At 52.0% G+C, this 70,864-nt stretch overlaps 2 protein-coding genes and 1 pseudogene across 2 annotated transcripts; 2 read left to right on the top strand and 1 right to left on the bottom strand.

Moving 5' to 3' along the window:
* Positions 1 to 17,639: 17,639 nt before the first annotated feature.
* Positions 17,640 to 47,389, bottom strand: LOC116781524 (annotated as a pseudogene).
* LOC116781514 (zinc finger protein 154-like) lies at positions 30,104 to 31,510 on the top strand. Its single transcript, XM_032677183.1, has 2 exons — positions 30,104 to 30,298; positions 30,551 to 31,510. Exon 2 carries the CDS (start codon positions 30,575 to 30,577, stop codon positions 31,400 to 31,402), a length of 828 nt encoding a protein of 275 aa, XP_032533074.1. The 5' UTR covers positions 30,104 to 30,298; positions 30,551 to 30,574; the 3' UTR covers positions 31,403 to 31,510.
* A 21,629-nt stretch (positions 47,390 to 69,018) lies between the features above and the next one.
* LOC116781535 (olfactory receptor 14J1-like) lies at positions 69,019 to 69,945 on the top strand. Its single transcript, XM_032677198.1, has one exon. The coding sequence runs from the start codon at positions 69,028 to 69,030 to the stop codon at positions 69,943 to 69,945; it is 918 nt and encodes a 305-aa protein (XP_032533089.1). The 5' UTR covers positions 69,019 to 69,027.
* The last annotated feature ends 919 nt before the right edge of the window (positions 69,946 to 70,864 follow it).

Genomic DNA, 70,864 nt, shown 5'->3' with positions numbered 1-70,864 from the left:
AAACTGGAGTGGGAGCTACAAATCCTCAGGGCTTGTGTTCTTTGGAGGGCCAGACACTGGTGAGAGTGGTGTGTGTGTGTGCACATGGAAGGACTTGAAGGGCACAATGAACTGTCTCAAAACACTGTCAAAGCAGGAAAATCCCATAAGGCACCACAACACATAAGCACTGGTGGCAAACAGGAAGGCCTTTAATTCCAAGGCCTAAAGGGAGGTGAAGCTTTGGAAGTAGCCCCCAGGACAGAATTGCACTGTGCAGAGTGTGGGAAAGAGCAGACAGCCCCAAGAGGAAGCCAGGGCTGGTAAGGCAGGGCTGGGGAACCCATCCAGACAAAGATTCCCACCTGCAGACTGGAAGCACAGCGGGCAAAACTCCCACCGTGGCAAGCTGTGGGAAAGGAAGCAAGTCCTTGTAGACGTGCCAGCCCAAGCTGTGGGAACAGCATCTACCCCCCTGAATACCCAGGGCTTGGGCTGGATAAAAGTGATAGCCCAGAAGCACAACTTGGGGACCCTCCACCGAGCAGAGCAGGGTGAAGAAGGACCAGCGGGAGCCTCAGGGATCTACATGGGGTGATACATTTACTGCGTCTCTGTCTCTCTCTCACTGGCTTCCCACCACCCCCTTCTTCTCTCTCTCTCTTTCTATTTCTTTCTCTGTCTCTCCCTCCTATTTACTGTTAAATCGAAGCTGGACTGTTGACTTTGGCACATGGTCTCCTTTGCAGCTGAATTTGGGCAGAGGTGTCTTTTCATAATGGGAACCTGACAGTATCCATGAGGTTTTACAGTGTGGGAATGACCAACTGATTCCATGAGGTTCTACAGAGTCTCAGGGACCATTTGGTTTCATAAGGCTCTGCAGTGTGATAATGGATCCTTGATTCCATGGCTTTGCAAAATGTCTCAGGACTCCTCTGGTTGTAGGAGACCCCACATATGAAAGTGACCCCTTGGTTCCATGAGATTCTACAGTGTCTCAAGAATCCTTTGGTTCCATGAGCCCTGCAGTATCTCAATGGCCCCTTTTTTCCATGAGGTTGCACAGTGTCTCAGGGTTCCTTTGGTTCTGTGAGGCCCTACAGTGTCACAGTGGCCTAGTAATTCCATTTGGTTCCACAGTGTCACAATGGCCCCTTGATTCCATGAGGTTCCACAATGTCCCAGGGTTCCTTTGGTTCCATGAGGGCCTACAGTGTCACAGTGGCCCCCTGATTCCATCGTTCCACAGTGTCCCAGGGTCCATTTAGCTCTCTATAAGACTCTGCAGGATGACAATGGTCCCTTGATTTCACAAGGTCCTGAAATGTCTAAAGGTTCCTTTGGTTCCATGAGGCCCCACATGTCACAAAGGCCCCTTGACTCCATCAGATTCCACAGTGTCACAATGGTCACTTAGGCTTAATGATGCCCTGCAGTGTAAGAATGTCTCCTTGATTCCATGAGGTTCCACAGTGCCAACATAGGCCCTTGATTTCTTGAGGTCCACAGTGTCCCGGGGTCCCTTTGTTTCCATGATGCTCTGCAGTGTCACAGTGACCCCTTTATTCCATGAGGTTCTGAAAAGTCTCAGGGATCCTTTGCTTCCATGAGGCCCTGCAGTGTCGCAGTGGCTTTTGGGTCCCTGAGGTTCCTCAGTGTCACAATGTCCCAGCATTCTATGAGGTCCTGATATTTCTCAGGGCTCCCTTGGTTCCATGAGGCCCTTCATGGTACAATGAACCCTTGGTTCCATGAGATTCCAGTGTCCCAGGGTTCCTTTGGCTCCAGAAGGCCCTACAGTGTCACAATGGTTCCTTTACTCCAGGAGGTTCCACAGTGTCCTTGCTGGAACACACAGGGCTGTAATGTTGTCACCCCTGCAGAGCTGCCTCCAGCTCTGGGCTCCAGCACAGGAAGGACATGGACCTGTTGGAGTGAGTCCAGAGGGGAGCAGCAAGAGGATCAGAGGGATGGAGCAGCTCTGCTGTGAGGAAAGGCTGAGAGAATTGGGATTGTTGAGGCTGGAGAAAAGAAGGCTTTGGGGTGACCTAATTGTGGCCTTCCAGTGCCTGAAGGGAGCCAACAAGAAAGATGGAGGGAGACTTTGGACAAGGGCCTGGAGTGACAGGACAAGGGGAATGGTTTCACACTGACAGAGGGAAGGGTTAGATGGGATATTAGGAAGAATTTCTGGACTGTGATGATAGTGAGATCCTGGCACAGGTTGCTCAGAGGAAGTTCTGGCTGCCCCATCCCTGGAAGTGTTCACGGCCAGGTTGGATGGGGCTCTGAGCTCTGAGTCTAGTGGAAGGTGTCCCTGCCCATGGCAGGGGGTTGGACTGAGATGCTCTTTAAGGTCCTTTCCAACCCAAACCATTCCATGATTCTGTGACTGGTGGGGGATGTGGTGGTCGGAGCCAACGGGCACAGAGACCCCAAAATGATGGAGTTTTCCCTTCTGGGTGGAGGAAGGAGGGGGCAGCAGAACTGACACCTTGGACTGCTGGTGGTCAGACTTTGTCCTGTTTGGGGGACTGACTGATCTGGGTGTGAGTGTGGATGTGCTAGAGGGCAGGAAGGCTCTGCAGAGGGATCTGGACAGGCTGGATCAATAAGGTCAAGTGTCAGGGCCTGCCCTTGGGTCCCAACAACCCCCTGGAATGCTCCAGGCTGGGGGCAGAGGGGCTGGAGAGCTGCTCAGCAGGAAGGGACTTGGGGGTGCTGCTTGACAGCAGCTGGATATGAGGCAGAGTGTGCCCAGGGGGGCAAGAAGGCCAAGGGCATTGTGGCCTTTGTGGAGAAGAGTGTGGCCAGCAGGAGCAGAGAACTGATTGCCCCTCTGTGCTGGGCACTGGGGAGGCCCCACTTGGAGTGCTGTGTCCAGTTCTGGCCCCTCAGTGCCAAAAGGCCCTGGAGGGGCTGGAGCGTGTCCAGAGAAGGGAACGGAGCTGGGGAAGGCTCTGGAAAACATGTCTGCTGAGGGACGGCTGAGGGAACTGGGCTGGTTGAGTGTGGAGAAGGGGACGCTCAGGGGGGACCTCATTGCTCTCTTCAATGACCTGAAAGGAGGTTTGTAGTGGGTGTAGGGTTGGTCTCTTCTGCAAAGCCTTTAGTGACAGGAAGAGAGGAAACGGCCTTAAATTGCGTTGGTCAAGGTTCATATTAGATATTCCAAAACCCTTTTTCCACTGAGAGAGTGCTCAGGCATTGGAACAAGTAGCCCAGGGAGGTGGTGGAGTCTCTGGAAGCATTCAGGTGGCATCTGGATGTGGCACTTTGGGATGGGGTTTAGGGGTGATTCTGGTGGTGCTGGGTTGACAGTTGGACTAGAAGATCTGGAAGGTCTCTTCCAACCTTGATGATTCTGTGATTCTCTGACCTGTCATCCCTGTTTGCAGGTCTGTGCTCTAACAAGACCCTGGGGATGTTTTCTCTGTTGGGTCCACAGAGATTGTGTTGTGTCAGCTTTTTTCCTCTACGATGAAAACAAGGAGTAATTAATGCTAAATCCAGCAGATGGCTTTCAAGTCATAACTTGGTCCAGTTTGTCCAACTGTGTCCAAACAGGTGAGGAAAATCTGGAACTTTAGAAGGGTTAGTTTTTTCCCTCATTAGCAGGATATCCAGGGGTGCACCAAGTGCCTTCCAGTGAGGAGCACAAGAGACCAGTAGACAGTGACAATATTGTTCTAATGTTAATCTCACTGGAGCACAGAGTGAGATCACTTCTGAGTTATGTTTCTTCAATTAGTGATTGTGAATAAAAAGAGAAAATCACATAGTTGATGACACTTTAGGATTTATTTCACACTCTTAACAAAAAGGTATTTTGCAACTGGACTTTGAATAAGGTTCCATGGTATATTGCAAGTTTCTATCTCAAGTGAACAGTCTACTTCTTCCCAAAGAAATTCTCAGCAGCTAACACCCTTTCATCATCTGGCTCTTTCCCTGATGGCTTGAGCTTGTTGCTCCTTTGGGTAAATACCCATTTGATACAATGCCCTGGGCAGCTTCTGCCAAGAATCTCACTTCTTCCCTTGCCTTGAGGTTGTTGTGCTTTAAGAATCTGTTTGCTCAGATGCCCTGAAATGTCTCTAGTATTTCAGTGTGAAGAAACTTCAAGATGTGCTGTTTGGTACAGAGGGAAAATGACCTGCCCAGAGAGCCATGGAAATGTAGGTGCTGCTCAGTAATGCCCCTGGACTGGGACAGGCACTGCTGACGATTTTCTCCTTCCCCTCTCTGATTCCATTCCCACTGTTTTGTACAGACTCCTTGTGGACAGATTTTGCACTGTAGAGTTTGAGAAGTTAGTGCAGATGTGTGTTTGCAGGCATGTTCTTCTTCTGTATTCCCTGATCACAAGGCGCTGTGATGTCACAGAGGAAGATGTGATGTCACAGAGAGGAAGTGATGTCATAGGAGACATGTGATTTCACAGAGGAGGATGTGATGTCACAGATGAGGATGTGATGTCATAGGACATATGCAATGTCACAGGGTAGCTCTGATGTCAGAGACGAGGGTGAGATGTCACAGGGGAGCTGTGATGTCACAGAAGAGGATGTGAATTCACAGAGGAGGATGTGATTTCACAAGGGAACTGTGATGTCACATAGGAGGATGTGATGTCACAGAGGAGCTGTGATGTCACGGAGGAGGATTTCACAGGAGCTATGATTTCACAAGGAGCTGTGATGTCATAGGAGACATGCGATGTCACAGAGGAGGATGTGATGTCACAGAGGAGGATGTGACGACACAGGGAGCTGTGATGTCTCAGAGGAGGATGCGATGTCACAGAGGAGGATTGGATGTGATAGGGGAGCTGCGATATCACAGAGGAGGATGTGATGTCACAGATGAGGATTGGATGTCATAGGAGACATGCGATGTCACAGAGGAGGATGCGATGTCACAGAGGAGGATGTGACTTCAAACATAGCTGTGATGTCACGGAGGAGGATGTGATGTCACAGAGGAGGATGTGATGTCACAGGAGAGATGTGATGTCACAGGGGAGGATGTGATCTCACAGAGGAGGATACGATATCACAGAGAAGGATGTGATGTTGTAGAGGAACTGTGATGTCACAGAGGAGGATGTGATGTCACAAAGGAGGATGTGATGTCATGAGGAGGATGTGATGTCACAGGGAGCTGTGATGTCACAGAGGAAAATGTGATGTCGCAGAGGAGGATGTGATGTCACAGAAAATGATGGGATGTCACAGGCAGCTCTGATGTCACAGAGGAGAATGTGATGTCTCAGAGGAGGATGTGATGTCACAGGGGACCTGTGATGTTACAGAGGAGGATGTGATGTCACAGGGAGCTGTGGTGTCACCAAGGAGGATGTGATGTCACAGGGGACCTGTGATTTCAGAGAGGAGGATGTGATGTCACAGAGGAGGATGTGATGCCACAGAGAGCTGTGGTGTCACAGCGGAGGATGTGATGTCACGGGGAGCTGTGATGTCACAGAGGAGGAAGTGATGTCACCGAGGGACCTGGGATGTCATAGGTGAAATGCGATGTCACAGAGGATGATGTGATGTCACAGGGAGCTGTGCTGTCACAGAGGTGGATGTGATGTCACAGAGAGGGATGTGGTGTCACAAGAGAAATGTGATGTCACAGAAATGGATGTGATGTCACAGAGGAGGATGTGATGTCACAAAGTTGTTTGGATGTCACAGAGGAACTGTGATGTGACAGAGGAGGATGTGATGTCACTGGGAGCTGTGATGTCTCAGAGGAGGATGTGATGTCACAGGAAGGATGTGATGTCATAGGACACGTGATGTCACAGAGGAGGATGTGATGTCACAAAGGAGTTATGATTTCACAGGGAGGTGTGATGTCGTAGGAGACATGTGATGTCACAGAGAAGGATGTGATGTCACAGGGAGCTGCCATGTCACAGAGGAGGATGTGATTTCACAAAGGAGTATTTGATGTCACAGAGGAGGATGTGATTTCACAGAGGAGGATGTGATGTCACGGAAGGGGGATGTGATGTCACAGGAACCATGTGATTTCACAGGAAACATGTGATGTCACAGGGGAGCTGCGATGTCATAGAGAAGGATGTGATGTCACAGAGGAAGATGTGATGTCACAGAGTAGGATGTGATGTCACAGGAGAGCTGTGATGTCACAGGAGACATGCCATGTCACAGAGGATGATGTGATGTCACAGAGGAGGATGTGGTCTAAGAGAGGAGGATGTGATGTCACAGAATGCTATTATGTCACAGGGGAGGGTGTGATGTCACAGAGGAGGATGTGATGTCACAGGAGACATAAGATGTCACAGAGGAGGATGTGATCTCACAGAGGAGGATACGATGTCACAGAGAAGGATGTGATGTCGCAGAGAAGCTGTGATGTCACAAAAGAGGATGTGATGTCACAACGGAGGATGTGATGTCACAGACGACATGCGATGTCACAGAGGAGGATGTGATCTGACAGAGGAGGATACGATGTCACAGAGGAGGATGTGATGTCACAGAGAGTTATGATCTCACACAGTGGGATGTGATGTCATAGGAGACATGCGATGTTACAGAGGAGGATGCGGTGTCACAGAGGAGGATGTGATGTGATAGGGGAGCTGCGATATGACAGAGGAGGATGTGATGTCACAGAGGAGGATGTGATGTCACAGAGGAGAATATGGTGTCTCTATGGAGGATGTGATGTGACAGAAGAGGATGTGATGTCGCAGGGAGCTGTCATGTCACAAAGGAAGATGTGATATCACAGGAGAACTGTGATGTCACAGAGGAGTATGTGATGTCACAGGTAGGATGTGATGTCATAGGAGACATGTGATGTCACAAAGAGTTGTGATGTCACAGACGAGGATGTGATGTCACAGCTGAGGATGTGATGGCACAGTAGAACTGTGGTGTCATAAGACACATGCGATGTCACAGAGGAGGATGTGATGTCACAGAAAAGGATGGGATGTCACAGGGAGCATGTGATGTCACAGAGGAGGATGTGATGTCATGAGGAGGATGTGATGTCACAGGGAGCTGTGATGTCACAGAGGAGGATGTGATGTCACAGAGGAGGATGTGACATCACAGGAGAGTTGTGATGTCACAGTGCAGGATGCGATGTCACAGAGGAGGATATGATGTCATAGGTGACATGCGATTTCACAGAGGAGGATGTGATGTCACAGAGGAGGATGTGATGTCAAAGAGAAGGATGTGACGTCACATGGGAGCTGTGATATCACAGGGGAGGATGTGAAGTCACAGAGAGAGATGTGATGTCATTGGAGACATGCGATGTCACAGAGACGGATGTGATATCACAGAGGAGGATGTGATGTCACAGAGACGGATGTGATATCACAGAGGAGGATGTGATGTCACAGAGACGGATGTGATATCACAGAGGAGGATGTGATGTAAAAGGGGAGCTGTGATGTCACAGAGGAGGATGTGATGTCATAGGAGACATGTGATGTCACAGAGGAACTGTGATGTCACAGAAGAGGATGTGATGTCACAGACAAGGATGTGATGTCACAGGGAGCTGTGATGTCACAGAGAAAAAATGCACTGTCACAGAGGAGGATGTGATGTCATAGGAGACGTGTGATGTCACAGAGGAGGATGTGTTTTCACAGGGAGCTATGATGTCACAGAGTGGGATGTGATGTCATAGAAGACATGCGATGTTACAGAGGAGGATGCGATGTCACAGAGGAGGATGTGATGTGACAGGGGAGCTGCGATATCACAGAGGAGTATGTGATGTCACAGGAAGGATGCGATGTCATAGGAGACCTGTGATGTCACAGGGAGCTGTGATATCACAGAGGAGGATGTGATGTCACAGCAGAGGATGTAATGCCACAGTAGAACTGTCGTGGTTGACAGAGAATCTGTCAGCAGCCTGGCAATTAGTGATGAGGAATTTAAACAACTTTTCGGAAATATTTACTGTAATGGTGGACGGAACAAACGTAATGCAACCCAGACCAAAGGTCACCAATCAAAATGTGTATAGTGTCACCAATAGCATGTCACAGCATGCACAGTGTCTTCAGTGTCAGCAATAAAAGTGTGTGCAGTGTCTTATGCTTGAGACTTTTGACCAATTGTGTTATGGCACGACAGTGTACAAAGAGTATAAAAGAAACACTTGAGAGAAATAAACAGTTTCCTGACCACCTTGCACCTGGACTATGTCTGACTCTGATATCTGTGTCGCCTTGACCGTTCCGACATTATCAGCGACATAGAACTGTGATGTCATAGGAGACATGCGATGTCGCAGAGAAGGATGTGATGCCACAGAAAAGGATGGGATGTCACAGGGAGCTGTGATGTCACAGAGAAGGATGTGATATCACAGAGAGAGATGTGATGCCATAGGACACATGCGATGTCACAGAGGGGGATGTGATATCACAGAGGAGGATGTGATGTCACAGAGGCGGATGTGAAGTCACAGAGGAGGATGTGATGTCACAGGCAGCTCTGATGTCACAAAGGAGTATGTGATGTCACTAAGGAGGATGTGGTGTCACAGCGGAGGATGTGATGTCACAGGTGAGCTGTGATGTCATAAGAGAGCTGGGATGTCACAGAGGAGGTTGTGATGTCAAATGGACCTGTGATGTCACAGGGAGGATGTGATGTCATAGGAGACATGTGATGTCACAGAGCGTTATATGATGTCACAGAGGAGGATGTGATGTCACACAGGAAACTGTGATGTCACAGGAGGATGTGATGTCACAGAGGAGGATGTGATGTCACAGAGGAGGATGTGATGCCAGAGGGGACATGCGGTGTCACAGAGGAGGATGTGATGTCACAGGGGACCTGTGATGTTACAGAGGAGGATGTGATGCCACATAGGAGGATGTGATGTCACAGGGAGCTGTGGTGTCACAGCGTGGGATGTGATGTCTCGGGGTGCTGTGATATCCCAGAGGAGGACGTGATGTCACCGAGAGACCTGGGATGTCATAGGAGAAATGCGATCTCACAGGGAGTTGCGCTGCCACAAAGGATGTGAAGTCATAAGAGACATGCGATGTCACAGGGGACGATGTGATGTCATAAGAGACATGCAATGTCACAGAAGAGGATGTGATGTCACAGGGAGATGTGATGTCATAGAGGAGGATGTGAAGTCATAGGAGACATGCGATGTCACAGGGGAGGATGTGATTTTAAAGGCAGCTGTGATGTCACAGAGGAGGATGTGATGTCACAGGGAGCTGTGATGTCACAGAGGAGGATGTGATGTCACAGAGGAAGATTTGATGTCACAGAAGAGGATGTGATATCACAGGAGAACTGTGATGTCACAAAGAAGGATGTGATGTCACAGGGATCTGTGATGTCACAGAGTAGGATGCGATGTCATAGGAGACATGCGATGTCACAGAGGAGGATGTGATGTCCCAGGGAGTTGTGATGACATAGAGGGGGATGTGATGTCATAGGAGATATAAGATTTCACAGAGGAGGATGCGATGTCATAGGAGACATGCGATGTCACAGAGGTGGATGTGATGTCACAGGGAGTTGTGATGTCACAGGAGAACTGTGATGTCACAAAAGGAAATGTAATGTCACAAGTAGTTGTGATGTCACAGAGGAGGATATGATGTCATAGGAGACATGCGATGTCACAAAGGAGGATGTGATGTCACATGGAGTTGTGACATCACACAGAAGGATGTGACGTCACAGAGAAGGATGTGATGTCACAGGAGAACTGTGATGTCACGAAAGAGTAGGTGATGTCACAAGGAGTTGTAATGTCACGAAGGGAGGATGTGATGTCACTGGGAGCTGTGATGTCACAGGAGACATGCGATGTTACAGCGGAGGTCGTGATATGACTTAGTTGTGATGTCACAGAAGAGGATGTGATGTCACAGGGAGCTGTGATGTCACAGAAGAGGATGTGATGTCACAGGGAGCTGTGATGTCACAGAGGAGGATGTGATGTCATAGGAGACATGCGATGTTACAGTGGAGGATGCGATGTCACAGAGGAGGATGTGATGTCATAAGTAACATGCGATATCAAAGAGGATGATGTGACGTCACAGGGGAGGACGTGATGTCACAGAGGAACTGTGATATTAGAGAGGAGGATGTGATGTCACAGAGGAGGATGTGGTGTCACAGGGAGTTGTGATGTCCAGAGGAGGATGTAATGTCACTGGAGAGCTGTGATGCCATAGGAGACACGCGATGTCACAGATGAGGATTTTATGTCATAGGAGACATGCGATGTCAGAGTGGAGGATGTGATGTCATAAGTAACATGCAATATCACAGAGGAGGATGTAATGTCACAGAGGAGGATGTGATGTCACAGGAAACTCTGATGTCACAGAAAAGAATGTGATGTCTCAGAGGAGGATGTGATGTCATAGGAGACATGTGATTTCAGAGGAAGCTGTGATGTCACAGACGAGGATGTGATGTCACAGTAGAACTGTGATGTCATAGGTGACATGTGATGTCTCAGAGGAGGATGTGATGTGACAGAAGAAGATGTGATGTCGCAGGAGAGTTCTGATGTCAGAAAGGAGTATGTGATGTCACAGAGGAGGATGTGGTGTCACAGCGGAGGATGTGATGTCACAGAGAATGTTGTGATGCCATAAGATACATGCCATGTCACAGAGAAGGATGTGATTTCACAGGGAGTTGTGATGTCACAGAGGAGGATGTGGTGTCACAGAGGAGGATGAGATGTCACAGGAGAGTTGTGATGTCATAAGAGAGCTGGGATGTCACAGAGGAGGATGTGATGTCAAATGGACCTGTGATGTCACAGGGAGGATGTGATGTCATAGGAGACATGTGATGTCACAGAGGAGGACGTGACATCAAATAAACCTGTGATGTCACAGGGAGGATGTGATGTCATAGGAGACATGTGATGTCACAGAGGAGGATGTGATGTCACAGAGGAGGATGTGATGTCAAAATGGAAACTGTGATGTCACAGGAGGATGTGATGTCACACAGGAGGATGTGATGTCACAGAGGAGAGCTGTGATGTAACAGAGGAGGATGTGATATCACAGAGGAGGATGTGATGTCACAGAGGAGGATGTGATGTCGGAGGAGATATGCGATGTCACAGAAGAGGATGGGATGTCACAGAAAAGGATGTGATGTCACAAGGAGATGTGATGTCATAGAGGAGGATGTGAAGTCATAGGAGACATGCGATGTCACAGGGGAGCATGTAATGTCACAGAGTAGGATGTGATGTTACAGAGGAGGATGTGATGTCATACGAGACATGCGATGACACAGAGGAGGATGTGATGTCACAGAAGAGCTGTGATGTCACAAAGGAGGATGTAATGTCACAGAGGAGGATGTGATGTCACAGAACAGGATGTGCTGTCACACTGGAAAATGTGATATCACAGGTAGCTGTGATGTCACAGAGGAGGATGTGATGTCACAGAACAGGATGTGCTGTCACACTGGAAAATGTGATATCACAGGTAGCTGTGATGTCACAGAGGAGGATGTGATGTCACAGCGAGCTGTGATGCCACAGAGGAGGATGTGATGTCTCAGAGGAGGATGTGATGTCACAAAGGAGGATGTGATGTCACACTGGAGGATGTGATATCACAGGTAGCTGTGATATCACAGAGGAGGATGTGATGTCACACTGGAAAATGTGATATCACAGGTAGTTGTGATGTCACAAAGGAGGATGTGATGTCACAGGGAGTTGTGATGTCTCCGAGGAGGATGTGATATCTCAGAGGAGGATGTGATGTGACACAAGAGGATGTGATGTCACACTGGAGGATGTGATATAACAGGTAGTTGTGATGTCACAGAAGAGGATGTGATGTCACAGGGAGCTGTGATGTCACAGAAGAGGATGTGATGTCACAGGGAGCTGTGATGTCACAGAGGAGGAAGTGATGTCATAGGAGACATGCGATGTTACAGTGAAGGATGCGCTGTCACAGAGGAGGATGTGATGTCATAAGTAACATGCGATATTAAAGAGGATGATGTGACATCACAGGGGAGGACGTGATGTCACAGAGGAACTGTGATATTAGAGAGGAGGATGTGATGTCACAGAGGAGGATGTGGTGTCACAGTGAGTTGTGATGTCCAGAGGAGGATGTAATGTCACTAGAGAGCTGTGATGCCATAGGAGACACGCGATGTCACAGACGAGGATTTTATGTCATAGGAGACATGCGATGTTACAGCGGAGGATGAGATGTCACAGAGGAGAATCTGATGTCACAGAGAACTGTGATGTCACAGACAAGGATGTGATGTCACTAGAGAGCTGTGATGTCATAGGAGACATGTGATGTCACAGAAGAGGATGGGATGTCATAAGTAACATGCAATATCACAGAGGAGGATGTAATGTCACAGAGGAGGATGTGATGTCACAGGAAACTCTGATGTCACAGAGGAGAATGTGATGTCTCAGAGGAGGATGTGATGTCATAGGAGACATGTGATTTCAGAGGGAGCTGTGATGTCACAGAGGAGGATGTGATGTCACAGAAAAGGATGGGATGTCACAGGCAGCTCTGATGTCACAGAGGAGAATGTGATGTCTCAGAGGAGGATGTGATGTCACAGAAAAGGATGGGATGTCACAGGCAGCTCTGATGTCACAGAGGAGAATGTGATGTCTCAGAGGAGGATGTGATGTCACAGGGGACCTGTGATGTTACAGAGGAGGATGTGATGCCACAGAGGAGGATGTGATGTCACAGGGAGCTGTGGTGTCACAGTGGAGGATGTGATGTCAGGGGGAGCTGTGATGTCACAGAGGAGGAAGTGATGTCACCGAGGGACCTGGGATGTCATAGGAGAAATGCAATGTCACAGGGAGTTGTGATGCCACAGAGGAGGATGTGAAGTCATAGGAGACATGCGATGCCACAGGGGAGGATGTGATATCGCAGAGAGGATGTGATGTCACAGAGGAGGATGTGATGTCATAGGAGACACGTGATGTCACAGAGGAGAATGTGATGTCACAGGCAGCTGTGATGTCACAGAGGAGGATGTGATGTCACAGGGAGGTGTGATGGCACAAAGGAGGATGTGATGTCACAGAGAAGGATGTGATGTCACAGAAGAGGATGCGATATCACAGGAGAACTGTGATGTCACAGAGGAGGTTGTGATGTCATAGGAGACATGCGATGACACAGCGGAGGATGTGATGTCACAGGGATCTGTGATGTCACAGAGGAGGATGTGATGTCACAGGAGACATGCAATGTCACAGAGGAAAATGCGATGTCACAGAGGAGGATGTGATGTCACAGGTGATGATGTGACGTCACAGAGGAGGATGTGGTGTCACAGGGAGCTGTAATGTCACAGAGGAGGATGGGATGCAACAAGGTAGCTGTGATGTCACAGGGAGTTGTGATATCATAGGAGACATGCGATGTCACAGGGGAGGACGTGATGTCACGGACGAAGATGTGATGTCATAGAGGAGGATGTGATGTCACAGGAGAACTGTGATGTCACAGAGAAGGTTGTGGTGTAACAGAGTAGACTGTGAAGTCGCAGGGGAGCTGCTGACCTGCTCTTCAAAAAATAGCAAAATTACAGATTAAAATTAAACCCTACAGTGTCAGGAGCAGATCTTGGCTGACCTGCATGTTCCATGCTAAACACAAAATTGAGCACTTCAGTCATAATAGTCTGCACCTTTCCTGGATTGCCCTGATGCTGTTTGTGCTGAACAGGCATTACAATAAAGGCAGTTTTACCTGTCCCTTGTTTACTTTTCTGAGCTCTTTGGAGCTGTCTTTTCTTATAAGAGCAATATATGGTTATCTATGTTTGTCTGGTGGTAATTTCTCAAGGGATTTGTGTACAGGATGGGGCCTGAATTTCTTGGGTGGTTTGCACAGGTTCTTTGATAACACATTCCCTGGTGATACTTGGAAGTTTTTTATAAAATGTTTTTTGTAGCATATGCTGTCATCTGTAATGCTTGGTTGTTTGTTCTTTTTTCATTCAAGGATGGGACTTGTGTAATACTCACAGTCTAATGCTTGGTCCTTAGGATTTCTTTATTATTTTTAATTTTAATTCAAGTGTTTTAATATCCCATTTTCCCTTCAGATGTGTGGAGCAATTGATTTGCTCACTGTAAGTAAAATAGCTGATCTTGGTTGAAGGGCTTGGTAAGTTGTTCTTCCTTAGTAACATTTTCTTTTTAGCTTTTTAAAAACACCCAATGAAGCAGACAAGGCTCTAACGTTGAACTGGCTGCAGCTTTTGGTTGAATACAGTCAGTAACTGTCTCCTGTTCTACAGTTGTTCTGCCGCTGTTTTTCGTTCACAAAGGTCTGGCTTTGCACAAAATGATCTGTAATGCCAGGACAGTTTTCTGTTTGGTTGGTTTGGGTTTTTTTTAAATTAAACTGCGAGTTGATAGACTTCAGATCATTCCTCATATAGTCAAAAAAACACAACATTGGTAGGCTTGAGTAGAAAAATTAAAATTAATAATTAAAAAATTATTCATCTCTACTGGATGAATACGGGAACAGAATCTTTTCCAGTTTCCTTTAACTAAAAGGAATTTGGTCTTGACCCTGGCATGTTTTGTGACTTTCTTGGGAGTTGCCTGTGGAAAGACACAGGTCCTTTTGTCTTTCTGGCTGTTTAAAATTCAAAACCACCTTGATTCTGCCTTTTTAATGAGGGCATCCATTGCATTTTGTGTACATGGATTAACTTTTTTGTGGGAAGCTGTATTCCTGTAGCACTGTGCTTTGGAACATATGAATTTCTTTAAAAGGAGCAGTTTCTTAGAGCCAGTTCTTTCAGTCTGACCAGTTTTATCACTGAGTTCAGTCCTGAAGCAAAAGAGTGGAATTCATGAGTTGGAGGAATTCAGTTTTTAATGCATGTCCATGAGCTTAGTTTTGATGCTTTTTGGCAAGTATTTAATCTCTTCTGCTCCTGGGCTCTGTGAGTTTTATTACTTTGTTCCTTCAGAAGTTTTAAACTGTTTTTTCCCACTGCAGGTCTGTGTAGAACAACATATTTCTTGTCATGTTTCTCCTTCCAGCTCTTCCTCAAAACTCTTCCTGTGCCATCCACTGATGCCTTTCTAGCCCCCAATCATCTGCTCGAATCTCTAAAACACGTGACTCATGTTCCATTTTTATATTCATCTTCACATGACTCCCGAATCTTTCTGTGTGCATTTTTGTTTGTTTTCTCACTGGGTTGTAAATGAGCTGTTGTGACATCTGTTTTCTTGAATAGGACTTTGGCCTTTCAGTTACACACCGAGTAATTCTTCCCTCCTTTTCTGCTTTATAATCCTTACCTAAAGGAAGGGGCTGAATGTGAAAGCCTTAATTTACTTAGTGAAACAGTTGTCTACAAAAGAAGTTGCTTCAGAAAGCAATTGCAAAAGCATCCAAATGTGTGGATCCTGAAAGATCTAGTATTGCTCTCTCTGGTTAGCATAGATAATGTTTAGTTGAAGCACTGATGTTTATTTTCCATTTTTTTAAGAGAAGAGGGAAAATACTTGAAAACACTTCATTGAAGTTTTATTGAAGTTGACATACTTTGCTTAATGCAATACAGTTTATGATTTCAAAATAACACCCAAAAAAGAGTGCATCTGTGAATGAAGTCACATCTTACTGGGAATTCCTCTCTAAATGTGAGAAACCTGGCAAACAGCCTTAGCTAAAAATACCCAAACCTACATGAGTTGTGCTTTGACTGCTGTGCTTACAGAACATCTGATGGGGGTAAAATATAAATGTGTAAAAAATGTTTAAATAAAATAAATGTTTAAATAAAATGGTATCCAAATATAAATTTGAATTCCTATGCCTTATATATATATATATAAAAATATAAACACATAAAAAATGTTAAAATAAAATAAATGTTTAAATAAAATAAATATTTAAATAAAATGGTATCGAAATAAAAATTCAAATTCCTACACCTTAAATATATTAAAAAAAATAAATAAAAATATAAAAAATGTTTAAATAAAATGGTACCCAAATATAAATTTGAATTCCTACGCCTTAAATATAAAAAATAAATAAATAAATGTATAAACACCGAAAACCCTGAAACAACTCAAGAACTTCCTTTTTGCTGTGAATTTGGACTGTGTGAAATCGGCCATAAAAGTTATGTATGAGCAAACTGCTTCCCTTGTGATCTCTCACAATCTACTTATATTAAAACACGGCCTCAAATACATAAAAATTAATCCTTTAAATTCTCCTCTTCCCTTGGTACCTCCTCAGATGCACAGAAGGAAAGCTGTGTTGGATTTCAGTCTCCCACTTGAGGAACAGAAGGTTTCAATAGACCTCAAGTGGCTGAAGCCCTGGGTTTGGCCATCAGGCCTTGTCTTTCACTGCTGTGGTCTTTTAATAGAGCAACAGAGAATTGCAGCAAAAAAATGAAGAGAAAAACTTTTTAAACTTTGGTTCAAAATTGTTGCCTTGAACCTTTGGTCGAGGTTGGGAATGGTTTGTCTCCCTTGGCAGGGAGTGTCAGTACTCTTTGTCATTCTGACAAGACTGCCCAGGTCCCTGATTTTATCGTGGACAAAATACTGGGCTTGGAAACCAAACCAGGAGCTGGTAGATGACAGCAGCTTGAAAAATGGGCTGATGCCTAATTGATGTGGCAGAAGGAATGAAAGACTCGTGACAGCTAAGAAAAAAAATTGGGCTTTTCAGTGTCTACCTCAGGTTAGGATGACTGCATGTGTCTTAGTGGAGAAAGATGTGTTTGTAACTTTATTGAAACTTGTTAGCAAAATGTGCCTTAATTCCTAAGGAAACAACCACTGTGAAATCTTTTAAACCAAATGTAGATTTCCAAAGTGCAGAAGTTGCTGTTAATAGTTTGACTATTCCTGTGGCATCTTTTTGATGCATGAATGACTTTGAGAACAAGAACGTGTTCTTAATTATAACACATTATCAGGTCTGTTTACTGCTAATTATTCTACAAGGTTGAGAGAAGAGTTCAAGATGAAAGTTGTGGGGTTACTTGCAAAGCTTTTGGTACAACCAATGCAGTTGAACCTGGTGGGGAAATTTGCCCTTAAGTTGGTTTTGGCAGATCTCATGAGTGTCTAAGGCGGAGGCCAACCCAACTGGAAAGAGCCTTTCAAGGGTGACTAAGATGTAACTAAATTACCTTTTTGAGAGGTGAGGAAAGCTGATGTCAGGAATTAAATTTCCTTAGGTTAAGTTTATTAAAAATATATTAATATGCAAATATTAAAATTATTTTAATGGTCTTATTTATGGGTTTTTCACTGTGCTTATGTTAGTACTTCTGAGTGTTTGATTGTGATAATAATGGACAGCTTTCTGGTGGTTTTTTCTTTTTATTTTTCATGTTTTGATACTTTGGTCAAGGCATTAACATTAAAAATCATTCAAAATTTTAATTCATCTTCAAACAACAAAATAGATTTGAAATGAGGTTAATGAGAACAGTAGGGGGGGAAAAAAACCTCAAGCCCAAAACCAAAACAACCCCAAAAACTGTTCATTTTTCCATTGTATTTTAAAGAAGGAAGTCTGTAGAGCAGCAGAAAACAGGACACGTGGGCAGGCGTGAAAATAAGACTGGGGCTTGTTGCACTGGTTCCAGTGCTCTTTGCTTCAGTGTAACTGGTCATTTTGAGATGAGACTGGGGAAACTGGGCTGCCAAGGCAGAGACCACTGGCTGACCCCACTGGTTTTTGCTGGGCAGTGGGTAATTTCTGCCTCACTTGTCAGAACCAGCCCACGGTCATCAGGGAATGGGGTAGTGGTGAATTTGGCTTTCAGACTACAATGAGGTTAAACTTACACATATTCAAAAGAATAAACTGATGTTGGAGTGCAGATACTCAAAATCACGAAGACCTTTTGAAACCTTTTTTGTGCGTCAGTCCTATGGCCGAAGCTCTTCCCACAGTCAGGGCACTGGTAGGGCTTCCCTTACTGGTGGGTCCGTTGGTGTTTGGTCAAGTTAGAGCTCCGTGTGAAGCTCTTCCCACACTCCCCACACTTGTAGGGCCTCTCCCCAGTGTGGATGCGCCGGTGAGTGATGAGGTGGCCATTCCGGTTGAAGCCCTTCCTGCAGTCGGTGCAGCGGAAGGGCCTCTCATCCGTGTGCGTCCGCTGGTGCAGGAGGACATGTGAGCTGGTCTGAAACCTCTTCCCACATTCCCCACACTTGTAGGGCCGTTCCCCAGTGTGGATGTGCTTGTGTCGGATCAGGGTGGAGCTGTCCTTGAAGCTCTTCCCACATTCCACACACTCATATGGTCGTTCCCCAGTGTGGATGTGCTGGTGTTTGCGGAAGTTGGAGCTTTGGTTGAAGCTCTTCCCACATTCCCCACACATGTAGGGCCGTTCCCCAGTGTGGATGTGCTAGTGTTGGATCAGGTGGGAGCTCTTCCTGAAGCTCTTCCCACATTCCCCACAAGTGTAGGGCTGTTCCCCAGTGTGGATCATCTGGTGTTGGTTCAGGTTGGAGCTGTCCTTGAAGCTCTTCCCACATTCCCCACACGGGTAAGGCCGTTCCCCAGTGTGGATGTGCTGGTGTCGGATCAGGTGGGAGCTCTTCCTGAAGCCCTTCCCACATTCCCCACAAGTGTAGGGCTGTTCCCCAGTGTGGATCATCTGGTGTTGGCTCAGGCTGGAGCTGTCCTTGAAGCTCTTCCCACATTCCCCACACGGGTAAGGCCGTTCCTCAGTGTGGATGTGCTGGTGTCGGATCAGGGTGGAGCTGTCCCTGAAGCTCTTCCCACATTCCCCACATGTGTAGGGCCGTTCCCCAGTGTGGATGTGCTGGTGGGTGAGGAGGTGGGTGTTTGACCTGAAGCTCTTCCCACATTCCAAGCACCTGAAGGGCTTCTCCCTGCTGGGAGGCTGCTCAGGGACCACCACCTCAGAGCTCCCCCTCAAGCTCCGGCCGCCTTCCCGGCACAGGCTGGCTCTTTCCTCCTCAGAGCACCCTGGGATGGCTTTGCAGCCCCTCCTGTGGGAGAATCTCCAGCCCTTTTCCTCCCCGCTGCCTTCCTGCGCCGGGGAGCCCTTCAAAACAGCCTCTCCCACCAGGGTCTCACGAGGGGATTTGTCCTCCGGGCTCTCCGTCCTCAGCTCAGGGCCTGGGGCAGGAAGCAAGAAGGACAGGGAGGGGATTTGCCTCCGGCCCACAGGGAAGGCCAAGGACATCCCCCCAACTCCGGCCCCGGCAGGACGGCGGCGGCAGCGGGGTTGTCCTGCAGCCGGGGCCATGCTCGGCTGACAGAGCCAGCACAACACCCGCCCAAAGGGCCACTGACTTCCTCCTCACCTGCCTGGGGGCCCAAAGCATCTTCCTCTTCCTCGCAGCCTCCTCCTCCATCCGCCCAAGCTTTGGGAAGGACAAATCCTGATGGGGGGAAAACAAGGGCTGAGCATGTTGGCTTGGGGGTTCCTCCTGCCCAAGTCCATCTCTAGAACTCACCGGGCATCCTGTGTCCATAAAAACCTCCAAACACCAAGATTCAGCCCAGAAAAACCCAAACCACCCAGATTCAGGCAACAGTCCCCCAGAAAGAGTGAGATGAACCTCCCCCACAAACTGCAAAAAGTTAGGTTTCAGCTAAAAAATACTTCAAGTTATGAACATTCAGTCCAAAAAAACTTTCCCAGAAGTTCCCTCTCTCTGGTCTCTCCCCTCTGGCATTCGGAGGGTCTCCCCTGTCTGGGATGCCGGGGGTACCACTTTGGGATGCTGGGAGTGTTGGGGGTCCCAAGGCTCCCTTCTTCTCTGACTCTCTCCTTCAGGGTGCCTCGTTCCCAGACATTCCCCCTCTCCAAGTTCTCCACTTTGTTGTCCCAGGGATCCCAGGCATCCCCACTGTCCAGGCTTCCCCTTCTCTGAGCCGCCTGTTTAAGGTTCCTGGGGGTCCCGGGGCTCCTCCCTCTCCGTGCTCCCCCCTCCAGGTTGCCGGGGGTCCCCCAGCTCCAGCATTGCCCCGCTCCGCCCTCCACACTCAGCACCTCCCGGGCTCCACACCCACCCCCGGCACTTCCAGGGGGGACCCCAAAACCGCTGTGTCCTCCCTGCTGGCACCGGGCTGACAATGGAGCCGGCGGGGCCTGACCCAGCAACACCAACCCCAACTGCTAAGTGGGACCCACACAAGGGCCGGCTGTGCCCAAGGCACCCAAACAGCCCCACAGGCGGGGGGACACCAGAAACTTCCCCAGGGCAACGAGAGCAGGGAGCGGAACGAGCCCCCTGACAAGTGGTCGGGCTCTGGGTTCAGCCTGACCAGGGGCTATTTGGCACCAACAGCACGGCCCCAACCACTGGTTCGCCACAGGGGGCCCAAGCTCCCCCCTCTCTCCAACCTCCACTACTCTCCAAGGATCAAGTCATGGGGACAACAAGGCACCCCCATTGCACATCCACTCCCACTCTCCCTCCTCCTCCTACCCCCCCTCTCCCACCACTTTCTCGGGCTGTTCTCCAGTGTGGATGTGCTTGTGCTGGATCAGGTGAGAGCTTCGGCTAAAGCTCTTGCCACACTTGTAGGGCCTCTCCCCAGTGTGAATGCGCCGGTGGGTGACAAGGTGGGAGTTCTGCTTGAAGCCCTTCCTGCAGTCGGTGCAGCAGAAGGGTCTCTCATCCGTGTGTGTCCGCTCATGCCTGAGGAGATCTGAGCTGGTCCGAAACCTCTTCCCACATTTCAAGCACTTGTAGGGCCGTTCTCCAGTGTGGATGCGACGATGGGCGCAGAGGATGGAGCTCTGCCTGAAGCTCTTCCCACATTTCACACACGTGTAGGGTCGTTCCCCAGTGTGGATGTGCTGGTGCTTGAGGAGGTCACAGCTCTGCCTGAAGCTCTTCCCACATTCCAAGCACCTGAAGGGCTTCTCCCTGCTTGGACACTGCTCAGGGATCACCAGGTCAGAGCTCCCCCTCAAGCTCCAGCCGCCTTCCCGGCACAGGCTGGCTCTTTCCTCCTCAGAGCACCCTGGGATGGCTTTGGAGCCCCTCCTGAGGGGGGATCTCCGGCCCTTTTCCTCCCCGCTGCCTTCCTGCGCCGGGGAGCCCTTCAAAACGGCCTCTCCCACCAGGGTCTCACGGGGGGATTTGTCCTCCGGGCTCTCCGTCCTCATTTTGGGGCCTGGGGCAGGAAGCAAGAAGGACAGGGAGGGGATTTGCCTCCGGCCCACAGGGAAGGCCAAGGACATCCCCCCAACTCCGGCCCCGGCAGGACGGCGGCGCCAGCGGGGTTGTCCTGCAGCCGGGGCCATGCTCGGCTGACAGAGCCAGCACAACACCCGCCCAAAGGGCCACTGACTTCCTCCTCACCTGCCTGGGGGGCCCAAGGCATCTTCCTCTTCCTCGCAACCTCCTCCTCCATCCGCCCAAGCTTTGGGAAGGACAAATCCTGATGGGGGGAAAACAAGGGCTGAGTGCGTTGGCTTGGGGGTTCCTCCTGCCCAAGTCCATCTCTAGAGCTCATTGAGCATCCTGTGACCAGAAAAACCTCAAAACACCAAGATTCAGCCCAGAAAAACCCAAACCACTCAGATTCAGGCAAAAAAACCTCTCAGAAACCACACAAAGCTGAAATTCAGCTGAAAAATACTCCAAAATATGAAGATTAGCCCCCTCTCCCTCCCCGTAGCTCCCCTCTCCCACCCCTTTCCCACCCGCCCCCCAAAGCCCGGCTCCCCTCAGTTCCCTTGCAGGGTGACCCACCGCCCCTAATGCTCCCTTTGGGGGTCCCACCCGCTCTTTTCGCTTCTCTCGCCCCTTTCCCATCGTGGCCGTTCCACTCCCTTGACAGCGGCAGGAAGGGAAGGGACGGGGGGAAGCAGAAACAGCAACAGCAGGAGAACAATCGCCTCTCATCCCATGGGTGCCCAGGAGGGGGGAACTTGTCCCAAATATCCTGGGGGGAGTGCGGGGAGATCGTGACATACTCGGGCTGCCAGCACAGATTTCCCTGAAAAGTCTGCAGTGAGTCAAGCTCTGGAGAGGAGATTGTGCCTCATGCATGGGATTGCAGAGGCTCCCTCAGGTCCCCAGAATCAATCAGCAACCAGGAATAGACAAAAAAAAGGCCCCCACAAAGATTTTGGGAGGAGTGTCCTGTAGGGAGGGGACAGTGTCACCCAGCAAGGCTGGCAAGTGGGAGGCTGCCCCAGGGCTCTGCAAGAGGCCTCATGCTCTGCTCGGCCCCAGCACTGGCTGGTACCAACACAAGGCTGGTTGCCCCCAGCCCTGGGCAGCTCTGCTGCCACAGGCTGTGCCCTCACCGTGGCCCTGCAATGGCCCTGCCTGTCCCTCACCCCTGGCCCTGCCCGTGGCCCTGTCCCTTGGCTCTCTCTCTGCCAGCTCAGTGTGGGGCACACGGGATGGGGGTCCCTCCCAAGCCCCCCGGGCAGCCGGCGTTGGCTGGGGGGATGTGAGGGCTGGGCCTGCTCAGCACAGCCCTGGCCTCGTGCCCAGCGCCTCTTTCCTGACCCACACAAGAGCTTCCCGGCCCCCCCAGGGCTCCCCTGTTGCTGCCTCTGCTCCTGGCCCTGCCTTTGCTGCTCCCTTGGCTGGGGCAGCGGCTGCAGGGGGGGGATGGCAGCAGCTTCAGCTCCACGGCACTTCCTGGGGGGAGCTCAGCCCGGGGGGGACGGGCAGGGACCTGATGGGGATGGACAGGGGCCCAGCAGGGACAGACAGGGCCTGCAGGGGAAGGCACAGGGACAACCTGGCCCCCCACACTGCCACCGCTGTCTCTGCTCCTCCTTGCAGGCTCCGTGGCCAGGCACAGTTTGTGTTCCTGGGTGCCCACCATCTCAGCACTTGCAGCCGCTCAAATCAGCGCCCACAGCTCTGCAGCAAAGCCCCAGCTCACCTGGCACACAGGGGATGGACACAGCACCTTCGAAGGGATGGGCACCTTTGCCTCTTCCCCACCACGGGGCTCTCCTTCCTCAGCAGCACCTCTGCCTTGCACTTATTCTCAGCCTCACCTCAGGGACAGCTCTGGCCTCACCTCCGCGCCACTTCTCAGCCTCACCTCAGGGCCTGGGCTCAAGGACAGGAACCTGCAGGGAGGGGACATCATGTGCAAGCCCAGGGCTGCCTGCTTCCACTGGCCTCTGGCCTTCTTTCTCCTTCCACAACCGGCCCAGAACTTATCTTGCTTTTCTAACACCACACATGTACAGACTAACCTTGAAGACAGATATGGACAGACATCTCGATCACCCTGGGGATAGAGCCTCAAGCATGTGCTGCCACAGGAATGGCAATCACAGAATCACAGAATCAGCCACGTTGGAAAAGACCTCTGAGATCATCAAGTCCAACCCTTGATCCAACCCCGCTGTGTTTCCAGACCATGGCACTGAGGCCACATCCACTCTCACCTTCAACACCTCCAGGGACGCTGACTCCACCCCTCCCTGCCCAGCCCATTTCAAGGCCTCATTACTCTCTCCCCAAAAAATTGCTTCCTAATATCCCACCTAAACCTCCCCTGGCACAGCTCAAGACCCAGCCCTCTTGTCCTACTGCTGCTTCCTGGCAGAACAGCCCCACCCCCACCTGGCTCCAACCTCCTGGCAGGGACTTGCAGACAGTCAGGAGGTCTCCCCTGAGCCTCCTCTTCTCCAGCCTCAACACCCCCAGCTCCCTCAGCCTCTTCTCACACTTGTGCTCCACTCCCTTCCCCAGCCTCGCTGCTCTTCTCTGCACCTGCTCCAGCCCCTCCAGGGCCTTCCTCAACTCAGGGCCCAGAGCTGGACACAGCACTCCAGGGGTGGCCTCACCAGCGCTCACTCCAGCCCAACAATCACTTCCCTGCTCCTGCTGACACACTCTTCCTCACACAGGTCCCTCTGCAGAGCCCTCCTGCCTTCCAGCACATCAACACACCCCCAGCTTGGTGTCACCTGCACATTTGCTGATGAAATACCTGGTTCTGCAGCAGCTGCAGATGCTCAAGGGGCAGCAGGACCAAGTCAGGGGCCTGGGGGGCTTTGGGGTCTGTGAGAGTCCTGGAGGAGCTGGGGAAGGGCTTTGGGGTACAAACCAGGACAGATCAGGACAAACCAGTACCCCCTCCCTGCTCCCCAGATCTCTCCTGGAGCTGGGCCACATTGTCCTGGGACACTTGAGACCCCCCAGTGCCCTCCCAGTACAGCCCAGTGCCCCCAGTACAGCCCACTCTGTTCCTGTCCAAGGCTGCCGGGTGATCCCTCTTTGGGGGGGGTTGGAAGGGATTTAAGGGGAGGTCTAGGGGGGGTTTGGGGGTATCTGGGGGGGTTGGATGGGGATTTGGGAGGTTTTAGGGGGCTTTGGGTAAATTTGGGGGAGTTAAAAGGGTCTTGGGGGCATTGGGGGTTCAAAAGTATCCAGGGGAAAGGGGATTAAAGGAAAAAAAGGGGAGTTGAGGGGCATTTAGGAGGGGGTTAATGGGGCCTAGAGGGGGAGAGGAGGGCCTGCACCAAGAGCAGGTGAGTCCTGAGACCCCCCTCGTGTCCACAAGACCCTTTCGGTGTCCCCAGTTCCCCCCTTGACACTCCCAATACCACTGTCCATAAATCCCTCCCCACTGTCCCCAAACCCCATCCCTGATGTCCACAACCCTCCATTTCACCCCAGGAGCCCCCCCTGGACCCTCTGACCACAAAAACGCCCCCCCCCCCACGCTCACAGAAAGGCCAAAGGCATCTGGGGACACGTTGGGGACAGCTGAGGGGCTTTGGGGGGCACTGGGTGATTACTGGGGGATACTGGGACACACTGGGGGGAAACAGGGGGCACTGGGAGGGACTGGGAGGTTACTGAGCGATGCTGGGAGGGCACTGGGAGGGACTGGGGAGTTATTGGGGGATTACCAGGACACACGGGGGAGACCCTGGGAGGTTACTGGGCCATACTGGAGGTTACTGGGTGCTCACTGGAGCATTTCTGGGCCATACTGGGGGGCAGTGGAGGTCACTGGGACACACTGACTGGTCACTGAGGGAGTTACTGGGTTGTACTAAGGGTCACTGGGACGTCACTGGGATATATTGGGGGTACTGGGATCCCCTTACCTGGATGTGGTACATCTCCCCTCTACACTTTGGGGGGCACATCCAGAACCCCTCCCATGGGGGCTGGGAGATCCCCTGAACCCCACTGCTGGGCTTTAGGGGACCCTCGGGACCCCCTCCCTGTGGGGTCTCTGTGTGCTGAGTTTTGGGGATCTCTGGGGTTTGGGAGAGGCATTGGGATCCCCCTTCCCTGGGGTCGGTCAGCTGGGCTGGCAGAGGTGCTGTTGCAGGATGGGTGATGTCCACATAGGAGTTTTAGTGGGCTGTGGCCAAGCAGGACTGACACGGAGACCCCCCAAAATCCTCTCAAAACCCCTGAAATAATCCCAGAAATCCACCCCATCGAAACCTCCTCAAAGACCCCACAAATCCCCTTAGAGACCTCATCTCCCCCCCAGGACCCCCTAAACCCTCTCAGTGACCTGCAAAACCCACCTGGGACCCCCCAGGCCCTTTCAGGGACCCCCAAAACTCCCTCAGAGACCCTCAAAACCATCTGGGACTCCCTAAATCCCCCTAGAAACCTCCAAAACTGCTTCAAAGACTCTCCCCCCAAAGCCCCCCCAGGACCTCCCAATTCCCTCGGAGACTCCAAAACTCCCTCAGGGATTCCCAAACCCATTCAGGGACCTTCAACCTCCCCCCTAAGTCCCCTCACGACACCAAACCCCTTCAGAGACCCCCCAAAACCTCCTCAGGGATCCCTAAAAGCCCCTAAGGGACCACAAAACCACAGAACAGCAGAAGAGCTTTCTGTAAAGGAAGGGAGCAAAGAATCTGAGAAGGAGGAGACCAAGGAAAAACTGAAGCAAAGTAATAAAATCATCCTGGCCCTTGCAGTTTTTCCTTCACCTTTTTCTCGCTTTCCCTTTTTTTAGGGTTCTTTTTTTGGTTGGGTGGTTTTGATTTTTTTTTTCCGAGGGACTTTCTCAGGAATCGAATCACCCTGCCGGGTTCTTGGGAGGCCTCCGGGCCCCGCGGCCCCCGAGAGGGTCCTCCGAACCTCCGAACCCCCCGCGCTAAACCCTCCCGAGCCCTCCAGCCTTTCCCACCACAGCCGCGCTCCCCGCAGCCCCCGAGGGGATCCCCAGACCCCGCTCTCCCGCACCCCCCGCCAGCACTCAGAGCTCACCGACCGACCCGCCGCCATCACCGATTCCCGGCAGCCAACGCGGCAGGGGCGGGGGCGGGGCTGCGGGGGCGTGGCCGCGCGCTGATTGGCTGCGGCGGTGTTCTCTGAAGGCGATGCGCGCGCAGAGCGCCGTGGGGGCTGTTGGGAATCGGTGATGGCGGCGGGGCCTGCGGTTCGCTCTGAGTGCTGTGAGTCTCCTCGGGGGGGGGGGGGGTCGGGATGGTTTAGCGGGGGGGGTTCAGGGATTCCCGAGGAGCTTTTGAGGGGTCTCTGAGGGAGTTCGGTGTCCTGAGGGGACTCAGGGGGTGGTTGAAGGTTCCTGAAGGGGTTTGGGGGTCTCTGAGGGGGTTTTGGTTTCTGAGGAGATTTGGGGGGTACCAGGTCGGCTTTGGGGGTCTCTGAGGAAATTTGAGGGTTCTGGTGGGACCTTTTAGGCAGTTTTGGGGTCTCTAGGGTGTTTACAAGGTCTTAGACGGTTTTGAGGGTCTCCTAGGGGGATTGGGGGGTCCCTAAAGGGGACTGGGGGGTCCCAGGTAGGTTTTGCGGGTCACTGAGAGGGTTTAGAGGGTGCTGGGGAGGGTTGAGGTCTCTGAGGGCATTTGAGGGGACCTTGAGAAGGTTTCGATCTGTCGAGGGGGAGATTTCAGGGGGTTTGAGGGCATTTTGGGGGGTCCCCTAAAGCCCAGCAGTGGGTCCAGGGGGTCCCCCAGCCCCGAGGGGAGGGGTCCTAGGGATGCCCCCAAAATCCGGGGGGGGAAATGTACCACATCCAGGTAAGGGGATCCCTAGACCCCAGTATATCCCAGTGACTTTCCAGTGACCCCTTCAGTGACCAACCAGTGTGTCCCAGTGACCTCCCACTGCCCCCCAGTATGGCCCAGTGATCCTCCAGTGAGCACCCAGCAACCCTCAGTATGGCCCAGTAACCTCCCAGTGTCTCCCCGTGTGTCCTAATAATCCCCCAGTAACTCCCCAGTCCCTCCCAGTGTCCCTCAGTAACCCCCCAGTCCCTCCCAGTGCCTCCTGGTTCCCCCCAGTGTGTCCCAGTATCCCCCAGTAAGCACACAGTGCCCTGCAAAGCCCCTCAACTCTCCCCAATGTTTCCCCAGATGCCCTTGGCCTTTCTGTGAGTGTGTGGGGGGGTGTTTTTGTGGTCAGAGGGTCCAGGGGGGCTCCTGGAGTGAGATGGAGGGTTGGGGACATCAGGGATGGGGTTTGGGGCCAGTGGAATTGGGGGTGTCAAGGGGGGAATTGGGGCCATGAAGAGGCCCTGGGGACATTGGAGACACCAGGGAGGTCTCGGGGTGTCAAGGGAGGAACTGGGGACACCAAGAAGGTCTTGGGGACACCAGGGTGGGTCTCAGGACTCACCTGATCTTGGTGCAGCCCCTCCTCTGCCTGCCCAGGCCTCATTAACCTCCCCCAAATGTCTCCTAACCCCCATTTTCCCTTTAATCCCCTCCCCCCATAGATACCTTTGACCCCTCAATGTCCCCAAGACCTCTTTTAATTCCCTAAAGGCACTCAAACCCCCCAAATCCCCATCCAACCTCCTCAGATCCCCCCAAATCTCCCACAGTCCCCCCTCAAATCCCTTCCAACCCCCCCAGAGAGGGATCACCTGGCACCCTGGGACAGGAACACAGTGGGCTGTACTGGAGGCACTGGGCTGTACTGGGAGGGCACTGGGGGGGGCTCAGGTGTCTCACGACAAGGTGGCCCAGCTCCAGGAGAGATCTGGGGAGCAGTGAGGAGGTACTGGTCTGTCTTGGTCTGTTCTGGTCTGTCCTGATCTGTCCCCCCAATCCTCAAAGCCCCTCCCCAGCTCCCCCAGCACCCTCCTGCACCCCAAAGCCCCTCAGGCCCCTTCAGGCCCCTGACTTGGTCCTGCTGCCCCTTGAGCATCTGCAGCTCCTGCAGAACCAGGCATTGCTTTGCTCCCCACAGGGTCATTCCCACACCCAGAATGGAATCTGGAGGCAGCAGGATGTGCACAGTGCTCCCATTTCCTACAGTGCAAAGGGGCTGCAGGGAATGATTCCCCTGCTCTTACAAATCTGCCAAAACCTGCAGGGCACAGAAGGGGGAGCTTCAGAAATTTGCTGGCCTTGGGAGTGGAGCTCACAGGGTATTGAGAGGAACATATTCCTCAAATACAATCTCTCTGCATACAGAATATCTGTCTGGACAGACAGATAAAGCAATAATCAGACATATTCTGTGTCATATATATGGCACATATTCTATAGAATCCATCCTTAGCTATTGTATGATATATCTGTAAGGTATTACAAATAATAAGCAATAATAAGGCAAGTGTCCTCCTTAGGGACACACACTTCAGAAGGGAACTTGCACTTGTCCCCCCTCCCTCTTCATCTTCGAGCCACTTGGTGCCACAGAGGGGGACAGAGCTCCTGTGGAACATTCTATTCCATTGACACAGAGCAAGGAATAAACCCAAACTATTGCCTGGGTTTGTTCCCTGGGGGTCTCTGCAGCAGCAAGCACAGCCCCACACTGACTGCTCTGGGCTGTGCAGGCATTTGTGGTTCTGCCTGTCTCACACACACACACCAAACAGTTTGGTGTAGTGCTACCCTCAGGAAACCCCCCCCTCCAGCCTTGCTCCAGCTAAAGCTGTGGAATTTGTCTTTGTTTCCCTTGGGTTCAGGGTCAGGCTGTGCCTGTGTCCAGCCCAGAGGCTCAGAAAAGCATTTCTCCCATCCCACTGCACTCTGCTGCTGCAGACAGGACCCAGGCACTGGTTGCACTGGGAGTGAACAGCAGAGTGTTTCCAGGGGCTCTCTGAAGGAACACAAGTGTCCAAAGAAACCAGCACAAGTGTCCACAGAAGTCCCAGTCCTTCATCCCTGAATGAGTTTGTTCAGCCCAGGAAAAACTGTCTGAGTCTTATTTCCATGGAAGGAGGTTTTTCCCACTTTAACACCGGTTTAGTTCCAAACCAGTTTCTTCATTTCCTCCTCCCGGTTTCCCTGAAGGACATTGACAGGGACCATGGACACTGACAGGGATCACAGAGTTTGTCCCTTGGCCGTACAGCTCCTGTTGTTTGGCAGCACAGGAGAGGTTAATTAGAGCCCAGGCTCCAATCACAGGGCTCCCCTTGAAGATGAGCTTGAAATCAAACAACTTTCCTGCTGGAGGGTTAAATTCAGTCCCCATCACCTATTTTTGGGCTGAATCTTCATATTTTGGAGTATTTTTTAGCTGAATCTCAACTTTTTGCAGTTTGGGTGGCCTGAGGTTTTTTTGCTATTTCTGAGGGGTTTTTTTCCTGACTCGCAGTAGTTCGGGTTTTTCTGGGCTGAATCTTGGTGTTTTGGAGGTTTTTATGGACACGGGATGCCCGGTGAGTTCTAGAGATGGACTTGGGCAGGAGGAACCCCCAAACCAATGCACTCAGCCCTTGTTTTCCCCCCCATCAGGATTTGTCCTTCCCAAAGCTTGGGCGGATGGAGGAGGAGGCTGCGAGGAAGAGGAAGATGCCTTGGGCCCCCCAGGCAGGTGAGGAGGAAGTCAGTGGCCCTTTGGGCGGGTGTTGTGCTGGCTCTGTCAGCCGAGCATGGCCCCGGCTGCAGGACAACCCCGCTGGCGCCGCCGTCCTGCCGGGGCCGGAGTTGGGGGGATGTCCTTGGCCTTCCCTGTGGGCCGGAGGCAAATCCCCTCCCTGTCCTTCTTGCTTCCTGCCCCAGGCCCTGAGCTGAGGACGGAGAGCCCGGAGGACAAATCCCCCCGTGAGACCCTGGTGGGAGAGGCTGTTTTGAAGGGCTCCCCGGCGCAGGAAGGCAGCGGGGAGGAAAAGGGCCGGGGATCCCCCCACAGGAGGGGCTCCAAAGCCAGCCCAGGGTGCTCTGAGGAGGAAAGAGCCAGCCTGTGCTGGGAAGGTGGCCGGAGCTTGAGGGAGAATTCTGACCTGGTGGTCCCTGATCAGCCTCCCAGCAGGGAAAAACCCTTCAGGTGCTTGGGATGTGGGAAGAGCTTCAGGACGAGCACCCACCTCCTCAGCCACCAGCACATCCACACTGGAGAACGGCCCTACACATGTGGGGAATGTGGGAAGAGCTTCAGGTACAACTCCAACCTGATCCGACACCAGCACATCCACACTGGGGAACGGCCCTACCTGTGTGGGGAATGTGGGAAGAGCTTCAGTGTCAGCTCCCACCTGATCCAACACCAGCAAATCCACACTGGGGATTGGCCCTACACATGTGGGGAATGTGGGAGAAGCTTCAGGCAGAAGTCCTACCTGATCCGACACCAGCACATCCACAGTGGGGAACGACCCTACATGTGTTGGGAATGTGGGAAGACCTTCAGGGACAGCTCTGACCTGATCGAACACCAGCACATTCACACTGGAGAATGGCCCTACACGTGTGGGGAATGTGGGAAGAGCTTCCACCAGCGCTCCAGCCTCCGCAAACACCAGCGCATCCACACTGGGGAACGGCCCTACAAGTGCTTGCAGTGTGGGAAGAGGTTTAGGACCACCTCACATCTCCTCACGCATGAGCGGACGCACACGGATGAGAGGCCCTTCCGCTGCACCGACTGCGGGAAGGGCTTCAACCAGAACTCCGCCCTCGTCACCCACCGGCGCATCCACACTGGGGAGAGGCCCTACAAGTGTGGGGAGTGTGGGAAGAGCTTCAGCAGGAGCACCACCCTCCTCACTCACCAGCACATCCACACTGGGGAACGGCCCTACCCGTGTGGGGAATGCGGGAAGAGCTTCAATGACAGGTCCACTCTGATCCGACACCAGCGCATCCACAGTGGGGAATGGCCCTACACATGTGGGGAATGTGGGAAGAGCTTCAACTGCAGATCCAACCTGATCCGACACAAGCACATCCACACTGGGGAACGGCCCTACAAGTGTGGGGAATGTGGTAAGAGGTTTCTGACCAGCTCAGATCTCCTCGTGCACCAGCGGACGCACACAGATGAGAGGCCCTTCCGCTGCACCGACTGTGGGAAGGGTTTCAACCGGAACGGCCACCTCATCAGGCACCAGCGCATCCACACCGGGGAGAGGCCCTACAAGTGTGGGGAGTGTGGGAAGAGCTTCACACGGAGCCCTACCTTGACCAAACATCAACGGACCCACCAGTGAGGGAAGCCCTACCAGTGCCCTGACTGTGGGAAGAACTTTGGCTGCTGCTTCCACCCAGAATGAAGCCCCTGATGCTGAGGCAACCCCTGGAAGTGCAATGACTGTCAGTCCATCCCTTTCAACCACAAAGGGCCAGTCCCCTTTCCCAGGGGCAGGTTATTCCAACAGAAGCCTTTTTGGAGGGTTTGTGGAGATTCCTGCCTTGGCTGGGGAACCCCCAGGGTCACTGCTGGAGGTTGAGAGCAGAGATCTCCCCCTGAGCGTTGGTCTGGTCTCTAATTAAGAATTCTTGCTTTTGTGCCAGCTTGAATAGAATTGCTTCAACAATTGCTTTAGTGTACAGCACTGTCCTGTATTATCCTGTACTCCTGGTAGTTTTAGTGTTTCTATTGTGCAGTAAATAATTCTGATGAAGATCTTTTCTCTGATCATTTGTAGGCCTAAATAAATTCATTTCTATCAATAGATTTTATTTGCAATCATTAAAACCTTGGGGACAAAAGTGGTTCAGCCTCATGTGCTGGCTGTGTTCAACCACCAGAGAAAAACACAGGCTACCATGCCAACCATGTTCCAAGTGGTTTCCACATTGGCAAACAGCACTCTCTTGATGGAAAACACCAGTCAAGGCCAAAACACTCCTTTTGGATCCTGATTAACTGAATGCAGCTGCTGCTGCCTTAACTTGTTCCCACAAAAATTCTCAGGGTTTCTTTGCTTCCAGGAGGTCCCACATGTCCCAGTGGCCCCTTGATTCCATGAGCTTCCACAGTCTCCAAAGGTTCCTTTAGTTCCATGAGGCCCTGCAGTCCCAAAATGCCCTTTGGATTCTCAGAGATTTCCCATTTTCCCAGGGTCCCTTGTGCTTCAGAAGGAGCTGCAGTGGGACAGTGGCCCCTTGGTTCCATGAGCTCTGCAGTGTTCCAGGAATCCTTGAGTTCCAGGAGATCCTGCAGTTTCACAAGGACCACTTGAATGCAGGAGGTTCTGCAGGGTCCCAATGGCCCCTGGATTCTGGGAGGTTCAGAAATATCTCTGGGCTCCCTTGGTTCCAGGAGGACACTCATGTCAGCAGGAACCCTTGGTTCCAGGAGGTTCAACAGTGTCCCAGAATTCCTTTGATTTCATGAGGCCCTGGATTGTCTCAATGGACTCCTGGTTCCGTCAGCCCCCTCAATGTCACAATGGTCCCTTGTTTCCAGGGGTTTCCGCAGCATCCCAGGGTTCCTTTTGTTCCATGGGGACCTGCAGTGTCACAATGGGCTCTGAATTCCAGGGGTTTTCCCAGGGTGACAGGGCTGCCTTGATTCCATGAGATTGCTCAGTGTCCCAGGGCTCCTTTGTCTCCAGAAGGCCCTGCAGTGTCACAATGGCCCCTTTACTCCATGAGGTTCCACCATGTCCTTGCTGGAACATGCGTGGCTGTAATGCTGCCCCACCTGTAGAGCTGCCTCCAGCTCTGGGCTCCAGCACAGGAAGGACATGGACCTGCTGGAGTGAGTGCAGAGGGGAGCAGCAAGAGGATCAGAGGGATGGAGCAGCTCTACTGTGAGGAAAGGCGGAGAGAATTGGGATTGTTGAGGCAGGAGAAGAGAAGGCTTTGTGGTGAACTGATTGTGGTCTTCCAGTGCCTGAAGGGAGCCAACCAGAAAGATGGAAAGAGACTTTGAACAAGGGCCTGGAGTGACAGGACAAGGGGCAGTGGCTTCACATAGACAGAGGGAAGGGTTGGAGGAGATAGTAGGAAGGAATTCTTGACTCTGAGGGTACTGAGATGCTCTTGAAGGCCCCTCCCAACCCAAAGCATTCCATGATTGTGGGACTGGTGGGTGAGGTGGTGGTCGGAGCCATCTGGGGCACAGGGACCCAAAATGAGGGAGTTTTCCATTGTGGGGGAAGGAAGGAGGGGGCAGCAGAACTGACCCCTTGGACACCTGGCAGGCAGGCTTTGGCTGGAAACTGGTGATGGGGAGCTGAGTAAAGCCCCCAGAATGCAGGAGGAAATGGTCAGTGACCTGCTCTGCCAGTGAGACCCCCCCAAGTGCCTGGGCCCACATGGGATGCAGCCAAGAGTCCTGAGGGAGCTGGAGAAAGAGCTGGCCAAGCCACTCTCACTCATTCCCCAGCAGTGCTGCACAACTGCACAAGTCCCAGCTGACTGGCAACAAGCAAATGGGATGCCCATCCCCAGAAAGGGCCAAAAGGAGCATCTGGGCAACTCCTGGTCTGTCCCATTGACCTCAGGACCAGGGAAGTCCATGCAGCAGATCCTCCTCAGTGCCATCCCATGGCACGGGCAGGACAACCAGGGGATCAGGCCCAGCCAGTGTGGGGTTGGGAAAGGCAGGTCCTGCCTGACCAACCTCATCTCCTTCTCTGACAAAGGACCCGCTCAGCAGCTGAGGGAAAGGCTGGGGATGTGTCTCTCTGGAATTCCAGAAAGCCTTTGGCACCATCTCCCCCAGCATCTCCTGCACAAAATGGCTGCTCAGGGCTTGCCTGGGGAACTGTTTGCTGGGTGATAAAGTGGCTGATGGCCCAGGGAGTGGTGGGGAATGGAAGGAAATCCAGGTGTGGCTGGTCACTAGTGGGGCTCCCAAGGGCTAAGGGTTGGGGCTGCTCCTGTTTAACATCTTTCTGGATGATCTGGGCCAGGGGATCGAGTGCCCCCTCAGGAAAGTCATGGACGACACCATGTTGGGTGTGAGTGTGGATGTGCTGGAGGACAGGAAGGCTCTGGAGAGGGATCTGGAGAGGCTGGATCAATAAGGCCAAGTGTCAGGGCCTGCCCTTGGGTCCCAACAACCCCCTGGAACACTCCAGGCTGGGGGCAGAGGGGCTGGAGAGCTGCTCAGCAGGAAGGGACTTGGGGGTGCTGCTTGACAGCAGCTGGATATGAGGCAGAGTGTGGCCAGGGGGGCAAGAAGGCCAAGGGCATCGTGGCCTTTGTGGAGAAGAGTGTGGCCAGCAGGAGCAGAGAACTGATTGCCCCTCTGTGCTGGGCACTGGGGAGGCCCCACCTGGAGTGCTGTGTCCAGTTCTGGCCCCTCAGTGCAAAAAGGCCCTGGAGGGGCTGGAGCGTGTCCAGAGAAGGGAACGGAGCTGGGGAAGGCTCTGGAAAACATGTCTGCTGAGGGACGGCTGAGGGAACTGGGCCGGTTGAGTCTGGAGAAGGGGAGGCTCAGGGGGGACCTCATTGCTCTCTACAATGACCTGAAAGGAGGTTTTAGTGGGGTGGGGGTTGGTCTCTTCTGCAAAGCCTTTAGTGACAGGAAGAGAGGAAACGGCCTTAAATTGCATCAGGCAAGGTTCATATTAGATATTCAAAAACCCTTTTTCCACTGAGAGAGTGCTCAGGCACTGGAACAAGTAGCCCAGGGAGGTGGTGGAGTCTCTGGAAGCATTCAGGTGGCATCTGGATGTGGTACTTTGGGATGGGGTTTAGGGGTGATTCTGGTGGTGCTGGGTTGACAGTTGGACTAGAAGATCTGGAAGGTCTCTTCCAACCTTGATGATTCTGTGATTCTCTGACCTGTCATCCCTGTTTGCAGGTTTGTGCTCTAACAAGACCCTGGGGATGTTTTCTCTGTTGGGTCCACAGAGATTGTGTTGTGTCAGCTATTTCCTCTACGATCAAAACAAGGAGTAATTAATGCTAAATCCAGCAGATGGCTTTCAAGTAATAACTTGGTCCAGTTTGTCCAACTGTGTCCAAACAGGTGAGGAAAATCTGGAACTTTAGAAGGGTTAGTTTTTTACCTCATTAGCAGGATACCCAGGGGTGCACCAAGTGCCTTCCAGTGAGGAGCACAAGAGACAAGTAGACAGTGAAAATATTGTTGTGATGTTAATCTCACTGGAGCACAGAGTGAGATCACTTCTGAGTTATGTTTCTTTAATTAGTGATTGGGAATAAAGAGGAAAGCACATAGTTGATGACACTTTAGGATTTATTTCACACCCTTAACACTAAGGTATTTTGCAGCTGGACTTTGAATAAGGTTCCATGGTATATTGCAAATTTCTATCTCCAGTTAACAGTCTACTTCTTCCCAAAGAAATTCTCAGCAGCTAACACCCTTTCATCATCTGGCTCTTTCCCTGATGCCTTGAGCTTGTTGCTCCTTTGGGTAAATACCCATTTGACACAATGCCCTGGGCAGCTTCTGCCAAGTGCCACTGAATCTCACTTCTTCCCTTGCCTTGAGGTCGTTGTGCTTTAAGAATCTGGCTGTTCAGAAGCCCTGAAATGTCTCTGGTATTTCAATGGGAAGAAACTTCAAGATGTGCTGTTTGGCACACAGGAAAAATGACCTGCCCAGAGAGCCATGGAAATGTAGGTGCTGCTCAGTAATGCCCCTGGACTGGGACAGGCACTGCTGAGGATTTTTTCCTTCCCCTCTCTGATTCCATTCCCACTGTTTTGTACAGACTCCTTGGGGTCAGATTTAGCACTGTACAGTTTGAGAAGTTAGTGCAGATGTGTGTTTGCAGGCATGTTCTTCTTCTGTATTCCCTGATAATATTCAGTAAACTGATACCTGGCTTCAACTTTTTTTTCCCCCCATAGTACTATTTTTATTTATTTCTCCAGAACAACTTGAGAAAGTGAAGGTACACTTAGCCCCAGTTTCCTTTCTACTGTAATCTCTTGATCTTTTTTTCTTTTCCCCTCCCCCAAACTGATGGGTAACTGTGAAACCCAAGGTCAGGAATGGGGTTGGAATTCCAGGCCCCAGTCTGTGGGAGGTGACACTTTCAGTCCCAGGGGAAGAAGCCACTGCTTTGTTTATCAACAAGCAAAGGACAGCCCAGGATTTCTGGTTCTCCAAGCAGCAGCACTGGCAGGGAAGAGAGCTGCTGGCTTGGATGGAAGATGGTTGATAGAAAAGTAGTGATGGCTCACAGGGGGAGAGGAAAAACATGTTATTTGGGGGTGTAAAGCTGGGGGGGATGACAAGCTAACAAGGTAGTGGAAACCATATGAACAGGAAAAAGAAGGCTACATTGGCCCCAAAACCCCAAAGCCCACACATCTTTATTAGTAGAAACACTGTTCTAAAAAAATAAAGGAGTGTTGGAGGCATGTGATGTCACAGGAAGCTGCGATGTCATAGGAGACATGCGATGTCACAGAGGAGGATGTGATGTCACAGGCAGTTGTGATGTCACATAGAAGGATGTGATGTCATAGGAGACATGCGATGTCACAGAGGAGGAGGTGATGTCACAGAGGAGGATGCGATGTCAAAGACGTGCTGTGATGTCACAGAGGAGCTGTGATGTCAAACAGGAGGATGTGATGTCACAGGGAGCTGTGATGTCACAGAGGAGGATGGGATGTCACAGAGGAGGATGTGATGTCACAGGAAGGATGTGATGTCATCGGAGACATGCGATGTCACAGAGGAGGATATGATGTCACAAAGGAGCAATGATTTCACAGGGAGCTGTGATGTCACAGAGGAGGATGTGATGTCACTGAGGAGGATGTGATGTAACAGAGGTGCTCTGATGTCACAGAGAAGGATCCGATGTCACAGAGGAGAATGTGATGTCACAGACATCTCTGACGTCTGCTCTGATGTCTCAGAGGAGGATCTGATGTCACAGAAGAGGATGTGATGTCACAAGGAGCTATGATTTCACAGGGAGCTGTGATGTCATATGAGACATGCGATCTCACAGAGGTGGATGTGATGTCACAGATAAGGATGTGATGTCACAGGGGAGTTCTGATGTCACAGAGGAGGATGTGATGTCACAAGGAGATGTGATGTCACAGAGGAAGATGTGATGTCACAGAGAGGAAGTGATGTCATAGGAGACATGCGATGTCACAGAGGAGGATGTGATTTCACAGATGTCACAGATGAGGATGTGATGTCATAGGACATATGCGATGTCACAGGGTAGCTGTGATGTCAGAGAGGAGAGTGAGATGTCACAGGGGAACTGTGATGTCACATAGGAGGATGTGATGTCACAGGGAGCTGTGATGTCAAAGAGGAGGATGTGATGTTACAGGAAGGATGTGATGTCACAGGAGACGTGATGTCACAGAGGAGAATGTGATGTCACAGGGGAGCTATGATTTCACAGGGAGCTGTGATGTCATAGGAGACATGCGATGTCACAGAGGAGGATGTGATGTCACAGATGAGGATGTGACGTCACAGGGAGTTGTGAAGTCTCAGAGGAGGATGTGATGTCCTTAAGGAGGATGTGATGTCATAGGAGACATGCGATGTCACAGAGGAGGATGCGATATCACAGAGGAGGATGTGATGTCAAACGTAGCTGTGATGTCACAGAGGAGGATGTGATGTCACAGAGGAGGATGTGGTCTCACAGAGGAGGATGTGATGTCACAGGGAGCTGTGATGTCACAGGGGAGGATGTGATGTCACCAAGGAGGATGTGATGTCACAAAGGAGGATGTGATGTCACAGAGAGGAAGTGATGTCATAGGAGACATGCAATGTCACAGAGGAGGAAGTGATTTTACGGAGGAGAATGAGATGTCACAGATGAGGATGTGATGTCATAGGACACATGCGATGACACAGGGTAGCTGTGATGTCAGAGTGGAGGATGTGATGTCACAGAGCAGGATGTGATGTCACAGAGGAGGATGAGGTCTCACAGAGGAGGATGTGATGTCACAGAATGCTGTTATGTCACAGGGGAGGGTGTGATGTCACAGAGGAGGATGTGATGTCACAGGTGACATGAGATGTCACAGAGGAGGGTGTGATGTCACAGAGGAGGATGTGATGTCATAAGAGAGTTGGGATGTCACAGAGGAGGAAGTGACGTCAAAAGGGGAGTTGTGATGTCACAGAAAAAGATGTGATGTCACAGAGAAAGATGTGATGCCATAGGACACATGCGATGTCACAGAGCGGGATGTGATATCACAAAGGAGGATGTGATGTCACAGGGGAACTCTGATGTCAGAGGAAGGATGTGATGTTACAGGAGAGTTGTGATGCCACAGAGGAGGATGTTATGTCACAGGAAGTATGTGATGTCACAGAGGAGGATGTTATGTCATTGGAGAAATGTGACGTCACAGAGTCGGATGTGACGTCACAGGGAGCTGTGATGTCACAGGAAAAATGTGTTGTCACAGGAAAGTCGTGATGTCACAGAGGAGGATGTGATGTCACAGAAGAGGATGTGATATCACAGGAGAACTGTGATGTCACAAAGGAGGATGTGATGTCATAGGAGACATGCGATGACACAGAGGACGATGTGATGTCACAGGGATCTGTGATGTCACAGAGGTGGATGTGATGTCACAGGAGATATGTGATGTCACAGAAGAGGATGTGATGTGACAGAGGAGGATGTGATGTCACAGGGAAGTGGTGATGCCACAGAGGAGGATGTGATATCACAGGGGAGCTCTGATGTCACAGAGGAGGATGTGATGTCACAGAGATAGGAGAGATGCGACGTCACAGATGAGGATGTGGTATCAGAGAGAGAGATGTGATGCCATAGGACACATGCGATGTCACAGAGGGGGATATGATATCACAGAGGAGGATGTGATGTCACAGGGGAACTGTGATGTCACAGAGGAGGATGTGATGTCACAGGCAGCTCTGATGTCACAGAGGAGAATGTGATGTCCCAGAGGAGGATGTGATGTCACAGAGGAGGATGTGATGTCATAGGAGACATGTGATTTCAGAGGGAGCTGTGATGTCACAGATGAGGATGTGATGTCACAGCAGAGGATGTGATGTCACAATAGAACTGTGATGTCATAGGTGACATGCGATGTCGCAGAGGAGGATGTGATGTCACAGAGAAGGATGGGATGTCACAGGCAGCTCTGATGTCACAGAGGAGAATGTGATGTCTCAGAGGAAGATGTCATGTCACAGAGAGGTGTGATGTCACAGAGGAGGATGTGATGTCACAGAGGAGGATGTGATGTCATAGAAGAGGATGTGATATCACAGGAGAACTGTGATGTCACAAAGGAGGATGTGATGTCATAGGAGACATGTGATGACACAGAGGACGATGTGATGTCCCAGGGATCTGTGATGTCACAGAGGTGGATGTGATGTCACTGGAGACATGTGATGTCACAGAGGAAAATGCGATGTCACAGAGAAGGATGTGATGTGACATCACAGAGGAGGATGTGGTGTAAAAAGGTAGCTCTGATGTCACAGGGAGTTGTGATATCATAAGAGACATGCGATGTCACAGAGGAGGATGTGATGTCACAGAGGAGGGTGTGATGTCACAGAGGACGATGTGTTTTCACAGGGCTTTGTGATGTCACAGAGGACGATGTAATGTCACTGGAGAGCTGTGATGTCATAGGAGAGACACGATATCACAGACGAGGATGTGATGTCATAGGAGACATGCGATACCACAGAGGAGGATGTGATGTCACAGGGAGCTGTGATGTCACAGAGGAGGATGTGATGTCACAGAAGAGGATGTGATGTCACAGAGGAGGATGTGATGTCACAGAGGAGGATGTGATGTCACAGAGGAGGATGTGATGTCATATAGGCGACATGCGATGTCACAGGGGAGGATGTGATATCACAGAGGAGGATGTGATGTCATAGAGGAGGATGTGATGTCATAGGAGACATGTTATGTCACAGACGAGGATGTGATGCCACTTAGGAGGGTGTGATGACACAGGGAGTTGTGATGTCACAGAGGAGGATGTGATGTCATAGGAGACATGGGATGTCACAGAGGAGCATGTGATGTCACATCAGGATGTGATGTCACAAGGGACCTGGGATGTCCGAGAGGAGGATGTGATGTCACAGAGGAGGATGTGATTGCATAGGAGAGCTGTCGTGTCACAGAGGAGGATGTGAGGTCACAGGGGCGGATGTGATTTCACAGGACAGATGTGATGTCATAAAAGACATGCGATGTCACAGAGGAGGATGTGGTGTCACAGAGGAGGATGTGATGTCATAGGAGACATGCGATGTCACAGAGAGGGATATAATGTCACAGAGGAGGATGTGATGTCACAGAGGAGGATGTGATCTCACAGGGAGTTGTGATGTCACAGAGGAGGATGTGATCTCACAGGGAGCTGTGATGTCACAGAGGAGGATGTGATGTCAGAGGAGACATGCGATGTCTCACAATCTACTTATATTAAAACACGGCCTCAAATACATAAAAATTAATCCTTTAAATTCTCCTCTTCCATTGGTACCTCCTCAGATGCACAGAAAAAAAGCTGTGGTGGATTTCAGTCTCCCACTTGAGGAACAGAAGGTTTCAATAGACCTCAAGTGGCTGAAGCCCTGGGTTTGGCCATCAGGCCTTGTCTTTCACTGCTGTGGTCTTTTAATAGAGCAACAGAGAATTGCAACAAAAAAACTGAAGAGAAAAACATTGTAAACTTTAGTTCAAAATTGTTGCCTTGAACCTTTGGTCAAGGTTGGGAATGGTTTGTCTCCCTTGGCAGGGAGTGTCAGTACTCTCTGTCATTCTGACATGACTGCCCAGGTCCCTGATTTTATCGTGGTCAAAATACTGGGCTTGGAAACCAAACCAGGAGCTGGTAGATGACAGCAGCTTGAAAAATGGGCTGATGCCTAATTGATGTGGCAGAAGGAATGAAAGACTCGTGACAGCTAAGAAAAAAAATTGGGCTTTTCAGTGTCTACCTCAGGTTAGGATGACTGCACGTGTCTTAGTGGAGAAAGATGTGTTTGTAACTTTATTGAAACTTGTTAGCAAAATGTGCCTTAATTCCTAAGGAAACAACCACTGTGAAATCTTTTAAACCAAATGTAGATTTCCAAAGTGCAGAAGTTGCTATTAATAGTTTGACTATTCCTGTGGCATCTTTTTGATGCATGAATGACTTTGAGAACAAGAACGTGTTCTTAATTATAACACATTACCAGGTCTGTTTACTGCTAATTATTTTACAAGGTTGAGAGAAGAGTTCAAGATGAAAGTTGTGGGGTTACTTGCAAAGCTTTTGGTACAACCAATGCAGTTGAACCTGGTGGGGAAATTTGCCCTTAAGTTGGTTTTGGTAGATCTCATGAGTGTCTAAGGCAGAGGCCAACCCAACTGGAAAGAGCCTTTCAAGGGTGACTAAGATGTAACTAAATTACCTTTTTGGGAGGTGGGGAAAGCTGATGTCAGTAATTAAATTTCCTTAGGTTAAGTTTAGTAAAAATATATTAATATATAAATATTAAAATTATTTTAATGGTCTTATTTATGGGGTTTTCACTGGGCTCATGTTAGTACTTCTCAGTGTTTGATTGTGACAATAATGGACAGCTTTGTGGTGTGGGGTTTTTTTTATTATTTTTCATGTTTTGATACCTCGGTTAAGGCATTAACATTAAAAATCATTCAAAACTTTAATTCATCTTCAAACACTGAAATAGGTTTGAAATGAGGTTAATGAGAACAGTGTGGAGGGGAAACAACAAGCCCAAAACCAAAACAACCCCAAAAACTGTTCATTTTTCCATTGTATTTTAAACACAGAAGTCTGTAGAGTAGCAGAAAACAGGACACGTGGGCAGGTGTGAAAGTCAGACTGGGGCTTGTTGCACTGGTTCCAGTGCTCTTTGCTTCAGTGTAACTGGTCATTTTGAGATGAGACTGGGGAAACTGGGCTGCCAGGGCAGAGACCACTGGCTGGCCCCACTGGTTTTTGTTGGGCAGGGGGTAATTTCTGCCTCACTTGTCAGAATCAGCCCACGGTTATCAGGGAACGGGGTAGTGGTGAATTTGGCTTTCAGACTAAAATGAGGTTAAACTTATACATATTCAAAAGAATAAACTGATGTTGGAGTGCAGATACTCAAAATCATGAAGACCTTTTGAAAACTTTTTTGCGCGTCAGTCCTACGGCCGAAGCTCTTCCCGCAGTCGGGGCACTCACAGGGCTTCCCTTACCGGTGGGTCCGTTGGTGTTTGGTCAAGGTAGAGCTGTGGGTGAAGCTCTTCCCACACTCCCCACACTTGTAGGGCCTCTCCCCGGTGTGGATGCGCTGATGAGGATGGAGTTCTGGTTGAAACCTTTCCCGCAGTCGGTGCAGCGGAAGGGTCTCTCATCCGTGTGCGTCCGCTCATGCCTGAGGAGATCTGAGCTGGTCTGAAACCTCTTCCCACATTTCCCACATGTGTAGGGCTGTTCCCCGGTGTGGAAGCGTTGGTGGGTGTGAAGATTGGAGCTGTCACTGAAGCTCTTCCCACATTTCCCACACGTGTAGGGCCGCTCCTCAGTGTGGATGCGCTGGTGGGAGTGGAGGTTGGAGCTGTGCCTGAAATTCTTCCCACATTCCCCGCACGTGTAGGGTTGTTCTCCAGTGTGGATGCGCTGGTGGCTGAGGAGGTTGGAGCTGCGGTTGAAGCTCTTCCCACATTCCCCACACTTGTAGGGACGTTCCCCAGTGTGGATGCGCTGGTGGGTGCGTTGAGTGGACCTGTCACCGAAGCCCTTCCCACATTCCCTACATGTGTAGGGCCATTCCCCAGTGTGGTGGATGCGCTGGTGTTGGATAAGTTTCGAGGTTTGCCTGAAGTTCTTCCCACATTCCCCACACAGGTAGGGCCGTTCCCCAGTGTGGATGTGCTGGTGAGTGAGGAGGGTGGTGCTCCTGCTGAAGTTCTTCCCACATTCCAAGCACCTGAAGGGCTTCTCCCTGCTGGGAGCCTGATCAGGGACCACCAGCTCAGAGCTCCCCGTCAAGCTCCGGCCGCCTTCCCGGCACAGGCTGGCTCTTTCCTCCTCAGAGCACCCTGGGATGGCTTTGGAGCCCCTCCTGTGGGGGGATCTCCGGCCCTTTTCCTTCCCGCTGCCTTCCTGCGCCGTGGAGCCCTTCAAAACGGCCTCTCCCACCAGGGTCTCACGGGGGGATTTGTCCTCTGGGCTCTCCGTCACCTCGGGGCCTGGGGCAGGAAGCAAGAAGGACAGGGAGGGGATTTGCCTCCGGCCCACAGGGAAGGCCAAGGACATCCCCCCAACTCCGGCCCCGGCAGGACGGCGGTGGCAGCGGGGTTGTCCTGCAGCCGGGGCCATGCTCGGCTGACAGAGCCAGCACAACACCCGCCCAAAGGGCCACTGACTTCCTCCTCACCTGCCTGGGGGGCCCAAGGCATCTTCCTCTTCCTCGCAGCCTCCTCCTCCATCCGCCCAAGCTTTGGGAAGGACAAATCCTGATGGGGGGGAAAACAACGGCTGAGCGTGTTGGTTTGGGGGTTCCTCCTGCCCAAGTCCATCTCTAGAACTCACGGGGCATCCTGTGTCCATAAAAACCTCCAAAACACCAAGATTTAGCCCAGAAAAATCGAAACCATCGAGATTCAGGCAAAAAACCCTTCAGAAATAGCAAGATGAACCCCCTCACAAACTGGAAAATGTTTGGATTCAGCCAAAAATACTCTAAAATACGAAGATTCCCTCCAAAAAAATGGTGTTTATTTAGGAGGATGAAGGGAGTGATGTCATTTCATGAACAGTTGATTGACTTACTATATATTAATCAAAAGCTGTATTAAATGTAGTGTCACTTAAAACTCACCAGGGCTGTTCCTCAAGGTTTTCTGGCCCCCTGCCAGCCCAGGGCAGTTTCTCCAAACCACCAAACCAAGTGTGCCAAACGCCCTGGTTGGTCAGTGCCAGCTGGGGGAGCGGGCACTCGGTGAGGGGATGAGAAAACTGCACCCGGGGCTGGGCTGAAAGAGGCTTCAGCACCACTTCTGATGGCCTGGGGGCAGCATCTGGCTTCTCCCAAAGAGAGAGATGGCCCTTGTTCCTCTGCGGGGAGTCAATGGCAGGAGGGTGACTCCTGTTGCATGGATGGAATGGCAGAGGATCCCTTGGGTCCCCAGGATGGATCAGCACTCAGGGATACAAACTGCCCTTGGGCTCGGGATGCAGTTGTGAGCACAGATTTCCCTGCAAAGTCTGCAGGGAGTCAAGCTCTGAAGAGTAGGTGTGCAGGGACCTGATGGGGATGGACAGGGGCCCAGCAGGGACAGACAGGGCCTGCAGGGGAAGGCACAGGCACAACCTGGCCCCCCACACTGCCACCGCTGTCTCTGCTCCTCCTTGCAGGCTCCGTGGCCAGGCACAGTTTGTGTTCCTGGGTGCCCACCATCTCAGCACTTGGAGACGCTCAAATCAGCACCCACAGCTCTGCAGCAAAGCCCCAGCTCACCTGGCACACAGGGGATGGACACAGCACCTTCTTGGGGATGGGCATTCACAGCTTTGTCTTCTTCCCATCACGGGGCTCTCCTTCCTCAGCAGCACCTCTGCCTTGCACTTATTCTCAGCCTCACCTCAGGGACAGCTCTAGGCTCACCTCCGCACCACTTCTCAGCCTCACCTCAGGGCCTGGGCTCAAGGACAGGAACCTGCAGGGAGGGGACATCATGTGCAAGATGAGGGTTGCCTGCTTGCACTGGCCTATGGGCTTCTTTCTCCTTCCACAACCAGCCCAGAACTTAGGCTGCTTTTCTAACACCACACATGTACAGACTAACCTTGGAGATAGATATGGACAGACATCTCTATCACCCTGGGAATAGAGCCTCAAGCATGTGCTGCCATAGGAATGGGAATCAGAGAATCACAGAATCAGTCACGTTGGAAAAGACCTCTGAGATCATCAAGTCCAACCCTGGATCCAACCCCGCTGTGCTTCCCAGACCATGGCACTGAGGCCACATCCACTCTCACCTTCAACACCTCCAGGGACGCTGACTCCACCCCCTCCCTGCCCAGCCCACTCCAAGGTCTGATTACTCTCTCAGATAAAAATTGCTTCCCAATATCCAACCTAAACCTCCCCTGGCACAGCTCAAGACCCAGCCCTCTTGTCCTACTGCTGCTTCCTGGTAGAACAGCCCCACCCCCACCTGGCTCCAACCTCCTGGCAGGGACTTGCAGACAGTCAGGAGGTCTCCCCTGAGCCTCCTCTTCTCCAGCCTCAACACCCCCAGCTCCCTCAGCCTCTCCTCATACCATCTGTGCTCCAAAGCCCTCCTGCCTTCCAGCACATCAACACACCCCCAGCTTAGTGTCACCTGCACATTTGCTGATGAAATGCCTGGTTCTGCAGCAGCTGCAGATGCTCAAGGGGCAGCAGGACCAAATCAGGGGCCTGGGGAGCTTTGGGGTGTGGGAGGGTTCTGGGGGAGCTGGGGAGGGGCTTTGGGGATTGGGGGTACAAACCAGGACAGACCAAGACAGACCAGCACAGACCAGTACCCCCTCACTGCTCCCCAGATCTCTTCTGGAGCTGGGCCATCTTGTCATGGGACACCTAATCCCCCCTCAGTGCCCTCCCAGGACAGCCCAGTGCCCCCAGTACAGCCCACTGTGTTCCTGCTTCCAGGTGATCTCTTTTTGAGGGGGTTGGAAGGGATTTGAGGGGGGGCTTGGGGAGATTTGAAGGGATCCAGGGGGATGGTTCATGGGAATTTAGGGGGTTTTGGGGATCTGTGATTGCATATGGGGGAGCTAAAATGGGTTTTGGGGGCATTGGGGCATCAAAGGGATCTGTGGGGGGAGGGGATTAAAGGGAAAACAGAAGTCAGGGGACATTTGGGGGGGTTTAATGGGGCCTGGAGGGGAGAGGAGGGGCTGCACAACAAGCAGGTGATCCCTGATGTCCCCAAGACCCTCTTGGTGTCCCCATTTCCCCCCTTGCCACCCCCAATTCCACTGTCCACAAACCCCATTCCTGATGTCTCCAACCCTCCATCTCATCCCCCTGGACACTCTGACCACAAAAACGACACCCCCCCCAACACTCACAGAAAGGTCAAGGGCATCTGGGGACATGTTGGGGACAGCTGGGGGGCTTTGCAGACACTGGGGGATTACTGGGGGATACTGGGACACACTGGGGGGAACCAGGGGGCACTGGGAGGGACTGGAGGTAAACTGAGGCACACTGGAGGGCACTGGCAGAGAACTGGGGAGTTACTGGGGGATTACCAGGACACACGGGGGACACTGGGAGGTTTCTGAGCCATACTGGGGGTTACTGGGTGCTCACTGCAGGATCACTGGGCCATAGGGGGGGCAGTGGGAGGTCACTGGGACACACTGGCTGGTCACTGAGAGGGTTACTGGGCCATACTGAGGGTAATTGGGAGGTCACTGGGCTATACTGGGGGCACTGGGATTCCCTTACCCAGATGTGGTACATCTCCCCCCCCCCCCCGGATTTTGGGGGACATGCCAGGACCCCTCGTCTGGGGGCTGGGGGACCCCCCAAACCCACTGCTGGGCTTTAGGGGACCCCCTAAAATCCCCTCAAAACCCCTGAAATCCCCCCCTCGACCCATCGAAACCTCCTCAAGGACCCCTCATCCCTCCCCAGCACCCTCCAAACCCTCTCAGTGACCCGCAAAACCCACCTGAGACTCCCCAAGCCCATTCAGGGACCCCCAATCCGCCTCACGGATCCTCAAAACCGTCTGGGACCCCTTAAACCCCCTAGAGACCCCAAAACTGCCTCGAAGGTCGCCGCAAAGCCCCCCATGAACCCCAAACCTCCTCACAGACCCCCAAAGCCCACCTGGGACACCCCAAATCTTCTCAGAAATCAAAACCCTCTCAGAGACCCCCAAACCTCTTCAGGGACCTTCAACCTCCCCCCTGAGTCCCTTCAGGGACCCCTCAAAACGTCCCCAGGGAACCCCCGAACCCCCCCGCTAAGCCCTCCCGAGCCCTCCAGCCCTTCCACCCACACCCGCGCTCCCCGCAGCCCCCGAGGGGATCCCCAGACCCCGCTCTCGCCGCCCCCCCCGCAAACTCACAGAGCGAAGTGCAGCGGCCGCCGAGTTCTCTTCACTCACGTCCACGCGGCCAAAATGGCGCTCGCTCTGCCCGCCCTCCGCCTTTACAGACCCGCCCCGTAGCCAATCAGCGCGCGGCCACGGCCCCTGCCCGCCCTCCGCCACGCCCCCACCTGCGCGGTGCATTGTGGGAGTTGTAGTCCTTGCGGCGGGGGAGGATCGGACTTTTTTGGTTTTTAGTTTTTCTGTCTTCTTTTATTTTCTCTTTTTTCTTTCTTTATTTTCTTTCTTTTTTCTTTCTTCTTTCTTTTCTTCCCGTTTTTCTCTCTCTTTTTTCTTTTTTCCCCTTTTTTCTTTTTTTTCTTTTTTCTTTGTTTTTTCTTTTTTCTCTCCTTTTTTCCTGTTTTTTTCTTTATTTTTTTCTCTTTTTTCTCCTTTTTATCTTTTTTCTCCCTTTTTTTAAAAATTTTTGTTTTTTCTTATTTTTCCATTTTCCTTTTTATTTTTCATTGTTTTCTATCAGTTCTTTTATTCAAGGACGATTTAAACATAGATCAAAACAATCTCCACGTACATATCTTACAACAACAGATAATCTGCCATTGTTCCAGGTTTGTGAGGATTCCCAAGATCACAAACATTGAGTCACCAAGGGTGGAAGTGAAGCAACTTTATCCTGTCCCTTGCCACAGCCTTCAATCCACACCCAGCCCTGGATTTCTGCAAAGCCGCTGGGCAGGAGCAGGAGATGGAGCTGGTGCTCGGCGGGAGGGGCAGCAACAACAAACCCGTGTCTTTGGCACAGGGGAAGGAATTTAGTGCTTGAGGGGTTACATTCCACAGGCTCCCCTGGGGATCAGCTTATGCTCGGACAGTGAGAACAGCAAGAACATTCCTCATAAAATGCCAGAGGGAAGGGAGCGGAGGGGGAGCAGGGGCAGGAAAAGGAAGCAGAGCGGTGGAAGATGGGCTGGGGCGGTCGGGGCTGGGGGAAGGCAGGCTGGACAATGCCTTGTTTGGTCCAGCAGCTGGACCAGCTCCACGGCAGATGGCGGGGGAGCCTCTGCCACAGGGACGTGCCCAAACAGACCCTACAAAAGCTCTCAGAGTGGTTGGGGGCTCTGGGCGGGGCTGCGCTCTCGCCTCAAGCCAGGATATCCCAGGGCAGTGGAACAGCAATTCCTGTCAGCTCCCAGCAAAGATTATTGGGGTTTGCACTGGGGAAATATTGACGCTCCAGCTTCTTCTTCTCTTTTGAGAACTTTGAGCTTGCAGTCGGGTAGAAGGGCTGGTGGGGGAGTGGGAAGAGACCCACTGAGGGACACATCTCATCCCTCAGTTAGATGGAGCTAAACCCCTGATCTTGCTTAGGAAGAGCTGCTGATGCTCAGTTTTCTTCTTTCCCTTCTGCTTTAGTGGCATATTACATTTCCCTGCAGTATTGGTGATAGAATGGTTTGTCAGCTGGAATGGTTTGGTTCTTACAGAAAGCATAAATGCATTTTAAGGAAGGTATTTTTACATAGGTGAGGCCTCCAAAAGAAATCAAAAAATCCCAAAGGTAATATAAGTGCAGACTAAAGTGAACTTTGGAGTTAGGGACAGCAATTTATTGCATTGCTGAAATAAAACCCCCAATGAACAAACAAAAAAAGAAATCTGAATTAATTCTCTTTCAGATTTGTTTTTGATCATAAGAATCCTTCTAGTGAAAAGGGCTAATTTACTCTTTCTAGAGGAATGTTTTAAGTGTGATTATCACAATATCACAGCTACTGAAAAGGTCTAAAATAGGACATGGACCTTGAACCTGTTCCTGCGTTTAGGATGTGGTGCTTAACATTCAAGAAACAATAGAACTGCAGCTTATTTATTAATGTATCATCTCAAAATGTTCACTCTTGCTCTGTAAAGACATGCCACAAGGATTGTAGAAAGCTTACAGTATCCCATGAAGTACACGTGGTATTTTATCAGTGTAAATATGCATAAGATTTTCAAGATTTCTGCTGGTAATACTCCATAACTAAAGTAAGTTTTCCCTTTGCTACTGCACTAGTTTATGATTTGATTTTAACTGACATTCCACCAGTCATATTATTAGCTTCATCAAATGAAAGGGAAATAATCCTGCATTAATTAAAGAAAGCAACTGAATTCCCTCAGTCACCTTATCCTTGGCTGTCTGAGACAGTGATGCACTTCAGCTTCCCTACAGAAATTTCCACCAAAAAAAAGAGCTTGGGGTGATAGTGAGAGATCCATATTGAAGGGTGTGCCTGAATTATCTTTAGGGAGGAGACCTTTTTTGGTGGGTGACAGGCAATGTGCCTGTGGCTCCCTTTTTCTGTCTGGGTTTTTTTTTCCCTTTCTTTTTGTCAGAGGCTTTGGAAAAGGTGTTTTGTCAAGAGAATAATATTCATTTATGGCAATGTGAAGGGTTTCTATCCTGTACCAGTGAAGGCAGTCATCTAAATACCCATACCCATGCCCTTGAAAATAAAACAAGGAGAAAACATGGAGTATTTGTTTGAGACCAGATAAACTGAATGTAGTTCAGTAACATGGGAAGGCAATTGCTGTTATTTCACAGAGACATTTCTTTGTATACTGGAACTGAGGGTAGCAGCAAAAGCTAAAAGCCTTGCTCTGTGTCTTTGTGAACACACTGTGGGTAAGTTCAAAGGAGCATTCAGAGATTGTGTTGTGTGAGCCTTTTTTCCCTCAGATCAAAACAAGGAGTAATTAATGTTAAATCCAGCAGGTGCCTTTCAAGGAATAACTTAGTCCAGTTTGTCCAGCTGTGTCCAAACAGGTGAGGAAAATCTGGAACTGTAGAAGGGTTAGTTTTTTCCCTCATTAGCAGGATATCCAGGGGTGCACCAAGTGCCTTCCAGTGAGGAGCACAAGAGACCAGTAGACAGTGACAATATTGTTCTAATGTTAATCTCACTGGAGCACAGAGTGAGATCACACCTGAGTTATGTTTCTTTAATTAGTGATTGGGAATAAAGAGAAAATCACATAGTTGATGACACTTTAGGATTTATTTCGCACTCTTAACAAGAAGGTATTTTCCAGCTGGACTTGGAATAAGGTTCCATGATATATTGCAAATTTCTGTCTCAAGTTAACAGTCTACTTCTTCCCAAAGAAATTCTCAGCAGCTAACACCCTTTCATCATCTGGCTCTTTCCCTGATGGCTTGAGCTTGTTGCTCCTTTGGGTAAATACACATTTGACACAATGCACTGGGCAGCTTCTGCTAAGTGCCACTGAATCTCACTTCTTCCCTTGCCTTGAGGTCGTTGTGCTTTAGGAATCTGTCTGTTCAGATACCTTGAAATGTCTATAGTATTTATTTCAATGGGAAGAAGCTTCAAGATGTGCTGTTTGGCACACATGAAAAATGACCTGCCCAGAGAGCCATGGAAATGTAGGTGCTGCTCAGTAATGCCCCTGGACTGGGACAGCACTGCTGATGATTTTTTCCTTCCCCTCTCTGATTCCATTCCCACTGTTTTGTACAGACTCCTTGGGGTCAGATTTTGCACTGTACAGTTTGATAAGTTAGTGCAGATGTGTGTTTGCAGGCATGTTCTTCTTCTGTATTCCCTGATCAAATTCAGTAAACTGATACCTGGCTTGAGCTTTTTTTTTTTCCCCCGTAGTACTATTTGTATTTATTTCTACAGAACAGCTTGAGAAAATGAAGGTACACTTAGCCCCAGTTTCCTTGCTGCTGTAATCTCTTGACCTTTTTTTCTTTTCCCCTCCCCCAAACTGATGGGTAACTGTGAAACCCAAGGTCAGGAATGGGGTTGGAATTCCAGGCCCCAGTCTGGGGGAGGTGACACTTTCAGTCCCCAGGGGAAGAAGCCACTGCTTTGTTTATCAACATGCAAAGGACAACCCAGGATTTCTGGTTCTCCAAGCAGCAGCACTGGCAGGGAAGAGAGCTGCTGGCTTGGATGGAAGAGGGTTGAGAGAAAAGTAGTGATGGCTCACAGGGGGAGAAGAAAAACGTGTTATTTAGGGATGTAAAGGGGGGGATGACAAGCCTAACAAGGTAGTGGAAGCCACATGAACAGGAAAAGGAGGGCTTAGAGGAGACAGATCAGGACAGAAGGAGAGACCCTCATGTTTCAGCTCCTGAATATCAAATCTTAGGAGATCATAAAGGAAAGTAGAAACGAAGCTGACCTGTCCTTTGGTGAGTTTCCAAGTGGATCAGCTGTCATATTTTAAGGAGGGTGTATTCCAGGGAACTTAACACAGAAAAGTGACCCCATCAAATGACACATGTATAGGGATTCATTATGGGTGATTGTTATATGAGAGAACACATACACATGCCAAGATTTGAAAGCATTTTGGAATAAAAACTATTGGAAAAGAGTCATTTTGGGTATAAATCTATAAAGAGACACCTGGAGAGATACTCAGTACAAAAAATATATTGGAACCAGCCCTTAGCAACAGCCCCAACGATGCAGAAAATTATGCTACATTGGTCCCAAAACCCCAAAGCCCACACATCTTTATTAGTAGACACACTGTTCCAAAAAATAAAGCAGTGTTGGAGGCACAACATTGGGTGTGAGTGGTGTTTTTTGTAAAAGAGCAAAAGACTAGGCCCTCCCCAGGAAAAAAGCTGTCAGCAAAAGCTGTGCAATGCAGCACTGGATTGCATCTGTCGACCAAAAAGACTGCAGTCTTTTACCCAGCAACAAAGGCCAAACAACACACACTAATGGAGGTGGTAAGTCTCCCTGAAGGGGAGCTGTTCTTCTTTCTTTCCTAACTCTGCAGCTTTCTAGGTTGTCTTGGCTCAGTGCATCCTCCCAGGATCATTGGATCATTTTGGATGGAGAGGTCATCTAGTCCAACTGCCTCAGCAAATGCAAGGCAACAGTAGGAAGGCAGAACTGTCAAACTTCAGAAGAGTCCACAAAGACCCTGGAGATGTGGCACGAGCTGGAGAAGTTTGTCTTTCTGGGATTCCACAGTGTCTTTGGCTGCAGCAGCAGGTTGTCCCTGTGACCCTGTGGATAACTGTACAGACCTGGACTCTGGTCTGTCTTGCTGTGAAATCATTCCAAAGGGGAAGAGCTGTTTGCACACAGTTCAGTTCCGTGTTATAAATCCATTCCCTTAGTTTGACTGAAGGCAAAAAGGAACAGAGAGTACTTCTATTTTTAGGATTTCCAGTTAGTTGACTGAGATCTATTTTCAGCAGATTTCCCACTGTTGAACTTCCCCCCTGCTCTAAGGAGTCAGACAGGGAATGCAATTCCTGAAAGGCCAGCAGATCAGGGGGAAGTGTATGATACCCACTCTTGGTAGGCTGGAGCAGAAAGGAAGCCAGCATGTGACAGAGCTGCCTTTTCTCCAGGCCAAACCCCCGCAGCTTCCTTGGCCACTCCCCATCACACTTGTGCTCCAGACCTTTCCCCAGCTCCGTTGCTCCTCTCTGGACACACTCCAGCACCTCAGTGTCTTTCTTGCCCTCAGTGGCCCAAGCATAATTGACTGCCCAACTCTAGACAACAAAACCCACACTGTGTCCGTATCTGCTGAAAATCAAGATGTCTCCACTGGGTTTAGTGCAACCTGCAGGTCCTGTTCATTAGAATTAAGGTCAAAAATAGGATATAATGAGAATTAGAATATTTTATGTTGCTCGTCTGCCTGGGTATTACTCCTTCCTCAGAGGTGTTACAAGATATTTCAAGCCCTCTTTGCTACATTTATTGCCCTCCTACTGACCACCACAATTCTCCATGCCAGTTCTCAGTCACGGGAAACAAATAGAGTTGGAGGGAACTTCCTAATGCTGCAGTGACAACTGGGAAGAACAAGTCTGACAACTCGTCAAACTCTCCCGTACTTTGTTTCTAGATTTGTTCTTCCTGAGGAATACTCCACTCTCCCCAGCTCTCAGAATGAAAGAGAATACTTCTAAGATGACATGGGACCTCTGGGAGATAGAGGACGGGGAGGGGGCTGAGCACTTGAGGGTACATCTCCATGGGGAGAGCAAGGCAATGAGGATCTCCAGGGAAGCTGGAGAAGGGTCTGGTAGTGAGAGTGCCATGGTTGGGAAATGCTCCCTCTGCTCGGGAAGGCATCTGTAGGGATAAGCAGAGAGACTGGAACGAGATTGAAGCAGTTCAGAAAGTTTCAAGCCTCTCTTCCTATTGGCTTCTCCTGTAGGTTGATGTGCCACTGCTTCAACTTCCCGTAGATCCTGAGGTGTGGCAGAGGAAAGCTGCTGTGAAGTTCCCATGGTGGGAAGCTGACTGACTGTAAAGAAGATGTCTTTGGGGATTCTTTTCCCTGAGGTTTTAAAAAAATTAATTTACCTGATTTTCACTGTTGTTTTTGCCTTCCCCTCTTCCTTCCAGGAAGATGAGCAGGCAACTTTCTTTCATTTAGGGATTTGTAAATAGGGAAAGGAGACAGACCACCAATAATCCTTGGAGTATCTGTAGGCAGAGAAACTGCATGATAGATGAGATACATGGTAGAGTGGAAGAAGTAGTCTATTTCCTGGTTTGGAAACTATCCCAGAGACTGCATTTTCCAGCCATGAGACTAGAAAATCCATTGTATTTGGAGCATATTTTGTAGGCTTCTTTCCTGTTTTATCCCTTCTCAACCGCTCGTGCCAGAGGCAATATTGAGGAAGGAACTGGGTTTTAAAACAGAGAAAATGCAAGAACTTCTTTCAGGCAGTCAGTTCTTCTGGGCAGGGCCGTCTGACTCTTGGTGTGTTTCCCTCCATGTGCTCAGCACCGGAACAGGACACACTGAGGGAGGTCTCCAAACTTTCCTGTAGGTGATTCGGTCCAAACTGATCCCCTCCCAGGGCATCACAAGGTGATGCTAATCAGCTCTTCCAAGTCAAAGGATACTTCTTTTCCCCCAGGGCAGAACAGATGGAAACATGCTACCGGTGCAAGAGAGGGACAGCGGAGGCCCATCCTCTGCCATGGGGGTGGTGACCCAGACTCCCTGTTTGTCCTCTAGTCCCTCTGGGAGCCCTGAGATTTCCCTCTGGTCCCCCCTGGCTCCCTGTGCTTGGAAAGCCTTCCAAATCCATTCTGGTGAGGGGAGGTGGTGATGCAGCAAGAGCAGACACCTCGTGGGATGCCTGGACACCCCTGGGGAGGCAGAGCTGGGGCCACTCATTCTGTGCCCTATCCTGGCTGGGTGCTGGGGGGACTGCCCTGAGGAGAGACAAAGGAGGCTTCTCCTGGGGAAAGCCTCAGCCAGAGCTCAGCTTCCCAAACAAGGCTGGGGCTGGGGGTGTGCCGAGGGGGAAGTTGTCCTGCAGGCAGCAGGACAGGACGAGCAGGACGCAGTCTGCTCAGGACGTGGTGCATCTGAAGGACACCATGGGTTTGGGCCCATTGTTGCTGCTTTATTAAATCACAGCCACCTACAACTGGCTCTGTGGTGACAGAAGAGCAGTGCTCGTAGTTTGAATTGTGGTTCTTGCTGAAGATTTGATGGCATCAGGATTCCAGTTCTCCTGCCTGTATGAAGGACAGAATTTCTTTTCTGTGATAAGATCCATGCCTGGAAAGCTCCCCAGGCAGCCACCAGGCCCCAACATGGCATCAAGGCAGTTGGCAGCAGTCCCCCCAACACCTGCCTCCCAGCCCACGCCAAGCCATCACCTCACCCACAGCCCCAGAGCCCTGGATGCCACCATGGCTGTCCCTGGCACCACCCTGCTCACCAGCTCAGGTGTCTCACACAGTGCCTGGGAGCCTAGGAACGTTGGAAGCTCTTCATGGGTGTGGACATTGGTGCCTGAAGAGCTTCTGGCCTGAATCGAGGGCTTGGTGTTGGTCCTAAAGCTGCCAGGATGCAGATGGTCTGTTCTGCCAGGCAAGAGACGACTTCACTGCTGTCTGTCTTCAAGGGCTGACGGGCTGTGAGAAAAAAACAGAGCCGAGATGAAACTCCAGACATCCCTCCAGCCCATGTTCCCCACTCACCACTGCAGATCTCATCCAGTTGCTCTGTGCTTCGGTTCCTCAGGTGCCCATTTTCCAGCTCCAGGGAGACAGGGTCAGTCAAACCACGACAACTTGGCAGAGACGTCTTCAACTGCTTCTGCTTCCTCAGCACTGCTGAGCCCAGGTGGTCTCTGAAGAGGCAGATGGAGAAATTCTGCATGTCTCTGCTCTCCTGGGAGGAAGGAGGAAAGGTGAGCTTTGCAAACAGTGGCCCCCTGCCCACAGTGAAGGGGGTGGGGATGGTGGCTGAGGGAGATGCCCTGGGCTCAGATTCCAGAGCAGGGACAAGTTGCACTGGGCTGCAAAGCCCAGAAGCCACCAGAGCCCAGGGGAGCAGAGCCTGCTGCCAGAGCTGCTGACAGGGTTGGGCTGCGGGGCAGCTCTCACTGCCCAGTGCCCATCTCAGGGCTCACGCTCCCACATCAGCCTTACCGTGTCGAGGAAGCGTGGAAGGTTCTCCACCAGATCCTCAGTGGAGGAGTTGGCCTTTGTCTTCTTCAGGTTTGGTCACATCAGGTTTTTAGGGACCATCACATCCTCTGTCCAGGAGTCTTCACTGCCAACCCACAGGAGCTCCATCATGTGTGGCACCAGGAGCTCCAGTTTTCCTGCCAGTATGAAGGACAGAGTTTCTTTTCTGTGATAAGATCCATGCCTGGAAAGCTCCCCAGGCAGCCACCAGGCCCCAACATGGCATCAGGGCAGTTGGCAGCAGTCCCCCCAACACCTGCCTCCCAGCCCACGCCAAGCCATCACCTCACCCACAGCCCCAGAGCCCTGGATGCCACCATGGCTGTCCCTGACACCACCCTGCTCACCAGCTCAGGTGTCTCACACAGTTCCTGGGAGGTTGGGAATGTTGGAAGGTCCTCATGGCTGTGAACGTCGGCGCCAGAAGAGCAGTGCTTCTGGCCTGAATCGAGGGCTTGGTGTTGGTCCTAAAGCCTCCAGGATGCCGATGGTCTGTTCTGCCAGGGAAGAGACGACTACATTGCTGTCTGTCTTCAAGGGCTGAAGGGCTGTGAGCAAAAGAAAGGGAGCCGAGATGAAGCCCTGTGTCTGCAGAGACCCCCAGACGTCCCCTCCAGCCCATGTTCCCCACTCACCACTGCAGATCTCATCCAGTTGCTCTTTGTTTCGGTTCCTCAGGTGCCGCGTGGCCACCCCTAGGCACAAAGCTCCGTCAGCCCCTGCTCCCCAGCGGGCTCCCAGCAGCACGGCCCCTGGCCCTGCCCTCCTCCCCCTCAGCAGGGATGAGCCCAGGAAGCACCAGGAGCTCAGAGGGGGTGGAACTCAGCCCAGTGCCCACCAAGCCCAGCCGTGTGGGCAGGGGTGGCAGAGGGAGGCCCAGGCCCAGCCTGTGGCAGCCGGGGCTCAAGCAGCCCCAGGGCTGGGCCTGGCTGTGGCTGCAGGAGCGGGGACGGGGGTCAGTTTGCCCAAAGAGGGACCCCAGGGGCTGGGGCTCACCGATGAACCTGATGGCCGCCTCTTGCACACTGGGCTCAGGGTCCTTGAGGTAGCTCAGGCCCTGACGCAGGTACTCTTCAGCCCTGCTCCTGTCCTTCCCCAGCTGCAGAGAGCACAAGGACACGGGCATGGCACAGAGCCCCCCCGCTGGCTGCAGCAGTCCCTCCTGCCAGCACTCAGTGTTACCCAGAGCCCTCTGTCCCGCTGGCTGCAGGGAAGGGAGAGGGGCCTGCAGAGGAGCCCTTGGGGCTCTGTTCTTGGAGGGCACACACTGGGCTGCAGCTCCAGCCTCTGGGCTCTGGGCCCACACCACGGGCTCTGCCTGCGGGGCAAACCTCACCCAACCTGCACCCTGGCACTTGGCCTTACCAAGCACTCGCCAATCCTCCACGTCTGCTGCTTCTTCACCAGCTCTTTCAGCTCCCTCCACTTGAGCAGCTTTGCTGCAGCAAGGAGTGCTTCCTGGGCAGCCTGCATGGAAGCAGAAGGGGTGAGGTAGCAGCATGGCTGGCAAAGGAGAGCTCTTGGCTTGGTTGTTGGGGAGATTCTGCCCTCAGGAAGTTGGGACATGCCCTCACCAAAGTGTCTAGGGGACCTGTGAGGAGAGCCCCGCAGGACAGGGCCTGAGGCTGGAAGCCCTGGCTTTGGACACGTGCCAGGGACAGCAGAGAAGCCTGTGGGGATGTGCCTGTTCAGGCTTTGGTGGCCACAGGCTGCTGAAGAGCCCTACTGGAGCCCTAGGGCAGCTGTTGGAAATGGCCCTGCCAGCTTCTCCGTCCCTGCTGGCGCTGGCTCTGCAGGGACCTTTCCCACGCCTTGTGCTGGGCCACCACTGCCCACTGCCAGCAGCCCTTGCCCTGCTGCCTGGGCCCCACAGGGCAGGCCAGCCCACCTCTCTCTGTGCCAGTGCTCAGCCTTCCAATGTGTACCTTGGCCACGCTCGGGGACTGGTCACTTGTGCGAATGAGCAGCGGGACCAGTGCACTCCACAGAGACCTCTTCAACTGCTTGTTGTTCCTCAGCACTGCTGAGCCCAGGTGGTCTCTGAAGAGGCAGATAAAGGCCTCTCGCATGTTGCTGCTCTCCTGGGAAGAAGGAGGAAAGGTGAGCTTCGGAAACAGTGGCCCCCTGCCCACAGTGAAAGGGGTGGGGATGGTGGCTGAGGGAGATGCCCTGGGCTCAGATTCCAGAGCAGGGACAAGTTGGACTGGGCTGCAAGGCCCAGAAGCCACCAGAGCCCAGGGGAGCAGAGCCTGCTGCCAGAGCTGCTGACAGGGCTGGGCTGCGGGGCAGCTCTCACTGCCCAGTGCTCATCTCAGGGCTCACGCTCCCACATCAGCCTTACCGTGTCAAAGAAGCGTGGCAGGTTCTCCACCAAATACTCATCAGTGGGGCTGGCCTTTTTCTTCTCTAGGTTTTGATTTATCAGTCTTTTCAGGACTGTGATGACCTTTGTCTTGAGGTCTTCTCTGCCAACCCACAGGAGCTCCATCATGTGTGGCACCAGGGATTCCAGTTTTCTTGCCTGTATGAAGGACAGAGTTTCTTTTCTGTGATAAGATCCATGCCTGGAAAGCTCCTCAGGCAGCCACCGGGCCCCAACATGGCATCAAGGCAGTTGGCAGTAGTTCCTCTAACACCTGCCTCCCAGCCCACGCCAAGTCACCACCTCACCCACAGCCCCAGAGCCCTGGATGCCACCATGGCTGTCCCTGACACCACCCTGCTCACCAGCTCAGGTGTCTCACACAGCACCATGAGGCCTTCGAGCACCTGGGAGGCTGGGAGGGTTGGAAGCTCCTCATCGATATCAAAGTTGTCATTCTGTAGGTATTCAAAGTCTTCGTCCTTGTCCTCCAACTCAAACTTCACGCTAGTGCCGCTGGGCAATGGCTGTAGAAGCAAGCACAGTAGTGAGAGCCTGGCAGAGTCTGCAGGGCTCGTGGCAGGGGATCATGTCCTTCTCTGTTAACTCACAGCCAAGTCAGAGGTGGAGCTGCTTTCTGAAGAAGCGCTGAGACTGCAGGGCCACCAGTCGTCCCAGAGCATGACAGCGAATGGCCATAATATCTTGTCTCCAATCTTGGGCTCCGAGAAGAGGCTCTGCCACATTTGCATGGCCACACTGCAAGGCAGAGCACTGTGTCAGCAGGGCGGCCTGGAGCGGCCTGGGGCCCTGCCTGGGCAGGCAGCAGGGCACTGAGCTGGTGTTCCCCTCTGGGCTGGGAGTAGCATGGTGGCTCTGGGCTGGCTGGGCCAGCTTTGTCTGCTGCAGGCCCAGACAACCAGCAGGGCTGGAAAGCTTGGTGGGATGGAGAACCCCTGTCCTGAGGGCTGTCCTGCATCATTCCTTGGTTCTGGGAGCCAGACAGTCTCAGGCTCCGTCTCCCCACAGCCAACAAACCCTCAGGCTTTTCAGGGCCAGTACCTGTCTCCTTGTGGAGCGATGTTCAACAGTGCGGCGACCACCTTCCTTGGGAAAAAGTCCGCTAGCAGCAGAAGCAGGGAGTGGAAGCACTCCTGCACAGATTCTCTCGTCACGCCTGGCAGTCTTTCATGCAGGAAGCTCAAAATCTTTGGCACCTGAAGGGGACACAGGTGAGGAGAGTGCTGCCACAGTAGTGCAGCCTCAGCTGCCCTTTCCATGCCACTCTGCTGCCTTCAGATGCCTTCAGGTGCCTGAGACACCTGGGTTTGGCAGGGAGGGATGGAGAGAGGAACAAGGCCTTCTAGGGCTGAAGGGTAGGGCAATCCAGCCACAGGCCACTTACATCCGTCAGGAAGAGGCACGGGTCATCCGTGACCAGCCACAAAATCTTGTCTGCTATGTTCCTGCGCCCTCTGTGAAGGTTCCACCCAAATGGTTCAACCCATTGACGAGTCTCTCCAGGTATCCATGCATAATTCTGGGCATCTTTCTGCTCCAGGGCTGCAAGGACGATGTGCGTCTTCTCCGAGCGCGTGAGGTATTTTTCGAAGGGCTGCAGCAGGAAGGAGGAGAGCAAAGATGTCACCCCAAGGCCCCTGCTGGTGCTGCTCAGCTGGGCAGTGAGAGCAGCCCTGGCCACAGGTGCCCAGCAGTGCTGGCAGCAGTGCCCACAGTCACTGCGCGGGGGAGGACGAGAGCAGAGGGTCCTTAGGCTGAGGCAGGAGGGTGGGCTCATGCTCACGGGGTGCTGGCCCTGCACAGGACCAGGGCTCACTGCTGGGCAGGAGAGCTGCAGCTGCTGCTGGGACACCAGCAGAGTGCCGCCCTCAGATAGTCCCTGCCTGGGGACAGCAGGAACCCTCTCCTCAGGGACACTGAGGCCCTGTCAGCCCCACTGATTCCGGGTGCCTTTGCTCACAGGAGTGCCCTGCCGATGGCACGGACAAGAGTCTCAGCAACGGGGGAGCTCGTTACCTTCATACGGCACTTTCTTCCGAAAGTCTTGCGGAAGCAGGTGATTTCACCTTCCACTTGGCGTGTGTATCGTTTGCCCCTTAGCCTGGTCCTGCCTAAAGAGCAGGGCAGACGTGCAAGTCAGGGAGAGCAGCTTTGCCATCAGGCTTTCCAAAGCAGTCCGAGATCTGCTTGTGAGATGGCAGGCCAGAAGGAGATTGGGGAGGGAGGGGGTCAGGCAGGGTTGAAGATGGTGAAAGGAGCAGGGAAGGAGAGCAGCAGAGAACAGGTGCAAGACTTGAGAAGAGCACTCCACTTGTACAGCAAAAGAGAGCTGGGATGCTACGGGGAGCAGCCGGAAGGGCAAAGGTGGTCAAGCAGAGAAGCAGAGCTGGGAGGTGATGTCTGTGTGCAGAGGGACGAAGGCCACCACAATGCCCCTGAGCTTTTTGCTTACAGATGAATTCGCTGAGGTGCTGAACAGTCGCCCGACGTCCTGAGAAGGGCTGAAGGAGGACAAATCCCAGCAGCTGTCCCAGGAATGGGATCTCGATGACAGTGGACTTCTTTTTTGTTTCAGGCGGTCCCATGGGAGGGAGGGAGGGAGGAAGAAGAGCATCAGGGTTGAGGGCAGGCAGCTGGTGCCAGGGCCCCATACCCAAGAGTGTGCCCAGGGCTGGATCCCTGGGGAGTGCAGGCTTTGCAGGACCCTGTGGCCCTGTCTCCTGGAGCTGTCAGCTGGGCAGCAGCCCTGGCAGGGAGAGCGGCAGGGCAGGGGCACGGCCTGGCTGGAGGCTTCCTGGGCCTTACCTGCCATTGGGAATAGCTGTTCAGCCACCTGCACAGCGTGTAAATCCTCTCCATGGCTTCTTCCCACACGGTGACGATATCGTATCTGGCAAAGTCCACCAGCACCTGAGCAAACAGAAGCTGCTGGTGAGCCCCCGGAGCAGACACCTGCTCCAGCAGCAGCAGCAGCAGCAGCTCAGTTCGGCTCCTGGGCGGCACTTGCACTGTCCCTCAAGGCTTCCTCTGAGCCCCAGCAAAGCCTGGAGCGGGGCTCCTGCCCCTGGGCTCCCTTGTGGGCCAGGCAGGAAGGCAGGTGCCCCTCTCTGTGCTCCAGAAGAGCCTGGTGACACAGGAGGGGGGCACTGTCCCCGCAGTGTGCTCTGCCGCCGTGGCACTTGTCTGGGGACCACCCAGCCAGGAGTGGGCAACCCCTCCCGCACAGGGTGAGGAACAGCCCCGGGACTGCCACTCTTTGCACAGGCCAGACCTGCAAGATGTTCTGCAGCTCCTCGCCCAGTCTGGAGGGAGGAGTGTTCCGCACGATTGCCGTCAGCATGGGGTCCAGGGCTCGCAGGGTCTGCAAGGAGGACAGAGAGCGCTGGCAGTGATTCTTCACTCCCAGGAGATGCATCTGAGCTCCCAGTGCCAGAGAGGGAGAGCTGCCCACGCTGCCCAGGAGAGACCTAGGAGCAGGCAGTCTACTGGGAGCAGACAGCAGATGCCACAGGCCTTTGCATTCCAGCGGAGAGAGATCAGGGAGCAGAGAGAATAAAAACTGGAAGGAGAAAACAGGAGGTGCCTTTTTCTCCCTGAGGCCTGGTGCGCAAACCACACTCTTACGTTTCTCGGGTTCTGGCCTTCTAAATAAACTTTCTGCATTCTTTCCACTGCCTCGGCATTTCTGGGGATCCCTGCGTATCTTACTTGACACGCGGGATGGCCAGAGAGCAGCCCAGAGGGACTGGTGGCTCCTGGAGCTCAGCCAGCACTTACCTGAATCCTGAGCTCGTCTCCATCCCCTACATAGGTGTCCCATTTAGGAAGGAAGAGGACAGCTCTGAAGCAGGCTTCTAGGAGCCTTCTCATTTTGCCCTCCAGCACCTCGTTCACCACGCTGCAAAGAGGAAGGGCCCAACTGGACAATGGTGCCGGGGGAAGCGCCTCCAGGCCTTGTGCAGGGGGCAGCAGTCCTCTGGGGAAGGGGTCCCTGGCAGTGATGGGCGGGTACCTCAATCTTTCAATGGCAAAGAGGGCGAGCTTCCGCACTTCTGTGTGCTTCATCTCCCGCTCGCGGTGGTTCATCTGCTCCTTCAGACCCCTTTCGCGGTCGTCCTCGACACGCTCGTTGATACAGGACTCGGCGTCCAGCAGCATCTGCAGAGCACAACGCAGCTGGGACCCGGCAGCTGCCAGAGCCACCAGAGCCTAGCCCTCACAGGGTGCCAGTGCCAGGGGGCCTTGCCCCCTTCCCCAGAGCACTGAGTGTCCCCTCACCTGAATCCTCTCAACCACCTCATATCTGCGGCAGAAGTGGACCAAGCGCTGGGATGAGCCGCTGCCGGTGGTGCTTCTGCACAGGCGCACGACTTTCTGAAGAAAGGTGGTCTTGTGGACCAGATTCTGGCAGCCGGAGGACAGAGAGATAAACGGGGAGCGTGAGAGGGGGGAAACGTGGCCAGCGAGACTGGAGCCCTGAGGGGCAGTGGCCTGCGGGAGCAGCAGCTCTGCCCAGCCAGCACCCCTCCAGCAGCCCAGCAGCAGAACTCCTGCCTTAGATGCTGGCACAGCTGCCGTCCAACTGGCCACGCTTACCTCTTTGGGGCTGTCAAGGGCCTGGATGGAGTCCACCACTTCCTGTTCTTCTCTGGACAGGGGGAACAAGCTGACATCTAAGAGAGGGATAGAGCAGGGAGGATCATTGCAGGATGCGCTGCAGAGCCCCAGCCCTGCCCAGTCCCTTCACTCACCCGTCCCTGTCTGCGGTGGGTTCACCAGGATCCACTGGGAGAGTTCTGCTGCAGACCAGCTTTTCTGGGCAGCAGCCTCCTCCTCCCAGGTCACTTCATGGGGCTCTTCTGGAGAGCCGCTTTCCTGAGCAGCACCCTCCTCCGCCCAGGCCACCCTGGGCTTGCTGGGGGGTCTCTGCTCCATCCTACTAGAAAACTACTAGAAACAGGGAAAGGGGAAGTGGGAAGCTTTGTGGAAAAACTGTCGCACTACGGGCCAACAGGGAAAGCCTGGAGCTGTGCTCAGAAGATCCTCGCCAGCTCCGTGCTCCCGTCCTGTCGCGTCGCTGTCCTGCCGGACAATGGTGCTGGCACTGGGGCTGTGCTGACCACGTGTGCTGTGCTGGGATGTCACAAAGGGCCCCCTGTGACACACCACCTGACGCCTAGCAGTGTTCCAGAGCTCATGGACATGGAACCAGCCCCTAGCAACGGGCCCCAACGATGCAGAAAATTATGCTACATTGGCCCCAAAACCCACACATCTTTATTAGTAGACACACTGTTCCAAAAAAATAAAGGAATGTTGGAGGCAGAACACTGGGTGTAAGTGGTGTTTTTTGTGAAAGAGTAAAAGACTAGACCCTCCCCAGGAAAAACCTGTCAGTAAAAGCTGTGCAATGCAGCACTGGATTGCATCTGTCGACCAAAAATACTGCAGTCTTTTACCCAGCAACAAATGCCAAACAACACACACTAATGGAGCTGGTAAGTCTCCCTGATGGGGAGCCGTTCTTTCTTTCCTAACTCTGCAGCTTTCTAGGTTGTCTACTGGAGCCCTAGGGCAGCTGTTGGAAATGGCCCTGCCAGCTTCTCCGTCCCTGCTGGCGCTGGCTCTGCAGGGACCTTTCCCACGCCTTGTGCTGGGCCACGGCTGCCCACTGCCAGCAGCCCTTGCCCTGCTGCCTGGGCCCCACAGGGCAGGCCAGCCCACCTCTCTCTGTGCCAGTGCTCAGCCTTCCAATGTGTACCTTGGCCACGCTCGAGGACTGGTCACTTGTGCGAATGAGCAGCGGGACCAGTGCACTCCACAGAGACCTCTTCAATTGCTTGTTGTTCCTCAGCACTGCTGAGCCCAGGTGGTCTCTGAAGAGGCAGATAAAGGCCTCTCACATGTTGCTGCTCTCCTGGGAGGAAGGAGGAAAGGTGAGCTTTGCAAACAGCGGCCCCCTGCCCACAGTGAAGGGGGTGGGGATGGTGGCTGAGGGAGATGCCCTGGGCTCAGATTCCAGAGCAGGGACAAGTTGCACTGGGCCTTGCAGCCCAGAAGCCACCAGAGCCCAGGGGAGCAGAGCCTGCTGCCAGAGCTGCTGACAGGGCTGGGCTGCGGGGCAGCTCTCACTGCCCAGTGCCCATCTCAGGGCTCACGCTCCCACATCAGCCTTACCATGGCAGGGAAGCACGGGAGGTTCTCCACCAGCTCAAATGGCCCTGGTGAGGGAGCGCTGCCATAGTGGGCATGGAATCCCAGAGTGATGGAATCCCAGAAGAGTTTGGGTTGGAAGGGACCTTTTGAGGCCATCTGGTCCAACCCCCCTGCCATGGGCAGGGACATCTGCCACCAGATCAGTTTCCAGCCCTGGAAGAAAAGCCAGGACAGAGCCTGGCTGGGGATGGGAGCTGGATCTGGCAGGATGCTGAGGGAGTCTGTGGGGCTGGGAGGGATCTGTGAGGTTGGGGGCATCTGTGGAGCTTTTTGAGTTTACAGTTAGGTATTTGTTTAACAAATGGATGCTTTTCCCTGGCATAATTGATACAGAAACAAACTCTATCCCAAGCAAATTCTCCAAAGACATTAATAAGGTATTGTTCATAAAAGGTGGAAAATAACCCTTGGAGTAATCTGAAGCTGGACACTGGTGTGGGCTATTCCAAACACAACATCTGGCACGCAAGGTAGACAAAATAGAAAAGTAGACAAGGTCCAGGAAGAGCTGGTGAGCCAGGGACTACTTGCTGCCTAGGTCTGAAAAGCAATAAAAGCCTCCAGACAAGGGGAGCTGATTTCACATGAGCTGTCATTGACAGAAGGGGAAACTTTTTCAGTCAGAACAACAGGTCTCCAGAAACAAAGACTTGTTTTTTTCTACAAAATGGAAGGAAAATAAAGGCAAGAGTGAGGCTGCAGCTCTACACAATCATCATGAGATGGACTAGAACTAAAACTGAGGCAAAGGACTTCAATAAGTGCAGCATTGTTCACACTTATGGCTGTGTCCTGGTTCCAGGGGCTGGGACCAGTTTATCACGAGGTGGGTATAACCCAAACTGTGCCTCCTTTGAAACCTGCCCAGTGTGTGACAGGAATTCCTGTCACAGGAACCACCCCAAGCAGTGCAGGAGGAGCCTCCCAAGCAGCAGTTGCAGGGCAGCAGGGACCGACCTGAGCTGCCTTTGGTGCCCAGGAACTCCCCCCACACAGCCCCTCTCCTGCCCCGAGGGACCACCAGAACAGGGGGAGCCCAAAGGCAAGGACTGGAGGAATTCAACAGACATTTTGGGGCCATTTTATGGACATTTTGCACAGACTAAGGGAAGGAGACCTGTGTGTTATAGCAAAGAATGGGAAGGGGGTGGTGGGGAGGGAAGTTGTATTGAGTCGTGTGGGGCCTGGGCATGATGGGACTGGTGTGGAATAAGGGCTGGAATGTGCTGGTTTGGGCCGGGGTGGAGTTAATTTTCTTTGCAGGGGCTGGTGTGGGGCTGTGGTTGGGCTTGTGCTGAGCACAGGCTTGAGAACACAGAGGTGGTTTTGTTAGTGCTGAGCTCACCCAGAGCCAAGGCCTTTCCTGCCCCTGGCACAGACACACTGGGGAGGGGCTGGGGGTGTGGGGGAGGCTGGGAGGGGACACAGCTGGGACAGGTTTGGAGTGATGGAGATTGTTTTCCCAAGTCACCATTCCATGGGATAGGGCCCTGCTCTCCTGGAGGTGCTGAACACCTGCCCAACCGTGGCAAGTAGGGAATGAATCCCCTGTTTTGTTTTGCTCCTGTGTGCAGCTTTTGCTTGTCCTTATTAAAGTGTCTTTATCTCAACCCACGAGTTTTCCAGCTTTTCCCCTCCCAGTTCTCTCCAGGGTCCTGCTGGTGGGGGAGTGAGGAGTGGCCAGGAGAGGCTTGGGGGCTGCATGGGGTGAAACCACAACAGCCTTTGTTGGTGTCCAGGGTGGGGCTGGGAGTGTTGGAGATACCAACAGATGTGTCTGGGATGTGCTGCTGAAATTTGCAGCTGCTGGTGCTGTCTGGGGCTCCTGGCTGTGTGTCAGAGTCTGGGGCTCCTTGGTGGCTGGAACTCCATGTGAACTTGAGCTGAAGGGCCTGTGACCTGTGGGTGAGTCCAGGGTGGAGCAGAGACCCCCCTGCAGCCCAGGGAGGAGCCCACACTGGAGCAGATTTGCTGGCAGGACTTGTGACCCCTCTTATCAACATAAGACTCCAATCTTTCAGTTTAAGGCCATTGCCCCATATTCTGCCAATACAGGCCTTTGTAAAACGTATCCCTGTGATTTCCTTAGACTGTGAGCACCATGTGTTCATCTGCAAACACCATGGAGAGTACCCAGGGATCTCCCAAGAAAAGGTTTGGAGGCCTCAAGCCCATGACCACTCTGTAGGGACTAAGGAGCTCTGGGCTCCATGGTGTGGAGACTGAGGACAGTGCAGGGGTAGCCAGAGAGGGCTTGAAGGGTGGTTTCAGAGATGAAGGATCCTTTTGTCATAGCAGGAAACAGCACGAGAAATAAAGAAATAATGTTAAGTTCTGTTGGAGAGATCCAGACTGGAAACAAAGAGAAAGGAGTTTCACCCTGAGGGCAATGGTGTGGTGAAACACATCACCCAGAAAGAGTCTGGGTGAGCCCAAGGCTTTGTGTGTGCAGGAAGAGCCAGGGAGGACGCAGAGATGTCAGTGCAGGAAGGTGCCAGCCAGGTGGGGCAGCCGGGGGGATGACGACAGCCTGCAGGGAAAGGGGCAGGGCATGGACACCGTAGGACAGCCTGGGCTGGAGAGGAGACAGGGAGGGGGAGAAGCTGAAAGGCCCTGACACAGCCACCTTCTGCAGGCCTTTGGCCATGGCTGCTGTCTTTGCCCCTGAGGCCAGGAGGAGGGGAGTGGCCCTTGCAGCCCTGGGGCCTCCTGGCCTCCTTGTCCCTGCTCAGCAGCCTGGCAGGTGCCACCCCATGGTCCTGCCCTTGGCACTGCACATCCCACATCCCAGTGCCCCAGGAAGAGCCCTGAGGAATGAGGTAAGGACAGGATCTGACTTCCCAGGGGCTGGGGGGTCAGGACTTGGCCTGTTTGATTAAGAAAACAAGTCAAGGTTTGTTCAGCATCAGAGCCACCTTTCCCTTGCTTGTCCATCCTTGTCATCACTGTCTGCAGTTTTCTGTTCCAAATGGAATCTGGAGACACTTTCGCAGTCGTGTCCCTCAATGGGATCCATTAACAGAAAAAGAAACTTGTATTTCAATTTTATTTTGAGTTCTTGAGAAGTTTTTGAACTTCCTCTCAGGGACTGAGTCTCATGTAAACAACATCAAATCCCCCTGAGGGTCATGAAATGCCTGGGGCTGTTGCTGTGCTGCTGAGCTGGGCCGGGCTCCTGGCACACAGGGAGCTCCTGGCAAGCAAGAAGAGCTTCAAAGAGACAGCTCTGCTGGTGAGCAGCTCCTCTGCACAGCCCAGCAGGGCTGAGGGCACTGCCAGGGCAGCTCAGGGACACCAGCAGGGCACAGACAGAGCTTCCAGGGGCTCAGCACTGGCAGGAGGGCTGAGAGCTCCCTGCAGGAGGAATCTTGGCAGGGCTGCACAGGGTGAGTCTGTGGCTGCAGGACAGTGCAGGGGCAGCTCCTGGAGGCATCTCCTAAAGCTGGCCCAGCCCCAGCTGATGGGATGGGTGAACAGGGGCTGTTTTGGGGCACTTTGGAAGAGCTGTGAAGCCGGGGGTGCAGCCAGGGGTGCCCAGGGCTGTCCTGCAGAGCAGGGTCCTGCAGCCCAGGGTGCTGTGCTGGGCAGGGACTCTGCTGCCTGCCAGGGGCAGCTCTCAGCCAGCTCTCCCAGGGCTGGGGCAGAAGGGCTGTTGGCGAGGAGCAAACCCGGCAGCTGAGGGAGGATCTTTTCCATGTCTTGCTGTTGCAGTGTCAGACCTGCTGACAGCTCCAGACCACTACACCATATTGAATGGAGAATTTTTTTTCAAAGCTCACAAAAGACAGGGGCTACAGGAAAGGAATTAGTCTTGATGTGTGTTTCCTCATCAGGCGTTGTAGCAGAGACATTGTTCTCTCAGTTCAGGAGGCTGCACTGAAATTCAAACTCTTTTACTCTCACAGATGAATCATTCAGGCAGTGTCAGAAATGAGCACAGGATCCTGGGCAGTGCTGAGCCTTCCCTTGGGGGTGGGCACTCTCCTGTCCCAGCCCTTGGCTTCTCTGCAGGAGGGCTCCTGTCCTGCTCTGTCCAGCACAGCTGCACCTCTGGGCTGGCACAGGGGACACTTCACAGAGCTGTCCTTGGAAACAACATTGTCCTACTCTCATCACTGCATTGTGGATGTAGTTTTCAATATTTGTTTGTGTGAAATCAAAGTGAATGCAGCACAAGGTAAAGAGCAGGGCAGATGGGAAACAGGCTAAAGGAGTCGGCAGCTCTCCTGGCTCTGCTTTTAACCACAGAGATCTGAGCCCTTTTGTCTCTTGTCTTTTCTAAAGATTCTTCACAATTTTAGCAATAAAAATGAGAATTTTTACTCCTAAAAAGAACATTCTGCAGATTAAATGGTGGAACATATCTAAAAGAAGAATTATTCTAAAGACAATAGAAACCTCTGTTCTGCAGACCACACTCTTGTGAGTAGGGGGGTCAGACATGGAGCTTTTCTGTTAAAGGTGGGTTACATCTGACATCCCTTGTGATCATCGGAGTTGTCACAAACCAGCTCCATGTTGCCACTGCAGCAGAGCAAAGCTGAGCCCTTGGCAGCAAATGGGCAGAATTCGTGCTGTTAACACCACTCTGAGCCAGCAAAAGGGAAATACAATGGTTTGGGGGGATTACTATGAAAGATGGAGTATCTTTGCTGAGAGGGGTATCTCCTAATTGTTCCCTGACTTTTCCTTTTCTGAACAGACCCTGTGCTAACGAACAGCAAATGTCCAACAGCAGCTCCCTCACCCAGTTCCTCCTCCTGGCATTGGCAGACAGGCGGGAGCTGCAGCTCCTGCACTTCTGGCTCTTCCTGGCCATCTCCCTGGCTGCCCTCCTGGCCAACGGCCTCATCCTCAGCGCCGTAGCCTGTGACCACCACCTGCACACCCCCATGGGCTTCTTCCTGCTCAACCTCTCCCTCACAGACCTGGGCTGCATCTGCACCACTGTCCCCAAAGCCATGCACAATTCCCTCTGGGACACCACAACCATCTCCTACATGGGATGTGCTGCACAGCTCTTTTTCTTTGCCGCCTTCATGTCAGCAGAGTTTTCCCTCCTCACCATCATGTGCTACGACCGCTACGTTGCCATCTGCAAACCCCTGCACTACGGGACCCTCCTGGGCAGCAGAGCTTGTGCCCACATGGCAGCAGCTGCCTGGGCCACTGGGTTTCTCATTGCTCTGCTGCACACAGCCAATACATTTTCCCTGCCCCTGTGCCAGGGCAATGCCCTGGGCCAGTTCTTCTGTGAAATCCCACACATCCTCAAGCTCTCCTGCTCACACTCAGGCTACCTCAGGGAAATTGGGCTTCTCTTGTTTACTGTCTCTTTAGGATTTGGTTGTTTCATTTTCATTGTTTTCTCCTATGTGCAGATCTTCAGGGCTGTGCTGAGGATCCCCTCTCAGCAGGGACGGCACAAAGCCTTTTCCACCTGCCTCCCTCACCTGGCCGTGGTCTCCCTGTTCCTCAGCACTGGCACATTTACCTACCTGAAGCCCCCCTCAATCTCCTCCCCATCCCTGGACCTGGGGGTGTCAGTTCTGTACTCGGTGGTTCCTCCAGCACTGAACCCCCTCATCTACAGCCTGAGGAACCAGGAGCTCAGGGACGCTCTGAGGAAAATGATGACTTGATGTTTTTGAGAAGCAAAAATGTTACTGTTTTCTGCTCCATAGCATTCAGAATGGATGGCCCAGCCTTCCTTCTTAGGTTTCTTATGGCAATAATTTGTGGGAGTTGTTCTCATTTTCTTGCAATATTGTTTTCCACAAAAAAAATATTATTCTTTATACCCTTTCTAATTCATTGTCTCCTATTGAATTTGATTCTGATACTGCCTAGATGAGGAATTGTAATTTATGCATTTCAAAAACCTAATTCTCTTGCAGAAAATTTTTGGTTGAAATCCTTCATCGGGGACCTTTGAAGTAGCAGGGACTGTCCCTGTGTGCAGACGTGGCAGCCAGCATGAGAATCAAGAAGTGAAAGGTCTGAGAAAAGTCTAAGATGACCTTGTGTTGTTTTCTCTAGGCTGTGATTTACTGCCCAGAAACGAGCTCAGCTATTCTGTTTGCATTCTTACCATATGAGGGTGTGTAAAGGAGTTCCTTGAAACTCCAAGGTCTGTGTGTGTGCTGTGTTAACAGGCCGGCCTGAGTGAGTGATGAATGTGTGACTTGCAGCTGTGCTCTGTCTTGATTTGCTTAACCACTCCCAGGTAAATGTGAATCATAGAAAAACCCTGAGTGATGGATAATAAAGTGATTTCTGTCCACCAAGTCAGGAGTCCATAGCCTTCATTCCATCTGTAAATGGCACCAGAACATTCCATCTATACAGTTGCAGAGAGAAAAGGAGTTCCAGCACAGCAGCACTGCCAGGGAGAATGACTTTTCTGAGCTGCTCTCTTTCGATTTCCACGCTCTCCTTCTGCACCCATGTGTAAGACCTGAGTGGTTTGATGTTGGGGTGTAGACATGTACAAGAACTAATAGTTTTTGCAACAAAATATGTCATAGAAAATTACCGTGTGCAATTTACAGAAATCAGCCA

The sequence above is a fragment of the Chiroxiphia lanceolata genome, assembly GCF_009829145.1.
Source record: "Chiroxiphia lanceolata isolate bChiLan1 chromosome W unlocalized genomic scaffold, bChiLan1.pri scaffold_51_arrow_ctg1, whole genome shotgun sequence".
Taxonomy (NCBI): domain Eukaryota; kingdom Metazoa; phylum Chordata; class Aves; order Passeriformes; family Pipridae; genus Chiroxiphia; species Chiroxiphia lanceolata.
Note: the sequence above shows the minus strand (reverse complement) of the source record. Positions and strands in the feature narration are given on the sequence as shown.

Coding starts and splice junctions, on each gene's coding strand:
- LOC116781535 (XM_032677198.1), top strand. CDS start 69,028: ATGTCCAACAGCAGCTCCCTCACCCAGTTCCTCCTCCTGGCATTGGCA.
- LOC116781514 (XM_032677183.1), top strand. CDS start 30,575: ATGTGTTGGGAATGTGGGAAGACCTTCAGGGACAGCTCTGACCTGATC.